A 72,089-nucleotide genomic window follows, 5' to 3' on the forward strand; every position below is an offset into this window, starting at 1 on the left:
TTATGGTAACTTTTAGGCAGGTTCACAGGCACTTACTACACTACCAGTGGTTTTGTGGATGGCGCGTGTGCCCCGAGGACTTATTCTGCGAAGTTACGAACTGCCGCTGTGACCCTTGGTGTAATTCGAAGGAAAGGACACGGGTCATTAGTGCCTTCAGAAATGGGTGGGTTACCGGCGTTCGCCGGAGTGCGTGTGCTGTTCCTGTGAACATCCTTGCTTGATATTTCGCATTTACAGAAGTGGATATGTTACGGGCGTCCCCTGGACCACGTGTGTTATTATTTTGATTCTTACGTGAAGTGCCAGGTTTTCCCCAACGTTCAACACCACAACTGTTAAAGCTTCAGCTTGTTCCGTTGGTGTTAGCGAAAAAACTACAAGAAAAAACTCCCTTGCAGCGAGGCGCCCTGCTCGACCGTCGCGCAGTGGCTTTAGCAAAAAGACTGGCTCCAATCCACGCTGTGAAGGTGGTTCGAAAGCCCAGCTGTGAGCGATCCCCACAACAATTCCACATGCGACGTCATTTGAATTCACACAGGTGGCTCGACAAAGGAGTGAAACCAGGGGTTCCGCCAGCCGTTACCTGTGATTCGCGGGGCCGCTTTCCCGAACGTAGCAGCGTCGGCCACGGCCGTGCTCGAGTGGCGGATGTCACTGCTGTAGCGCGGCCATGCGCCGGAAGGAAGAAAACGGAGAGGAGCGTGTTTCGAAGGGTGGGACAGCGGAAGCTAGCCATCCTGATGTGCTAGCTCGGGGCTACACCACCGGGCGACACAAGCGCAAACACCTACACAATCCGGCATGTGAGCTTAGTGATTCCCATTTATACAGATTTAAACTAAATATTTTCGTAAGTTCGAGAATTGCGACAAAGCTGAGGGAACTTTTATGATCGCTATTTATCAGGACCAGTTGGTCCATTCGCCTTTTGTAATGCCTTTTTAAAACAAAACCGAATAGGTAATCACCAATTTATAAAACGGAGTCCCACTCGTGGCAAGCAGTGCGCAAGAGGTAGCGTTTCTCTAGTGGCTAGACGTCTCTATGGAGTCTACATTTTGTTTTCCCGCCCTGGAAACCCATCTTTAATGTATCTTTGCCGTAAGACCCCTTAATTCTGTCGGGTCCGGGTTACCCAGGAGGAGCTTTTGAACAAGTTAATCAAGCCATGCGATGTAAGCGCGCAATGGACGCGACGCTGTGCCAGCACAGGGCCAACACCGTAGCTAAAGCAGCAGACAAAGCCGATGTAAGGGTCCCACCGACGCGCCTGACGGGGTGAGCATGGGGACGCTGGGTAATAAAGCCTATCGCCGCGCCACCTACACTGTTCTCCGTGAGTGAAAAGTGGCGTCCGCCTCCACAGCCGCGTTGGGCGTTTCTTGTCCCGCACGCCACGAAAGAACCAACAAGCCCTTCAGTTCACCCTTTTACGACAGAACCGTTGGCTGGTAGACATAGAAAGCTTTGCTTTAAAAAAATAGAGCGCACTTGAGCGTGAGCCCCGTAAGGAGCTCCAGGAGTCGTCCAGGCTTGCGCACGGGCTTCCGCCACGTGGAGAGAAAGAGAGATAAATTTTATTTGCCCTTACTGCTGGGGCCTCTTCCTTCCATGGGGCCACCGGATTTCCTCGTAGGTTGGTCTTCCAGACGTGTCACGTGAAGAGTGAGGAGCTCCCGCCTTCGCGATCGCCGTCTTCTGCGTGGGGGACCCGTGGCGCGCCGCTCGCTACAGGGCTCCTCCCCGTAAGCTTGGAGGCCCTTGTGTTGCCCACGTGCCGTTTTTAGTCGGGTAACCTTGGGAACCCCGAAGCGCAGTCGTTGAGGCGGGAAAGAACTGGGTGTGTTGGGTGGAGGCGACGTAACCGGGCTTGACACGGTCGGCGCGACGACCCCTTAGCGCACACAAATGTCGACATTGGCAGCCTTGGGTTTACCGCTCACCGAACGAGGAACGGTCACAGACTGGGCCTTTCCGCTCCCTCTCTCCTGGGATCCGTTGTCAGTGCGGGAACAAGCTGGGTCCACCCAGACTTCTGCTGTTTCTCCAGCCTTGTACGACGATAAGGAAGCTGCGCCATTGTTTCCTCTTTTTTTGAGGAAAAGGCAAAAGTCGTTTTTGCCCACTGAAGGTTTTTCGCCACTGAAGGTTGAACAGAACGGAAAGTTGACTTATGCATGTTGTCTTTATTTTCGACGTTTGCCAGGTTTCCGCCATCTGTCTTGTAGTCATATCTTGGTGGTGAAAGTCTGTCGTCGTTTGGTCAAACATCGGCTCGCATTTGTTTCACTAAGAAAAACAGCGCAAACTACAGGACGAAGATAGGCATGACAAAACCACAGGCGCTGCGCACTATGCGCAGCGAGATGCGTGTATGCCGACCTTTAAGGCTGGGCATGAGTTCTCTGAGCCTTATATTTATGTATCTACTCGTTTGACCGACGTATTGGTGCCAACATGTGAACAGAATCTTGTATACAAGATTTCTTCTTCAACCACCTTCAACCTTGAGTAGCCCTACCGATAATCAAATTAAGTTGTTCTACAATATAAGATAATTTAAAGTGCAAAGTGCCTTTTTCTTGTGTTTGTGTGTATGACGTGACACGTTCCCATTTGTTTATGCGCGGGTGTTGTCCAAGAGGGAATGTACGTAGTTTGTGAGGAATAAAAATCCAGGTGTTAGTCTGCGCTGGTCTCCGTGTCTTTTAGATGCGGAGCATCTCTTCCTCGGGGGGATTTCACTTGTACGTGCCCAGTCCGCAGCGCCTCTGATGATGATTGTGGCAGGATGACCCCAGGGACTAGCCAACCAAAAAATCCATCACGAGATAGCTCCGCGTTCAGCCACCGGCGTCATCTTCCCGTAGGGGAACCACTGAAGAAGAAGATGGAGAAGAAGACAAAGCTGTGAAGAGGAGGGCGTGTACGTTGCTCTCAGCCGGTGCACCAACGTCAACAACCTTTACCTTACCAACGCTGACGGAGACTACCGATTTTACCACAGAGACAACAATATCGACAAGAACATGATTGAAGAGTTCCGGCGCCTCGAGAACGACCGCCTACTCACTGTCACAAAACAGTACTTGCGTACCTTTGCCACCGGTGTGGACCCGGACGCGGAATTCCCCCTGACGCTACTAAACACAAGATCACTCAACATAACGGCAACACAATGGAACCACACGGAACCCCCATGATGCTTCGCATCCTCATCACGGTTCCCTACGGGATTATGGTGTAATTTTTTTAGGGTTCGGTTGTGTTTTTGTTTCTGCCACCGTTTCACCAGGCCCCTGCCGGCTTCCCAAATATGTAGCAGATGGTTGTGAACCTCCATGTGTTTATCGGTGAGTTGCACCGTTTTTGTTTGTTTCTGGACTAGGGCTTCCAGGGCTGCTGTCCAATCTTCAGGGCTATCTGTGGTGGAGGGAAGTGTGGTTGGGTCCTTGCGGAATTCGGGCCAATTTGGGATCGTAGCTTTTCTCAATGAGCGTGCCCTGCACTCGAGGTTAGTCATTATCTTTTATGATATAGTGATCACTGTTCGTGGTTCCTTGGGCTCGTTGCCATTCCAGGGAGGTGACGTTGCTTGCAAAGGTCAGGTCAGGGGAGGTATCACGGGAGAAGTACGTACCCAGCCAGGTGGGGGTGGTGAGGTTGTTGTATAGAGTGAGGGAATGGTGCTGTGTAGCGTGTAGAAGGGCGGTGCCTTTCTTCGATGCTTGTGCGTAGCCCCACCAGTGATGTGGAGCCTTGAAATCGCCAATTTGAATGAAGGGACTGCGGGATGTTCTTTCTTAGCGTCAGGTATGAAGGCTTGAATCGCGGGAAGTTAGGTTGGCGGAGGACTGTAAACATTGAGGATATATACACTTCTGTGAGAACGTCGATCAGAAAGAACCTCTACAAAAGTGTGTGGGATTGGGGAGGTGAGGTGATGTTCTTGCGCGGTAAGGTGCTGTGCCACTAACACTGCAGTGCGGTGCAGGGGGCCTTGTGTGTAAGTGCTATACCTTTGAAGAGATGAGTTGGGGGTGTTGGCTGTTCCATTGGTAGATTGTGATATCCTGGGGATCAGTTGCCCTCGTTAGAGAAGGGGTGCGGAGAGGACTCTTGCTGTTGTATTTTGGCTTTCTCCGTTTACGCTTGGATTACAGGGGCAAGTTCGGCCATTTCTTCAAGTTGCGCGACTCGAGTGCTGATCGCTTCAATGAGTGGTTGCAGGGGCTCTAGAGTGGCTTCTACTATGGCTTCAAAGGCTTCGAGAGCTTGGGTGATGCGCTGGTCAAAAATGGGAATGGGGCGTTCTGAGACCTTTTCTACCATGACATCTATGGGAGGTTCTGGGGGAGTGTGTGAGGCAAGACCGCGGACTGGGTCTTCCAAGGCATCAATGCGTTGGCTGAGCTGTGTGCATTGCTGTTGTAGTTTTTCTAGCGTCTGCTGGAGTTGGGAGGACAGGGTGATTTTGGAGGTCGTGGAGCTAAGGGAGGTGTTAGTGGTGGGAAGGGGTGGTCAGGCGTGAGCAGTGGGAGGTTGCACAGCAATGACTGACCAGCTCACCTTGTTTTTGTGCGCATCTCGATGGACAGTCTTCATTATTGAGGTCACCCGTTTCGGAGTGGGCGTGGGCAGGACTCGTTTTGGGCGCCCTTGCTGGCGGTAAGGTGGAGTTTCTGGCACAATTTGCACGTAGGTTTACAGTTATGCTGAGGGGAGGTGTTGGAGACGTGGCAGCGGGGCACTTCGGTGAGTACGGGTGGGGGCAGATGTCTTGGTGATGATCAACGTCGCCGCAGAGTTGACAAACCTAGGCGACGCGGTGATAGGGCCGCCAGCGATGGAGGACGCAGCCCACTCGGATGTAATAGGGGACACGGGTGCCATTGAACGTCAGGAGGGCAGATGTGGTGCGTCGCATGAGCCCAGCGTGGAGAGGTAGCGGGCGGTTGGCTCCAAGAAGTTCTTCGAGACGGGGGGTGACACTTCGAGACCGTGGGTCACACCACGGCAGGTGTTGGGTGGTGGCTTCATGTATAGGGGAACCTGGTAGTCTGCACTTCCGAGGAGAATCTTTGTTATTTCGCTGAGCACGGTTGCGAGCTGATCATTACCTGTACTTTCCACCAGTAGGTTGCGGTCCGGTTGACCCAGTACAATAACTTCGTTGAGGAACTGCTGTCTCGAAATGGCGCTTGATTCAGTGATACTAGCCGCAAGTGTTCGGGGAGCCCAGGACGCTATACTCAGACCAGAGCGCGGGCGGTAAATGATTACGTAGTGGTTGTCTGGGAGTCGAGGTGATGGGTCGACGCGCATAGTTGCATAGTTTTGGATCTTCCTGCAGACGGCGGGGCGACTGCTTGGTGTCCGGCGATAGATGGGGGAGGGGGGGGGGGGTGGCTGCTTGGTATGAAGTGGTTTAGAGCGGGCGGCGAGCACCGTCTTCCAAGGATTTTCTGCAGGAAATGTGCATCCACTTAGCTCGCCAAACTCCATAGTGGCGCGAGATGTCTGGTGGGACGTTGATTGGTCGCTCTCGTTCTGAGCCTTGAGGGTCAGTCGGGCGTCCAGGTGTTCCAGAAGAGGTACCGGAACTGCTGATTCTTGCCGTATGATTGCCAGAAAAAAAGGTCCGAAATTGTAGCGAAATAAACGGGAGCCGTAGCGACTAGTGTGCGGTGGCGTTGGCCCCCTATGGTCGAACCTTCGTTCAGTACCGGGTCGACTAAATTACACACTGAAACGGTTCGAGAACCAGTTACCATGCCTGAAACGGTTTGCGAGCCGGTTTTAAATAATTATTGTATCCAAGTGCGAAAACAAACAACTTTGTAGTCCAAAGCCAAGAAATACAAATTTCGTTTATTCAAAAGATGGTTTGCCCCAATAGCAATGATTTTGTTCTTAAGGCAAAGTTTAAACAATTAGGCTAGATGATCTGGAAAATAAATGAAATTGTTGTCGTTCACCAGACACTGTCTTGCGCAGCCCTTATGAGGTCAGAGGGACATATTCATACGACGGGCAGCTGCCGACCAAATCCATCGCTAAAATCAGGTCTGTGGAATATATTGGTGCCTCCAGTATTGCATTACCTTACCCCTTAATCGCTGAAATGATGTTAACGCACTTACAAATCTGTTTTCCCACATCGTGTTAAAAATGACGTGAGGTGGAGTTAAAGGTGAAGGTGACGTTTTTTTTTTTTCAATAATGACTTGCTTTTTTAGTGAAAGCAACAACCTGCACTGCCGGAACAGCGTAGACCAAGGTATAAAAGTCTATTTCTTTCAAATAAATCAAGGTCATGGTTTATTTCGCTTTCATGTTTGGTTTCATGTTCCATGCAGAGCGTGTAAGTAGACGCAGCAAGGGATAGTGCCGACCAGGAACGCAGGCGACTTCCGCATGCAGCTTCCTTTTACGACCAGCCAAAGAGGATTCTACCTGCATTTTTATACCACTAACAATCTAGAAAAAGTAGTGCAAAAATTCTGTGAATGGTCAACTAATACGTAAACATTATTTCCTGCCACTCTCTTGTGTAATGAGCGTCTAAAGAGTGAGCTTCATCTCTATGTAGAAATCATTTGATGGGACGGCATTTCATCAAGGGTAATGTAAGCAGTTTTAAATCACAGTAAGCTCCACTTCTATGCAGAAATTAATTGGTGGTACAACATCTTACCAAAAGTATTCTGCGGAGTTTCATATCACATTACGAAAAAACAATGCACCCCTCTTCATACCCAGCGTCCCCAAAAGGCCCTAGAAGTAGGGACTTCTGGGGTGGGGGTAGCTGTTGCGCGGTGCAGGAAATAAGTGGCCTGTCTGCCCCAGGATATTTTTTTTATTACACGAGCTTGTTCATTGACGGTGCAGCGGGTGCCTTCGCCGTTACGTCGGCCAGAGAACGCGTGAACACGTACCATGATATATTATGCACTAGCACCTAGGCAGCCCATAAATATCCTCCAGCGGAAGAATCCCTCAAGAACATTCACAGGTCGCCTGAAGGCAGCTCCAAATTAACCTAATACAATCGATACCTCTGTAAATTCTCATTGATTTATCCAGGAGGTTACGGACCACAGTCCTCCCTTTGTAAAGCCGTAACAGCTGATTTACCTCATACATTGTATTGCTGCTCCGAGGACCCCCCTTCTGGCGGTCTGCAATAACCCAATTAAGATCATTGGGAGGGCGCGATTCTCAGCACCGACCCGTCGATGCCTGTCGCAGCCGTGACAAGAGCGCTGGAGGTTGCTGGAAGGCAATGTTCTTGTCGCCTTGCCCCTTCTTTCACGAAATAAAAGTTTTATTTATCTATCCATTAAACACGCAAGACACTAAGGCACCATTGCCCTGCGAACAAACTCTTGCGGGTTTAAACAATTCAGCCAAATGTATTTTTGGGCTATGTATGAAAGTAAAATAACATATTACAGACGATAATTATCGAAAAGCCAGTCTCGTTATTTTAACCTTCATTTTTTGTTGTTGTACACTGTTTGAATAGTTCCAGCGAGACAAGAACAAAGCACATGTTTCATATCGGCTGGACGCAGCCGAGAGTGGGATAGTTTGACTGCGCGCGACCAGCAGCAATATACTATTTCAATACTGGTGCTCCTTTCTTTCGTCGAGTTGCGACCATGATTGCGGAGGGCGTTGATTGTGTTGTGATTTATATAGGGGGTAAAAGAGTCCGTCGATGATCACGAAGCTGATGGTACGTCAAAAGAATTCGCGCCAATGCACCCTGTGAATGTGGTTGGAAAGCAAAGATCTAAAAGAACATTCACAACGATTACCCATGTGACGTCACTTAAATTCACTCACGTCGCTCTACAAATGGTAAAACCAGAGACAATTAAAATGCACTTACCCACACCCTTTATTACATCAAAGGGATATTCTTGGTAAGGTTAAATCATGAACGTTGATTGGTTGAGTTGCATTGGTGTAGCGCATGAACGGAGACTCTTTTGTTGTAAAATTAAAGACAGCTCAATCCCGTTGTTAGACGATCTCACTTCTCCGTCTCTGCTGCCGCGGGCGGAGGCCACGAGATTGGCGGCGGAGGAGGAAATACTTTTACTCAGATTTTTGAACTGCCCAGAGTGCGGCCTGGAAGACTGGTTCCTTCTTCACTGGAGTCCATATGCAGCCCCAGCCGCCTGTGCTCTGCCCACCATCTGAAGCTGGGTAGGCAGAGAGGGGATAGACAGCAGCATCACCCATTGCTGTTCTTGAGTTAGCTGACGGAAAGAGAAGAAGGTGTTCAGGGCCAACGTCGCACACCCCTATTATGTAGTGGAGTGTTCCTACCTCTGAGCAAAACTTACATCCAACGTCGTAGCGATTCGGGCGCATTAAGTGAAGACGCGTCGGGTGTGTGAAGGAGCCGGATTGTATGAGCCGTAGGTTAGTTTTTTGTTCTCGGCAAAGGTCACGGTAAAGTGAAGGTAGGGTCTGCCGCTGAAGACGATAATGCTGAGTTATGTCCCTGAACGAGACAAGCGAGTAACTGTATTCGTGCGTATTCGTTGGCCTCCATGGAAGCGTGAGCGGGTGTCGGTATGAGCTGTATGGCACCGTTTGGGGAGTGGTTTTTTAGCACACGCAGTGCAGGTCGGTACACCCAACCTGACTGCTAATTCCGGTAGGCTTGTTGGGAATCGGTGACTACCTTCCGAACCCCTGGTTGAGTTAGACCCAAGGCGATGGCTGCCTCTTCTGCTGCCGTAATGTCTTGGGTCTTGAGTAAGGCACACGCAAGGAGGTTGGTTCTGGAGGTAGCTACAATGATGGCGTACTGCTGCCCTCGATGTTGGGAAGCCTCTGTGTAGATAACTGCATGATCCCCACCGAGGGTGGTGTTGGGCACTCCAGCCCGTGCTTATCGGCTACCCTTGCCGTGTGTGGGGTTCATGTTTCTGAGCTAAGGAAGAATCTTTAGTTCTTGTCGCCAAGAGTGCGGGAGTACATCAAGCGGGTGACACTCTGTGCTGCCCAGCCAACCAGGTGAAGGATGCGGCGACCCGCCGCAGTTATGCTCATTCTAAGCTTCTGGTTAAAAAGATGGCCCTCTAACAGCTCTTCCAGCGTATTGTGAAGCCCCGTGCAAAGCAGTCTCTCTGTAGACCCACTCATGGGAAGACCAATGGCCTGCTCAACCACCTTTCTAATACCTATATAAAGCATCGCTATGTCCTCCGTGCCGAGAAGACAGGGGCTTGATGTAAGCGATTCTTGAGAGCACAGAAGTTTGAATTATTCGAAAGGTATCGATTACTTGAGGCCTCGCTTCTTGGTTGTAACTCGCCTGATCATGTGTATGATTTGATGCGGCGCTGTAAGGATACGTTACTCTTGGTGTTGGCCCAGAGATGTAAGCCAAGGATCCTGATGCTAGGGTTGGAGTGATGACCTGTCCTTCAAGGAGTATATGGATGTATTCCTTGATGTGTCGTTTGGCGTGAGGGCGGACGACAAGGAGCTATGATTTTTTACGTGAACACTGGAGGCCGCAGGCTTTAGCACATTGGCGTACTAGAAGTTAGATGCCATGCGTTGGTGTGAGCTTCCTTTAATTTTTGTACCTCCCAGCACACGCGCAAGCCGCGCACAGTGCCGCTAGACATGCCGTGGGCGGAGCGCACAGCGACGCGAGAGGTCACGTGACGCTATCACGTGGCATTCAGCAAGAATGAAAGGGGTAAACCCGTAGATGTGCTTGGTGAATCCGCGCCCTGTCTTCCCGTTCGCCGCGTGGGGTGGTAGCTGAATCGGTAAGACGAGGGGCTCTCGTTTTGTTACTCTATTAGTTGCAGGTTCAATTCCTGTCGGTGCCCGCAAATTCTTTTATTTGTTCGCGGGAGTTTTCTGTTGACACCAACGGTGGCGAAAGAACCCTTCGGGGGTAGAGGTAAAAAGCTTTGGTTTAAAAAGAAAAGTCCCCGAGTGACAAAGACGGCACTATATGAACAACGCAGTTTCGAACCGGTTAGTCATGAACCGGTAAACGTTTATTTTTTTCCGTTCAGTTCCGGATTGGGTTCAGCGTGCTAAAAAATAACGGTTCGGGTTCAGTTTCGGCAAAAATATCTGATCGGTTCCAGTTTTCGTTTCAGTTCGGTTCCCGTTCGACACACTTTTGACAAACCCAAAAAGCACTTGTTCACGAGCCCGTTCGCAGCCTTGAAGCGGTTCGCGGACCGGTTTCAATAAGTGTATTATAAGCGAAGTGAGATAACAATGTTTAGCTGTTTATAACGACCACAAAAGCAGCATACAGGCAAGAATTGAAAATGCGGCTTTTCCCCAATAACAGGGGTGCAATTTAAAAATTTGAAACAGTATTGACACATATTAAGGAAAACAGGTGAAGTACTGATGACTCACTAATCCTCTTCTCACCCAGCGCTAGTATCACCTTGGAGACTAGTTCGGAGTGTTGTCACGAGAGATGGGACAGGGGTGTCCGGTCGTCAGATACATAAAGTATATTTCTTCAAAAATAAAAATTTCCCCCTTAAAAAGCACAAATCCCAAAGTCCGCTCGGTCACAGGCGCAGTGGAGGAATTAGGCAAAATGCTAAAGTTTTACCTTTGACAAACAAATTTATTTATTTATTTATTTATTATGCCTCAAATACCCCAGTACGGGGTGTTACATGAGGGGTGGGATGTGGTACAAGTTTCTTTCGATGTGGCTTTTGAACAGAATCGGGCTTGAGTGGTGCACGACGTCGGGTTGAGGATCATCCCAATCCTTTGCTGTTTGAACAAAAAAAAAACGAAGAAAAAAACGAGCGAAGCGTTGCGCTGCTGAGCACAAGGTCGCGGGTTTGATTCCCGGTCGCGGCGGCCGCTTTTCTGATGGAGGCGAAAAGTAAAAACGCCCGTGTGTACGAGATTTCGGCGCACGTTAAAGATCCCCAGGTGGTCAAAATTAATCCGGAGCCCTCCACTACGGCGCGCTTCATCGCCTGCGTGGCGTCGGCGTGTTAAACCCTACAATAAAAGAAAAATGAGCGAAGGTGGGCAGTTGTGCGGGCATGCGCAGGATAAACGGTGTTGGGGTGGCTAGTACGAGAAGAGATTCGATGTGCGGGCATGATACTGTATGCGTCAGACAATGAATGAAAAAAAAATGTGAAAAAGGGTTAGTCTAGCGGCCTTGCGTTGCAATTCCATGTTCTGAAGTTGGGCTTTGTTTTTCAAATTACACTTGATTGATGTAATATTAAGAGTAACTAAACCTTGCTGCCCTATTCTGAATAGATTCCAACATTTTAGATAGATTAGAATGGTTCGAGTCCCAAACGGCGCAAGCCTATTCGAGTTTCGGGCGTACTAATGTTAGGTAAGCAAAATGTTTTACAGGAAGAGGGCCAAGGCGTTAGTTTCGTCTGAGGTAGCCAAGAACTTTATTTGCTTCGTTACAGATATTTATTATGTGGGGTGTCCAATTAAGATCGGGTGTTATGTTTATACCTAAATACCTATAGGAGTCCACGGGGGATAACTTAGAGCTGAAAATAAAGCATGTTGGAGCCGGGCAATGTTTCCTACGATGAAAAGAAACGAAAAACGTTTTATTAATGTTTAGAGTCATTACCCACTTTCTGCACCATAATTCAATTGTTAATAGATCGTTTTGAAATACGCAATAGTCATTAGGGTCATTAATTGGACGATAAATGACGCAGAAATCTGCGAATAAACGAATACTTGACAATATATTATTAGGCAGGTCGTTTATATAAACTAAGAACATGAGGGAACCGAGGACCGTTCCCTCGCGCACAATTGAGACTACTTGACAGCGGGATGATGATACCTGGTTGGTTCACGGTTTTACAGAAAATGTCGGATCCAGTTTAAACCGGCAGGGTCAAGGTTTAAGAGCGAAAGTTTTAGAAAGACGTTTAAGGGGTACCTTATCAAAAGCTTTTTCAATCTACAAAGAGAGCGTCTACAGGAATATTGTCGCGAAGACAAGGACGATGCAGTTGTCTTGAATGAGAAACACGTTTACTGGAGCGAACTTGTGCTCCCCTAACAACTCAAAAGAATACAGAGGCGGCGAAGCAGCGGTCGACAACGTGACTTGCACAGGCGAGTGTCGTCGAATCGAATGCCCCGGCGTCCGCACTGCAGGCTTTTTATCTTTCGGTGCGCGTGGTTCTCGAAACGTCGATTCGCATCGAGAACGTAGTAGATCCAAGAAGATTATTCTGGGCTGTTCACGTCAGATCGGAATGCTCTCCCTATCACGACAGATAACACATGCGGCACAGAAAAAAAGAATGGAACACGCGCTTCCCTTGGCGCAGAGATAACACAGACCGCGCAGCCGGGCGGTAAAAGCAAAACACAAATAAACAAACCCAATGTATGGTTCGCGGCATTACCCCCCCTCTAAGAGTGCATCGACCCGATGCTAACATAAGCGACAGTCCGAAAATAAAAATAAAATTCGTTATCGACCGTAGAAAGGTTTTAAGCGAACCACGTGGACGACTTCGGGCCGCGTGCGTCGTCTTGATGTTCCGGAATCACCATCGGGGATCACCTCGTAGGTAAGTTGGCCGACACGTCGTAGAATCTGGTAGGGTCCGAAATACCGTCGCAGGAGCTTCTCACTGAGTCCGCGTCGTCGGATGGGAGTCCAAACCCACACACGATCCCCTGGTTGGTACTCGGCGTCTCGGCGTCGGAGGTTGTAGCGGCCCGCATCCACCAGCTGCTGGTCCGTTATACGAACTCGAGCGAGCTGGCGGGCCTCCTCCGCACGTTGAAGATATCCGTGGACGTCGGCGTTGAGGTCGTCGTCTTCTACATGCGGAAGCATGGCGTCGAGCATCGTAGTCGGCCTTCTACCGTAGACAAGCTCGAACGGCGTCAGCTGCGTCGTCTCCTGGATAGCCATGTTGTACGCAAACGTGACATACGGGAGCACTTCGTCCCAAGTCTTATGTTCAACGTCAACGTACATTGACAGCATATCTGCGATTGTCTTGTTCAGACGTTCTGTTAGTCCGTTCGTTTGGGGGTGGTACGCCGTCGTTCTTCGGTGATCCGTGTTGCTGTAGCGTAATACTCCTTGCATCAGCTCCGCAGTAAATGCCGTTCCGCAGTCGGTGATTAGGACTTCTGGGGCTCCATGTCGCAGCACAACTTGGCTTATAAAGAACTTTGCCACTTCTTGTGCAGTCCCCCTCGGAAGAGCGGCGGTTTCTGCGTAGCGCGTCGTGTAGTCTGTCGCTACAACAATCCGCTTGTTCTGTGATCGTGACGTAGGGAACGGGCCTAAAAGGTCCATTCCAATCTGTTGAAATGGTCTCGAAGGGACGGCGATCGGTTGCAGAAGTCCGGCGGGTCTTGTAGGCGGCGTTTTTCGTCGCTGGCAGTCACGGCAGGTCCGGACGTAGTGGGTCACGTCAGAGGTAAGGCCGGGCCAGTAGTACCTCGCCTTGATTTTTCCAATAGTGCGGGCTGTGCCGAGATGTCCGGAAGACGGGTCGTCGTGGCACGCTTCCAAAATTTCGTCACGAAGGTCCGCGGGGATGACGAGAAGGTAATTCGCTCTTGTTCCGGGGTTGAAATTCTTCTTCACCAGGACGGAGTTTCTGAGGCTGAGTGCTGGTAAGCTGCGTTTGAAGGTCCTAGGAACGGCAACGTTGCATCCCTCGAGGTACTCGATTATGACGCGTAAGTCGGGGTCGGCACGCTGCTGGGCGGCTAGGTCGCTCTCCGTCACGATCCCGAAGAACGCGCTGTCTTCATCAGCGTCTTGTGGTGGTGCGTCGACGGGGGCGCGGGACAGGCAGTCGGCGTCGGAGTGTTTCCTGCCGGATTTATAAACGACTGTAACGTCGAACTCCTGCAGGCGCAAGCTCCACCGCCCAAGACGGCCAGAGGGGTCCTTCAAATTGGCGAGCCAACACAGCGCATGGTGGTCTGTTACAACCTTGAATGGCCTTCCATACACGTATGGGCGAAATTTTGAAATCGCCCATATAATAGCCAGGTACTCTTTCTCAGAGGCAGAATAGTTTTTCTCCTCCTTCGACAGACCACGGCTGGCATAGGCGATTACCCTTTCGCAGCCGCTTTGCTTTTGGACAAGGACGGCACCCAAGCCTATATCACTGGCGTCCGTGCGCATTTCCGTTTCGGCATTTTCGTCGAAATGAGCGAGCACGGGGGGGCTTTGCAGGCGTTTTTGCAGCTCGCAGAATGCTTTTTCTTGGTCGTTTTCCCAGCTGAAAGGGGTGCTATCTTTCGTCAAGCGCGTGAGTGGCTCTGCAATGCGTGCGAAGTTTGCGACGAAGCGCCGGTAGTATGCGCACAGCCCGAGGAATCTTCGCACGCGCTTCTTGTCTTTCGGCCTTGGGAAGTTCGCAATGGCTGAAGTTTTTGCCGGGTCAGGTAGGACTCCCGCGGCGTTGACGACGTGGCCCAAGAACTTGAGTTCCCCGTATGCGAAACGGCACTTTTCAGGCTTCAGCGTCAACCCCGACGTACGAATGGCCTCGAGTACAGACTCCAACCTTGCAAGGTGTTCGTCGAAAGTCCGGGCGAATACCACTACGTCGTCGAGGTATACGAAGCAGGTGTGCCACTTAAGGCCAGCTAGCACAGTGTCCATGACTCTTTGAAACGTCGCTGGTGCTGTGCACAGCCCAAACGGCATCACCTTGAACTCGTATAGGCCGTCTGGGGTTATAAATGCAGTCTTCTCTCGGTCTCTCTCGTCCACTTCAATTTGCCAGTAGCCCGTCTTCAGGTCCATCGATGAGAAGTACTTCGCGTGGCAGAGGTGGTCGAGGGCGTCGTCGATTCGGGGGAGGGGTACACGTCCTTTTTCGTGATTTTGTTCAGTCGCCGGTAGTCAACACAAAACCTTAATGTGCCGTCTTTTTTCTTTACGAGTACGACGGGCGCAGCCCAGGGGCTTTGCGATGGCTGTATAATGTCGTCGCTGAGCATGTCGTCGACTTGAGTCCGGATGGCTTCCCGTTCGTGTGAAGAGACGCGGTACGGTGACTGTCGGGTAGGTCGGGCTCCATCTTCGGTTATTATTCGGTGCTTCGCTAGAGGGGTCTGACGTAGTTTTGAGCTCGACGAAAAACATTCGCTATAGCGACGCAGCAAAGCCAATAATTTGTTCCGTTATTCTTGCGGTAGCGCCGGATTCACGTCGAAGGGCTGCGGGAGCTTGAAGGTTTCTACGGGTGTGCGTTCAAAGTTGGCGACCGCGATCACGTCACTAGCTTCTTGCGCTTCTTCGAGGAATGCAATTGCCGCGCCCTTGTTTAAATGCTGGTACTCCTCGGTGAAATTAGTAACCAGAATGTGGGATTGGTGTTCCTTGAAGTGCGCAATGCCTCTTGCGACCGACACACCACGGTCGAGAAGCACCCTTTGATCAGTGTCTACGATAGCGTCGACGTCAGGAGCAGCATCTTCACAGTAGACTGCGACCATCAAGCTTGCGCGGGGTGGCAGGGTGACATGATCATCGGCAATCCTTACAGCAGCCCGTCGTTCGGGGTTCGGTTCCGGCATCATGGAGTGATTGGGGGAAAAAGTTATTGACTTGGTCTGCAGATCGATTATTGCACCGTTGTCCATCAAAAAGTCCATTCCAAGAATTACGTCGCGGGAGCAGTTAGGCAGAATGACGAACGCCGCAGGGTACGTTGTGCCTCTATGGTGACGCGCGATGTGCAGGTTCCACTTGGCGTCACGAGGTGGCCTCCTGCTGTGCGTATGTGCGGACCGTCCCATCTGGTCATAACTTTCTTCAGTTTAGACGCAAATGGTCCGCTCATTACCGAATAGTCAGCTCCCGTGTCTACGAGGGCGACTACGTCAAAGCCGTCGATGGACACCCTGACGTCAGATGCAGTCTTCCTTGAGTTCCGGATTCGTCGGGGCGTCGTATCTCTGCTTGTACGTGTTGACGGTCGGGCAGTGTGCATGGTCGTTGTCGTCGTCTTCTCAACGGACGTCTCGGTCAGGTCGGGTACGCGTCGCGCCGTGCAGCTGTCGTCGTGTTCAGGAGTCTCGTTAGGGCTAGGTCGGGTCGTCGGGATGAGGGCATGTCGTGAATGATGGTGTTCAGCGAGTCGCTGCGTCGTTGGAGGGTTTTCATTTTTCCGCCGTTGTGCAACTTTACCTCCCGAAGTTGCTGCTTTTAGTTTCCCCCGCGTGGGCTGGGGGACCTTCCACGTGAGAAGTCAGCAGTGCTGCGGCGGTTCGGTGACTGAGACGGGTAGGGCGACGGTGAACGGTTGAAGCGGGCTGGTCCTCGGTTGGTGTTGGAGAGGTATTCTTCGATCTCAGCAGGGCCCTGGCCGTATCGGGGGCGTGGGGCGTCGACGGAGAACCCTCGCAAACCGAGCCTCTTGTAGGGACAGTGACGGTAGTTGTGGTCGGCCTCTCCGCAGTGGTAGCACAGCGGGCGATTATCGGGCGTTCGCCACACGTCGGTCTTCCTTGGCGTCTGGTATTGGTCTACAGGGCGTCGGGCGGGCGGCGTTGGACGGCGGTATGGCTCGGCCTCTTGACGACGGGTTGGAGCAGGGCGGGGTTGACGAACAGCCGAGGAGTAGGTCATGGCTTGTGGTTCGCGGGGTGCTTCCGACGGCGTAGAAGTTCCCAGTGCGTTTTGGACTTCTTCTCGGATTACGTTGGTCAGGGAAGCCACTTGAGGTTGCGGCGTCGTTGGAAAAAGCTTCCGAAGCTCCTCCCTGACCACTGCTCGGATGGTCTCTCGCAATCTATCGGAGCTTCCATTTGCGGCACCGATGGTCTCAGAGAACAGCGCGTTGACAGGGCGGTCGTACTGCCTCGTTCGAATTTTTAGCGTCTTCTCCATCGCGGCCGCCTCAGACGCGAATTCCGCCACTGTCTTCGGAGGATTACGGACTAGACAAGCAAAAAGCTCTTGCTTCACTCCTCGCATTAGAAACCTGAGCTTCTTTTCCTCGGTCATTTCAGGGTCCGCACGACGGAAAAGTCGCTTCATCTCCTCAACGAAAATCACGACTCCTTCGTTGGGGTGCTGCGTTCGAGTTTCAAGCAAAAGCGCAGCTCGCTCTTTTCTCACCACGGTAGTGAAGGTCTTAAGGAACTCCCTCTTGAATTGAGTCCAGTCGGTCAAAGAGCTCTCATGGTTCTCGAACCAAGTTCGAGCAGCATCTTCTAAGTAAAAGAAGACATGCCGGAAAGTTTCTTCGTCGTCCCACCTGTTGAAGATGCGGACGCGCTCCAGCTTCTCCAACTATTCTTCGGGGTCTTCAGCGGGGGCTCCCCGGAACGATGGCGGTTCTCGGGGCTGCTGCAGGATGATTGGCGACGCTGTTTCTTGCACCATGGTGTTGTTGGCAGCGTTCCTTCTCTTGGGCCCTTCTGGCAGAAGACCGAACTCGGGTATCAATCCTTGCAGTCGGGGGCTTTCTCTGGTTGGACTGGCTTGGCGGCTTCGAGATGTCGTAGAGAGCATAAAGGCTTAGTACCCAGCACCTCCACCAGATGTCGCGAAGACAAGGACGATGCAGTTGTCTTGAATGAGAAACACGTTTATTGGAGCGAACTTGTGCTCCCCTAACAACTCAAAAGAATACAGAGGCGGCGAAGCAGCGGTCAACAAAGTGACTTGCACAGGCGAGTGTCGTCGAATCGAATGCCCCGGCGTCCGCACTGCAGGCTTTTTATCTTTCGGTGCGCGTGGTTCTCGAAACGTCGATTCGCATCGAGAACGTAGTAGATCCAAGAAGATTATTCTGGGTTGTTCACGTCAGATCGGAATGCTTTCCCTATCACGACAGATAACACATGCGGCACAGAAAGAAAGAATGGAACACGCGCTTCCCTTGGCGCAGAGATAACACAGACCGCGCAGCCGGGCGGTAAAAGCAAAACACAAATAAACAAACCCAATGTATGGTTCGCGGCAATATTATGATCAAGGCATGAGCTGATATCATTAATAAAAAGCGCGAGTTGGGTGTCACATGAGAGGTCTTTCTGAAAACCGTACTGACTGGGGTGGAATGATGATTTGATTGTAGGGTTTAACGCGCCGACGCAACGCAGGCGATGAGGCGCGCCGTAGTGGAGGGCTCCGGATTAATTTTGACCACCTGGGGATCTTTATCGTGCGCCGAAATCTCGTACACACGGGCGTTTTTGCTTTTCGCCTCCATCAGAAAAGCGGCCGCCGCGGCCGGGAATCGAACCCGCGACCTCGTGCTCAGCAGCGCAACGCCTTAGCCACTGAGCCACCGCGGCGGGTGACTGGGGTGGAAAAAAAAAATTACAAACGAAAGAAATTTTTTGGTTTGAGAGTATATAATATGTTCCATAAGTTTACAGCATATGCATATAAGTGATATTGGACGGTAGCTGGAAAGTGAGGATGACGGACCTTTCTTGGGAATTCGAATGATCTCGCCGACCTTCCAGTCTCATGGCACCACTCCAGATGGCAGTGATTGCTGAAAGATTTGAGACAGTTTAACAGCAGAAGAATGTTTAGTGTTTTTCAGAACTTTAGAATTTATGCAGTCAATTCCATCTGATGACGTCACTTTTAATGACTCCATCACTTTAATGATACCGTGACGTTCGAAGATGGCGTTAGGTATAACAGGGAAATCATGGGTGGAAGCAGAAGGAAATATATCTTCGGTTTCATCGGTAAAGACAGAGCAAAATGTAGAATTCAGTGTTTCTGCGACATAGGACTCCGGGATTGCAACATTTTGTTGATCGCATAACGAGATAGGTTTCATATGAGTTTGGTTAATGGCCGTCCAGAACTGTTTGGGGTTAGTGCGTATCATGTCTGTGAGGGTAGACGAGCAGAACATTCGCTTAGCATTTCAAACCTTGGATTCATAAAGTTTTTCAGTATTACGATATTTTTCCTACGCTTGCTTTGATTTCGATGCCTTAGCCGAGCCGAAATGTCCCTTCTTTTTGTTGTTAAGCCGTTTTAATGCGTTGTTGTACCATGGAAAAGTAGGATCGCTCTGTAACGGTTATGGTGGGAATATAGGTGTTTATTAATTGCGGCATTTTCTCTTTAAAAAGCTCCCAGTTTTCATGAACAGACCGTTTCCAAAAATCTGTAAGAAACCAATCGCAGAAAGAGGAAAGTTTGTTATTCATACTTCCATAATCGGATTTGTCGTATAGGGTTATTCTTTTCTTAATTTTGGGGGAGTTCAGCAAGTTGTATTGGAAACTGACATGAATGACTGAGTGATCGCTTAGGCTGGTTATATTAAAAAACAGACGAAATTTTATCAGGTTCAGACATTAAGAGTAAATCAAGCAGGCTTGTTGAATTATCGCTTGTTCGCGTAGGGAATGTTATCCTTTGGGATAAATTGAACGTTAGGCAAGTATCTACAAAGTCACTTTCAATAATATTTTTTGAAGTCTTTAATGCTAAGTTCGACCAAGTTATTGAGGGGAAGTTGGAGTCTCCGAGTAGCAGGAGAGTGGAACCATCCGAATCTGAAGTTGCCAATTGGAGAGCATCATAAAAGTTGCCAATAAAGAGGGATCGGAGTCAGGGTGACGGTAGCAGATGCGAATTGTAATGGGTGGAGCGGCAGCTTTGCAGCAGATGAAGATAATTTCGAGGCAAGACGGAATGTCTACCACGCAGCATTGCAAACTGTGGTGAGCAGCGATTAAGACCGCCCCCCCCCCCTTTGTTTTGGCGATCACAGCGGAAAATATCAAAATAAGTAAATATAGGAAGTAACTCTGAGTCGAAGATAGATGAATTCAGCCACGTTTCGATTAGTACGACTAATTTACAATCAGTAGCCTGGATGAGACTGTGCAGGGAATCTAGTTTAGGCATGGGCTCTTAATGTTAGTATAAATAACTGAAAGAAAGTTTTTCGATTGAACATGGGCTTCAGTGGATAGCTATGGTGCACGTGGGAGCACCGTTTTTGTAGTCGGGTCAAAAATGTAAGCCACCTTATTGATGGCTAATTTGCGGTATGCGAGCTTATAGGGTCGGGACTGGGCTTTGCCAAATTCAATCAGTCGTTTGTGTATCAGACGGGTGTTGGGGGAGTAATCTTGTGAAATGCTGTATGTAGTATTTCTTAGTTTTTTGCGTTCGACAGAATACGGTCTTTATCTTTAAAATGCATGAACTTTACAATCATGGGCCTAACTTTGCTAGGTTGGAAAGTTCCCAGTCGGTGTGCGCGTTCAATATGGCGTGGGTTAAGCGTCAGATTGAGGGTAGCCTTGCAGTGATCTATGATTAAATCCTCGGATTCGGCCCACGTTTCGCGTGCGGAATCTTTGTGCCCATAAAAGGTAAGGTTATTTCATCCGCCTCGATCGTTGGAATCGTCAATACTGCAAGTTAGTTCAGCGATTTGTTCGGAATTTTTTACAGCGATGGAACGGATTTCGTCGACGTCTGCTTTAAATGTGGCTATGTTCGCACGGTCTTTTTCAATTTTAGCAAGCCCTTCGTTCATGTTGTCAAAAGTTTTATCGTACTGGGAGAGTGTAGTTTGAATGGTTTTCATTTCTTTTAGGAGGGATAATCGAATTTCATCAAGGCCTGACAAGACGTCACCAGCTATTTGGGTGGAGGATGAATGGATAGTAGGGCCTGGGTTTTCTTCTATGTCTCCGGAGAGCAACAACAGCTTTAGTAAGCAGTAGCTGTAATGATAAAGGGCCCCGATGCAATAACATGGGCTCGGCAAAACTATCAACGTATAATGCCGTGTAGGCTTGGCAAATATGTAGTAGTGGTTCGTTACCTGCATGAAAAACACGCGCCGCAGGCGAGCGTTCGCCATCGTTGCGGTGTTGCCGAGCCCATAGGAGGGGCCATGGGTGACGCTGGTGCTTTTACGGTAGCGTGGTGGCGCCGGTGTCAGGTCGGTGACGTGGGAACCACGTGACTTCGAGGAGTGCAGTAGGCGTGGTAGAACAGGAGGCAGTTCGGCGATGCAGCGGTCATTAAGGGGGCTGTCAGTGATGGGTGGTAGTGGCAAATCGATTGTGCGCTGTGGTCGCCGGTGCAGTGAGACCAAGCTTCCGTCTGTACCGTGAGGCTCCGCGCGGAAGACTGTCGGAACACCTGCCCAGGCGACAATCTGCATGAAAAACAGGCGTCTCAGGTGAGCTTTCGCCATCGTTACGGTGTTGCCGAGCCCACTCAGCTATTGACACATGTCTTTTTGGTTGTATACTTTGCATACTTTCAAAAGAGATAACGTATTTTTTTGGTTCACCGAAGTAATTCTTTCCGATAAAAAGTTATAAACCTTACAAAATTTCGAAAATTGCTAAAATACTGGGTTGACTTTTTTGGTATCTAAATTATCTAGGCATTTAGATTTTTTAGTAATAATCATCCATCATTTTTTTATTCTTCGTATAAATGGTAATTTTGGGCAAGAAATCGTTGAATATGAAAACTTGTCTGCGTTGTAGGTACAGGTGCTCCAAAAATATTACTGAGCGCGGGAGCGGTGGCCGGAGCGTGCAAAACTGAATGCCAGCGTGATCTGTGCGTAGATGCGCCGCAGATAGCGAGTGTGCGTGGGCAGATCCGGCTGGCCCCTCTCGATGTTCTGACGCTTGTCTTATCGCCGGCTCAAGCGAAGCCGCGCTGCTGCCACCCCTGCTCGCCAGGGTCGCTTTCGGAGCTTCATGAAGTCCGGTTTACGCAAATCCGGCGAAGAAAGCTTCGTCCCTAGCGGTGTCCGCTTGCTGCTTCGTCAGGAATGCCACCGATGTCACTATGGGTGCCTGCCGGGCTTCGCGATCCGCTTGATTTTGAATCATGTGGCTAGAATAATCCCTGGCTCTTAAGCTAGCGCATAACAATGAGCAAAAAAGAAAAATTTTCTGCGGGTACTGGCTGCATTGCTGCGAAGATTGTAAGCACCGCTTAAGAGAATTGAGAAAGTTAGTGGAATAAAGTCCAGTTGCTTCAAAACAAATAGGCTTTATTATATAAAATTCAATGAACTGCAAAAAATGGGAATACAGTGAAATTAGCAAGGGCTTTCCGGCAATATCTGCATTGATTAAAAAATGAATCAAAGGTATTGACAATGAAACAAATAGTTGAAACAGAATTTGAAAAGAAAAAGGGCTGCTTGAGAATTTGCTTCAATGGTAACCACCTTTGATTAATTTTGCCGAGCATTGTTGCAAAATATGCCCAATCGCTGCCTTCTCAAGCCGGGACACACTTCATTTTTAAGTGAATTCGTGAAGGTTTGTGTCTCCCGCGTAATACAGTACTGTATTACGCTTATACTTATACTTATATTTACTTATATACTTATGTACTTATATACCTATTATACTTATATACTTATAATATACTTATATTTGTGTTGATGTAACTGGACTCCAATGGTATCACTTCCCATTTTATTTCATCGCCCATTTGTATCCTTAAGGCAATGCAGCTAGTACACGCATGGAATTTTTGTTTTTTTGCTCATTTTTATGCGCAAGCTGGAGCCAGGCATTATTATAGCGACATGATTCAAAATCAAGCGGATCGCGAAGCACGGCAGCCACCCATAGTAAAATCGGTGGCGCTCATGACGAAGCAGCAAGCGGACCCCGCTGAAGACCAAGCTTTCTTCGCTTGCTCTGCGTAAACAACCCTTCGTGAAGCTCCGAAAGCGCCCCTGTCGAGCAGTGGTGGCAGCAGCGCGGCTTCGCTTGAGCCGGCGATAAGACAAGCGTCAGAACACCGAGAGGGGCCAGCCGGATGTGCCCACGCACTCTCACTATCTGCGGCGCATCTACGCATAGATCGCGCTGGCATGCAGTTTTTCGCGCTCCGGCTACCGCTCCCGTGCTCCGTATTATTTTTGGAGTACCTGTACGTCAGCCGTTTTGCTCAAATTTGAAAGATAATATAAAAGAAGCTAGGCCTTCTGAAATTTTTTGCTAAAACTGTCCCAAATCGACGACCATGTTCCTGTTTATCTCATTCCTTAAAACCATGTCGCGTTATTTCTGTAGTTTTGTAGCTACAAAGTACGAACGATGTCCTTGTTATATGTATTGCGGTAATATACTAGTGTGGTTTTCAACAATGTTCTCATGTCAACGTACGCCAAGAAATTGCCGTTACAATGTTTTCCGCTGTACGTGTCCGGGGAAACTATAGATATAATAATATACCAGGCACCACACCGCTCGCTGCCTTCGCAGTAATGACAAGTTTGGTTATGTGGAAGGTCGGACAAAAAGAGAGACGTGTAGCGAGAAATTCTTTTGGTTTTGTGCTTATTCGCTGTCTGAAGGAAACTAAAATGAGCAACAACTATTCGTGTATCAGCTCTATGCGGAATAACGTAAAACCAAGTGGTGGGCTTTTCTTAAGGTTTTTACGCGGAAGCACAAATCTGAAAAAGTAGCGCCGCGTTTAGGCCAGACGGGAATGTTTAAGGACCGTCGAAATATCGACATATAGGTGTTTTCGATTAACCTCCACATCATAAAAACGGCCGCCCGAGGCGAATATCGAATGCGCATCCTTTTAAACGGCTTACCCACTAATGAACTCATACTTCTAGCGAAATTTAACACAGGACGAAGAAATAAAAGAGGAAACACACGCTAGAGTTCAACTTGGTTCATGCAAAAAGGAACAGGAAAACACTTATACATGCACACGATTCGAAAAAACAAGCAATCAAACAAGCACACGATTCCGCGGAAATGAAACGGCGCAATGTTTGCACTCGCTCTTATCACTTCTACATTGAAGCACAAACAACGCCTGGTCACATTACAGGACATGGTCGTTACCGACACGTGTTCACACCAGTCGCCGATTGCGCATGATCAAGGGACACCCCCCCCTCTTACAAAAAAGTTGATTTCACTTGTTGAAAGTGGTAAGGATGGGGCACTGACGCAGTTCTCGCCCTCCCTGTTCATCACAAAAGCATCGAAGACTCCTCTATCCGTTTGAGAACGGCTTCTAAACAAAACGCTCGTCTGCATGAATTTAGAAGTCTTGTTTAGAAGTCGTTCTCAAACTGATAGGGAAGTCTTCGAGGCTTTTGTGATGAGCAGGGAGGGCAATTCTGACGAACAGGGAGGGCGAGCCATATTAAGCTCCTACACCATAATAACAATGTGCTCCTCAAATGTAAAGTTTCTACGACCAGGACTTTGGCTTAAATGTTAGGCCTCTTGGCCCCATCATAGGTTCAAATATGGAAAGTCCTTTTGGGCCTTTTAGTGGGGTAGCATGGCAATATCCTTAAAATTGGTTTGGTGTATTTGTCGAAGTAACGTTAATCATCAAAAGTCAGTTGGGTGTACCAAGCAGTGGAACGTATATTGGGGGTCTTTAAAAACAGGAATTTTTTTCCGAAATGCCGCTTTGCGCCTTTACTGTCCGTTAGGGGAAACTGTAAAAGTAATATTTAATCAATCTTAGGGGCTACATGTATACGCAAAACGCACTTCAATATCTGAATGAGTAAGCAAGATAATCACGACATCGGGAAAACGCAATATCTGCCACTTCCTCGGTTGAGGGTATCCTTTCTTTAAACCCCGCCATAGTGAGGTCTTACGCCATGAGAGAAATATGCTCCAGAAGTTTCAAATCTCCAGTTCCAACAGTTTCCGGTGGGCGTTGATGAATTCATGAGTCATTTAATCAGTAAAGCAGTTCACTATATATATATACACACGATTGAGTAGTCACAGTGATGAACATAACAATATTTATTGTAATATTTCGACCGGGGACCGGTGCCCGGTCAAAACGTTAGAATAAATAATATGTTCATCACTGTGACTACGCAATAGTATAGTTAACCTTATAGCCAGGAACACGTCGCCACTCTGTTTCGTGGGGCGTGGAGATCGGAATTACACATTTTAAGCAAGACGAACAGTCGACACGAATATGCGCCCAGGAAGGATAGTAAGCAAGGACATTGTCATAAAGCCAATGATGGCCTCCACGTTGGAAAGCGATGGAATGTATCTTGCTCCAGTCTGGCATGGATCTTTCTAAGGGTATATTTGCAGCTGTTTCGTGGAGGTCATCAGCTAGCAGTAAAGGAGGAAAAGCGTGAAACTCTGAAAAGGTACAGCGATGTGCAGGGCAGGTGACGGAGACCAGATATTTGATTTGAATTCGATTGATGAAATCGCGTAAACCGCGCGGTCCAAGTGGAAGAAATTTGACCGGCAATGCATCATGGATGAGGATAATAGACAATGGTGTACCCTTTGAATCAGATTATTGCGTCGGCGACAGGGAGTTTGGATGCGAATAGGTATTTGAATTGTTCAAAACATCGCGCCATTTAAGACTGGGCGGGAAAATGTTCTCGAATATGGCGCTCCAAGAATTGAATCGTCTTAACGCATTTATTTTGTAACTACTGACAAAGGCCAGGGGAAAAAAACGCAATCTTGGGTAAGATACCTTGTATTTTATCATTCGAAGCCGGTGAGATGCAGTTAACGTACTGCCAGAGCGAGTTCCATAATGTATTTCAATGTTGCCCTTACTGCCGCCACATAGTCCCCTGAGGATCTACGTTTTAAATGCAGAGCATTTCAGTAACTCACGATGTCACCCGCGTTGTCCCGTCGTAGTCCGCACCGTCGTTGTCCGCACCCCTCCCCCTACACTATATAAAAGAAAATACTATCCGGCGCCTGGTTTCGATCCCTCGACCCTGCGGGCGGAACGCAATGTACATGGTGATCTACCCACTGCTCCACAAAGCCGACACAGAATGGGACGCTACGAACGCGCCTTATATCGTTGACTCATTCAAATTACTGCTGACGAGCGCTCTCTCGTCAGCAGTTGCCACAAGTGCAACAACATTAAAGTAACGCAAACTACTTAACGTCGTGCGCCCCCGGAAATGCTCTGCATTTGATCGTGCCCCTCACGAGGGGGATGTTTCACTGCGTAGCCATGCGAACAGTTTGCCACGCTTTAGTTTCAGTTCTTTCTTTGCTGGGGTGCCGACGAGCGGCGCCACCTCCTCGCACTTCGCCGCGGGAGGATCCGCGGCGGGGGCGAGAGATGGCGCTGGCGTCTCCGCGGCCGCGTCTGCGGCCTCCGCGGGCTCCGGCGCCGGCGCGGGGTCATCACCCTTCTTTAAAAGTTTAGTTCGCACGCCACGCAGGAACAATTTTTGTTCTCTTTCGCTTTTTTTTTGTAGTGCGTTTGTAGCCTCCGAACGGCCATATTATGTGACTTTCTTTTAGTAAATCGCCACTCAATCTGGGCGTGCAGCGCGATGAAAGGCGCATTTTCTGTGACGGGCAGCTGTAGATGGTAGTCGATGCAGGATGATTCGCGAATGCCCGATCGACTGGCGTAGTGTGTTGCGCTTAATTGTGGGCGGCGAGCTCATTCCCAATGAGAACAGCCATGGACTGTGTCAGGAAGCAAAAAAAGGATTGGTGCAGCCTCATTCGCTGTGCAAGGCTGGAGCAACAGCAGAGGTGGAAACCCTTCATCGGAGACCCGGCTATTCCACCTCACGTGGATTTCCGAACTTTCCGCTGAAAGTTCTCCATGCCTGTCAGGCACCGCCCGGATCATTTTGTCAGTGTCAGCATGCTTTCACATCTCTTTCGCAGAGGACCCCGTTAGCACGCTCTAGAACAGGCTGTCGCGGGCTTCGCGAATTCGGAACCGGTGGCGCGACATATTCTGTGCTTCTTCCACTTGAGGCACGAACGTACGTGAACTGGCTAGGAGAAGAGCATGCGAGAGCTCACGCTATGAATGCTGGGCAGAGTGTTATCGAAGATCGAGAGGTGGCCACGCGCGCGATAATGTTGTACCTAGGCGAGGCTTGAGCCACCATTTACGCGCGTTGTCTTTGTCCGCAGTCCGCTCTCTTCTGCGCATGCGGGTTTCTTCAGCCCCGTCAGCGTTTGGGCTGATGTCAGCGCAGTCCACTATAAAAAGAAATATTTAGGCGGCGCCCGGTTTCGATCCCACAAATCTCTGGCCGCAACGGGAGGTACGTGTCGCTCTTCCCACTGCGCTACAAACCGAGACGGGAGCATGTGCTGCGACCGCGCCTTATATCCTTCACTCATTCAAACTGCGTCAAGAAGCTACTGATACAACGAAGGCACGCGAAGCTGAACGTCAACGGAAACGACGAACTGAAAACTAATGGGAGCTTCAGTGTACCCCATGGCTGCTTCGCATACTACTCAGGGTTCCCCTCCGGGAAGATGGTGTAATTTTTTTGCGAATATTTCGCATGTTTCTGTATTTTTTGTATCCTTAAGCTCAAACTTAAACAGCGATGCTGTTAAACGGATTTGAACAGTGATGCCGTTTAAGCTGTGTTGGGCGGGTGAACGTGGGTAAGAAAATCTTGGCGAGCGATGATGTCCTCACACTCGGCGACACTGTTCGACCTTTGAGAACACTCCGCACAGCGTTCGTGGCGTGTTCTCTCGCGTGCTCTCTGTTCGCCACTTCACGTGCGTTCGCGCGTCAAGTGGGCAGCACAGAAAAGCTCGCGCTACTGACGCTGAGTTCGCGAAGCCGGTTGCCGCCGGTTCTAGCGAGTGCTAACGCGGTCTAGTTTGGATGAGATGTGAAAGCCTGCGGGAAAAACGATCCGGGCCGGCCAGTCACGGAGGACTTTCAGCGACAATTTCCGAAATCCATGAGTCGAACGATGAGATAGGGCGACAGAAGAAGAGCGCCGCTACCAAAGAAGAGAAAGCGCGGCGCGAAAGTCGCCGCGCCGCCATGGTGCACTTGAGAGCGGATGAGACGACTTCGGTCCAATCCCGTATATCGCGCCGGTGAAGCGGTGGCGAAACGTGAGTGATTTGCGCAAGATCTGGAGGTAAAAGCTGACGCACATTGTACATATCTGAATGACCGCGGCTTCATTGCTTTTTACCAGCTAACGACGACACCACAGAGAAAAATTGATCGAGTCTCGAAGCATAACCACGCAAAGAATTTGTCCGACTCTCCGAGGATATCCTTGAAGCACAGCGCACAACGACAGGACAGAAGGAGGGATGAGGAAACTGCGCTGACTAACAACTGAAGGGGTTTGAAAGGGGGGACATATAAACAAAATACAAGCGAATGATCACGAACAAAAGACGTGCACTGGAAGTATGTATTTTCATCTCATTGACGGTTTGCCAGAAATTTTAGTTCTTTGTCTAATAAGGTAAGAGAAGGCATGCTAATACAGTTATCGCTCAGCCAGTGAATATCGAAGGCCTCGATGATTTCTCGGGTACCTCTGTGACGACTATTCTTATCACACTGCAGTTGTCGCGCCCGCACTGTCTTGTAGTGAAATGAAAGATCCCTTGGAGCCACAAGCTTTTCTACATTGTTGTGGTGTTCCCTAAGCCGTTCAATTACGTAGCTTCCTGATTGCCTTACGTATTTCTTAGTGAGCCCGCCTTAGCGAGCCCCTACAGCATTCCAGGTGAGGTGAGGTACCCTTTATTTTAATTCGCCTTTTTTACATCGCATGGTCGACGATAAAAGCTGCATAAACGCAGTTTGACAAGCCCGTCAGCCCAAATCTAACGCTAGGCAGCAGACGGCAGTATGCCTGCTGTACAGCTTCTACAGCAATCAACACAAAAACACCAAAGTATCGCAATTTTTTTGCGGTAACGAAAACACGCAAAGAAAAAATATATGCACGCTAACAACTTAACAGAGAAAAGATATTGCATTCAGAAAATGTGAGAGCCCTACACGAAAAACATGTTTTTGCTGGGGGAAAAGGAAAAAACAACGATGACAAAAATGCACTCCCGAAAGTTCAAGTCTACATCTAGCAGTTTTTGCTGGGTGTTGACGAATTTGTCGTTCGGTCGGTCAGTCGGTCAGTCATTTGGGCGCTTCCCTGTTAACGTATAGATGATAACCCACCTGCGAATCTGTAAAACGGGGTGAAGGTATCTAAGCCAATTACTGCGATGATATCAGCTTTATTTGGAAGAAGAGAGACACTGTAATACCAAGCACAAATTATCTTCCATAGAGTGAATAAGTAGGCGTTTCAAGGAATATAAGACCTCAAGCTGGATGTATTTGATTTGCAAAAAAAAAAAAAAAAACAAAAAAAAAAACTCGCTCAGCCGTTTTAGCTCAACCGGGGACGAGACGGGAAAAATTGTTCAAAATGTTATCTGGGCAAACACAGGCAATAATAAAGAAAACGCAATAGGTTTCAAGAAGACGAGAAATTTGGAATATTAACGAAGGGCAATAAGGACGCCTGAAGAAACCTGAACGGCGCACAACAGTGGAGCACCGCAAAGCCGAGGAATCAAGGCGGAAAGATGAATTTGGTCATTGGTGTGAGCCTTATCACAGCAGATCTAAGCTGCGATCACCTACATGAAATATGACAAAAGTTCGTACAGAATAAGCGCTGACTATACGAATGTTGACCCTAAGTTCATAATAACAGCGCAAAAACCCGGAGCCGAAACATTCTATCTTCTTTGCGTTTCGGTACATCGTCTTTGAGCTGCACTTTTACACACGCGCAATTATGTACCAACTCGCCCAAACACTGCCGCATGGTGAAACGCCCTCAGAGACCCAATCACAAAAATCGAATGAATAAGGTATTCCTACCTAGTTCATTTTATTACATGCGACTGCATCTCATTCACTCGCCTTGTCCCTGCATCCGGCGTCGTCGGCGTTGTCGTCGGCGTCCGCCCCTCCCCCATTCTCCTTGCCGCGCGAGCTGCGCTCTCCGCCGCTCACCCCCTCTCCTCTCCTCTCCGATAGCGAACACTCTCTCGCGAGGGGCATTGGATTGGATTGGCTTGGATTGGATTTGGATTGGAATAAAGTGGATGGAGTTGGATTGTGTTGCGTCATAGCCGCGGCAGACGCACTGGCGCCGGCGCGTCCCCTCACCGTTATGCGCGCTATAAAACACGGTGCCTGCGCCGCTCCGCTTCATCGTTCCAGCGCCGTTCCTCCGCTGTCCAACGCTGCAATGTGAACCCCTATGCTTCGCATCTACACAGGGGTTCCCGCGAGGGGAGGTGGGAGTTTTTTATTCTTTTATCGGTGTCGTGGCCCACCACCCGGGCTGCGGGAAACAATAAATTAGGTACATGATAAGATAAAAACATTCAGAATGTAGTGCAATATCTTCGCTGCTTCTTTCATTCTCCGGCGTTGAAATGCTCTCCAGAGATTGTGGAGAAGAGATGAAACAAAGTGCTCGGTCGGAGATTTTGGACGTGTGACGACAAATTAGCAAGCCGGGGCGATGGGGCTACAATTTCCATCGTGTTTCAAATGTGCTTCAAATAGCGTGGGGGTATTTGAGAGGTTGCTCGCATGTATCCTGTGTGAACGGATCCCTGTTGTGGCACTTGCGGATTTTGGAGGATAGCTAAGCTTTTTAACAACAACAATCTTTCCGTAAAAAGGTCATTCCGTAGTACGTTTGTGCACCAAACACGCTACTTTGATATCAATAAAAACACGCGCTTACATATTCATCGGGGAAATATTGTATTTTCTGAAACGAGGACTTCCCATTGGATAGAACGCGCAATTTTTTGGATATCTTGGACATCTTACAACGACATGTGTACATAATTGCTGAAGCATGGCGTCCACGTTGAGCCGTTAGAACATTTCGAATTCTCTGCAAGGAACACAACTGAAAACAGGCAAAGAGGAGCGCACTACACCTGTGCCGTGTCTCTGTTTCCTCCCACGTGGGTGCAGGGTTTCGAAATGTTTACATGCTCGCAGCACTTGTCTGAAAAGGGCAAAAACTAATGCTCCATTTTCGGCAATTGTCATTCCAAAATACTGATCCACAAAGGAAATGTAACGGCACGAATGGAAAAATGTGTACACGTGCCGAAAGGTTCAAAGTCGCCGTTCACACGTAATTTAGCACACGGCACGTGTTCAACCTTTTTTATCTACAGGAAGCAATTTTCAGCAGCGTAGCGCAAATTTACCTTTCGACTTCTGTTGCCATTTATATCCGTTCATGCATTTTTGAAAGTGTCCTTTCAGACATTTTATTTTTAAATTTGTTTAGAAGCGAAATTCCGCAACACGATTAGCACTATTGAGTGTGGAAAAGCTGTTACCAATATCCTTGAGATTATCGAATGCGGAAAAATACGATCCTTCCCATTAACTCACGATGAACGACAAGCGAAAGCACGACGTAGAGGTGACAGGCAGTCAAGGTTGAAGGCATTAGGAAATTCTGTTTCTCTTGAATGTTGAGAGTGGCGTTCCCTAAGCAAGGCAAGTAGAAACTCGTGCGTTTTATTTCATTGTACTCTTGTTGAGAATGGTGCCAATTGATAACTAATTTAGTGAAAAATCGTATCGATGTGATAAGATGTATAAGCTTGAAGTTCAAGTAATAACTTCCCCATGAGAAATGTGCACGTTATCATTCATCCACTACGAACGTATATCGAAGCGGTGAGATGTCCAAGCTTCAGGTACAAACCTTGTCTTGGGGGAACCCAGAGGAACGTTCGTTTCCCAATGCCTCGCTATTTAGAACAAATCAAGTTTGAAGGACACAAGCAGAAGTGGCGGTTTTTGTTCTAGGACACGAAATATACGTGAAACGATCGCTATTTCAGGATCACACGCAAAAACAAAAGCGTTCTGTAAAAATATTGCTGGTTCCACTGCCTGAGTCGGCAGTGAGGCGTGTACATGCGTACAAACGCGAATACGTATGTTCCTGAGTTAACGAGGCAGGTAATACATTTAGCGACAACACCGCCATCAAGTCTTGTATTTACAGCAAAATCCAGCAACCTAGTAATGCCTTGTAGAGCAGTCTAGGCAAGCAACACTGATATGCATGCCTTTGGGTACGCGCACGTGCGTGTGCGTGTGCGTATGAGTGGGTGAGTGCGTGCGTGTGTATGTGCGTGTGCATGTTCGTGTGCGTGCGTGTGCGTATGCGTGTGCGTGTACGTGCGCGCGTGAGGGGAGTGCGCGTGCGCGCACTAATAATTTCTTACGTAGCGGGCTTCTAAGAGTCGGCTTTACCTTTATGCAGGAACCATTTGGTACGACAGCATTTCATCAAGAGTAATGTAAGCAGTTTTATGTTACAGTTAGCTTCTCCTCTATGCAGAAATTATTTGGTGGGACAGCGTTTTGCGAAAAGTAATATAAGCAGTTCATACCGCAGTATGAAAGAACCATGTACTGATCTGCATCCCCAGTAATTGTAACATGCAACAAGTAGGGACTTTTACGGTGTGGGTCGCTGTTGTGCGGCGCAGCAAATAAGTGGCCTGCCTGCTCCTTCACATTTTTTTCATTACACAGGCTTGTTCGTCAGCCGGGCAGGGGGTGAGTTCTCCGTCACGTCGGCCACGGAACGCGTGAAAACGTACCATGAGATGGTTGTGCCCTAGCGCCTAGGCAGACAAACATCCTCCACGTGATAAATTCCTCAACGATAATCACTTCCCACCTGAAGCAGCTCCAAATTAAAATAATACAATCGCTGCCACTGTTAATTATCATTTATTTATCCTGGAGCTTACCGACCCCAATCAAGCCTGTGCAAAGCCGAAAAAGCAGTTTTAGTTCATGCATTCTATGTCTGCCCCGAGGACCTCCCTTATGGCGGTCTGCGATTACCCAGTACAGAGCATTGGGAGGGCGCAATTCTCAGCACCGACCCGTCGATGCAAGTTTGGGCCTTGACAAGAGTGCCGGAGGTTGCTGCAAGGCAATATTTTTGTCGCCTTGCCCATTTTTTGACAAAATTGAAGTTTTATTTATCGATTCGTTGAACAGGCGAGATACAATACACAATTGCCCTGCCAACAAAGTTTACCGGTTAGAACAACTGAGTCTTAAATTTTTGCTTTAGTACTCTATATAAATATAAAATAAAAGTTTACACAAATCATTATCATAAAGCTATTCTTTCCTTAATTTAACATTCAGTTTGGGTTCTTTGCATCAGCTCTTTGCATAACCGCAGCGAGACCTGCACCTAGAAGCGTAGAGCATATGTTGCATATTGGCAGGACACAAACGAGGTTGTGATAGTTCGTCTCGCGCCGCCAGCAGCAAGCAACATTCTATTTCAATATGGGTGCTCATTTCTTTCCTCAAGTTTCGACCACGAATACGGAAAGAATTTAGAGTGTTTTGATTGATCTAAGCGATAAAAGAGTCTGGATGATCACGAATATGATGGTATGTCAAGGAGAAAACTCCCCTAGTGACACCAACAGCGCTATATCAACAACCGAGTTTTGAACCGTTTCGTCGTGAACCGGTCACAGTTATTTATTTTTTCTGTGCGGTTAAGCTTGTGCCCGGGTTCAGCGTGATAAAAAAATACGCAGTGTCTAGATTTACGTCCGACGGGACCAAAAATTGAAAACTAGAGTTACGTCCGATGGAACTTTAAGCCAGTTCCTAGGGTTACGTCTGACGGAACCCAGAATTGAAAACTAGAGTTACATCCGACGGAACTCTAGGCCAATGTTTTGAGTTATGTCCGGAGTAACGTAAAGCACAAAAATAATTACAGCTAATGGCACCAGCTACCGGTCCGTGACGCTCTATATGTGTAATCTATACGCAACGTTATTGAAATGGTCACTTGTAGTATAAATGACGTCAAATTCGGAAACACAAATGCTGCTGATTTACGGCCAAACTGGTTCAGAATGAGTAAATCATAGTTAACATGTTCGACAGCCCCGGCTCCCCGCCGGTTTAGTGGTCAGAAACGTCAAATAAGCGCCCACACTTCTGCAGCGATCTGGGTTCGAATCCCAGCTGGTTTGATGGAGCTTTTTTCTTAATTGAAGGATTAAAATTTTTCTGTACAAGTCCACGCACACTTCTTTCTACATCTAACACATGTAAGCAAAGGAGAAGAAGGAAATTAACGAAATTGAACCTCATGCAGTGGGCGCAGTGCCAGTTTGTAGCGTATGCAGTTTGCCGAGAGCAAATTTACATGGGTCAATAGTTTTTTTAACAAATATAATTAATAGGGCCAGGCGTCGGTTAATATTTTAAACGGATTAGTCGGCTGGATTTATGCATCGATTATTCGGTTTTGTTGGTTTGGAAGAACAAATGGCCAAAATAATTATGTAGTAGCAGAAATAAGATCAATATGCTCATACCCTTTTTCACATATATTCCAGATGAGGTCAGCACTTCATCGTCACGGTGCATTATGCGGCCGAGACGCTTATCAGCTCGTTCGTCACACATACGTTTCTAGAATCGGGAACATCAGCACCCGCCGTGAGTGCAGATGGCGCCGATTAATCGCGTCTTGCTTACTACAGAAATAGCTTATACAATGGCAAAAGGGTATATATAATTGCCCACTGGTTTTTTGTACCGTGTATATTCGTAGTTTTTATTCAAAATTTTGCTCTGTGGAATAAAGATATACGAGTTCAGAGGTACACGAACAAGTCGACTTCGTGTAGAAAGTCTAAGAGTTGTCGATAAAATATTATAAATTTTCTAATTACCAGCTTAAACCGGTTAAAGGAGCCATGAAGAGAAAACACAAGTTTGGTTCATTCAAAAGGTTGTCTCGTTAGAATCATACTGACACCACTTTTAACGTAAACTTCGCTCAAATAAGCAACATAATTAGGAAAAACGGGAATGGTCATGCGACCCACCACCCCATTTCCCGCAACAGAACCTGTGATGTCACATGGGCTAAGCTCTGCGATTGGCGGAGGCTGGCAGAAGCAGACGCAAATTAGGTAGAGCTTACAAACTAGACGAACGAGCGATTTGCGCTTATATTTAGGGCACATTCTTTACAAAGCAACAAGAATGATGGGACAAACAGTGGAAGTTACGAAAGCACATGTAAACATAGAAGTACTGATGCGTTCTGCTGTTCGTACTGCGCACAGCATGCTTTGGTTTAGCTGCACAGCACTACGGGGCTTGGGGTTGTCTCAGACGACACTGGCCGATTGACGCAAGCAACGGTGTCTTACGTGACCCCATTTGTCGAGCGAGCACTGTTTCAGGGAACGAATATTTTCTCACAGAACAAAAACAAGCCAGGTTTAAATGCGGGCAAAAACAAACCAAACGCTTGCCACGGTATGGTGGCGCCATCTAGGTTACGGAACGTAAAGAAACGCGGGAACAAACCAACACCGCTGTACAGGGTGGAGACAACCTTTGAACGGTCCCGTGCCGCCGCAATTGGGCCAACGGGCTCAACGCGTTATTCTTTTCGTTTCCCACGAGACCTAGCAACGCGAAACAGACAATATGATTCAAACTTCTTCAGTAAACCGCGTTGCGGCGATAATTTTAGCGCGGTTTTGACACAATGACTTGCTTCGGCGGCGAGCGAGCAACCGAACATGGCGGCGCCAGCGTTACGTGTCTCTACCCTGTACGGCGGATGCGTGAATGAAGGTATTCTAGGCTGCAGAGCGGTCGGTTCCCGTGACGTGACTTGGGACCACGAAAACGCACGATTGAGCGGGAAAATCAAAATTTTAACCTAAATTGTTTAATTTCTCAGTGAATAAAGCACCATTTGTATCCGGACAAGCGCTCGGGGCACTATAAAACACGAAATCTTTCGAATAAAACCAACTTGCATTTTCTCTTCATGGCTCCTTTAAACAATTAATCGCGGCTAGAGCATTAATCGATCAATAACCTACCCCTAAAAATAAATGATTGATTAGCGGTAATAAAGCGAATGTCCTGGTAGTCCTTAAAACTTCGATAAATTTTAGTCAATTGATGTGGCTGACTAATTTAAAGCGTAAAGTGGTTCTATTTTGTTAATTCCCGGCATCTCCTTTGCTTGCATGTGTTGGAAATGGAAAGAAGTGTACGTGGACTAGTAGAGAAAAATTTTGGATTTTTTTATTAAAAAAAACTTCATCAATCCAGCTGGGATTCGAACCCAGCTCGCTGCAGTGGGCACTTGTATCACGCTCCTGGCCACTCGACCGACCGGGAACCGGCGCTGTCGAACATGTTACCTATGATTTACTATGATTCCGAACCGGTTTGGCCGTAAAGCAGCAACATTTGTGTTTTCGAATTTGACGTCATGTATAGTACAAGCGACCATTTCAATAATTGGCCCAGTCGATTTACCAGTCCTGGACTGTACACGGGTAGTTCGAGGACTGCGTTCGGACCGGAAGTCCCATAGGAATACATGGGAAAATCGACTACCGGATCACGTCTCGGGCAGTCCGCCGATGATCCGGGACTGATAATCGAGGAACCTCAATGTTGCGTACGGATTACACATATAGAGCGTCGCGGTATTTGGTGCCGTTAGCTGTAAAAAAAATTTGTGCTTTACTTTACGCCGGAGGTAATTCAAAACATAAGGCAGTTTTAGAATATCGTTACCGTGTTTGCGTTACCGTTTACCGTGTTACCGGAAGCCGCTGGCGACGGTAAAGCCTGTGCCGGTAAGTTACCGTTGGCGGTAACTCTCGCGCAGCGCAGTCGACTCCCGCAAACACGGTAAACGGTAACTTAAACACGGTAACGACATGCTAAAACTCTCTATTGGCCTAAGTTCCGTCGGACCAGGACTCTTGTCGGACGTAACTTTAGTTTTCAATTTTGGGTTACGTAGGACGTAACTCGAGAAACTGGCTTGGAGTTCCGTCGGGCGTAACTCTAGAAACTGGATTAAAGTTCCGTAGGACGTAACTCTAGTTTTCAATTTTGGGTTCCGTCGGACGTAACTCTAAACACTGCGTAAAAATTCACGGTTCGACTTCGGGTTCAGTTCTGGCAAAAATATCGAGTCGGTTCCGGTTTTAGGTTCAGTTCGGTTGCGGTTTGACACCTTGATTTTATATATCTGCCAGTGCGTCGAACCGAAATAAATACTGCGTTGCGTGCCGTTTCGGGGCCTTGAACCTGTTTGCTAAGCGGTTCGATGAGTTGTATTTTAAGCGAAGTGAGAAAAGGATGTGTAGTGGTTTAACATGACCATAAAACCAACAGACAGGCAAATGTTTAAAATACTGCTTTTTCCCGATAACAGTGGTGCAATTTGAAAAACTTCAAACAATTTGGCCTAATATTGCGGAAGCCAGACGAAGTAGTGATGACTCACTACAATGAATCAGATGAATAACAGCCTCAGTTATTCTGACAAAGGCCGGTCCCCGGCCGCAACGTTAAAAACTCTTCCATTTTCGACGTGTGTCCTTTTTTTCCATAAATTTTACCGGTGTACAAGAAACTGTTTCTTTCATATATATATATATATATATATATACGTCAGAAGATGATGCAATGGGCCCGGTGAAAATACCGTAGAGCGAACAGACGAACGGGTAACAAACAAACTTTATTGACGTTTCGGCCTGGGACAGACCTTCGTCAGAAACGAAGGTCTGTCTGACGAAGGTTTGACGAAGGTCTGGCGAAGGTCTATCCCAGGCCGAAACGTCAATAAAGTTTGTTACCCGTTCGTCTGTTCGCTCTACGATATATATATATATATATATATATATATATATATAGCGAATCAGAATAGGAAATGAGGGGCTCGGTGAAAATAACACAGAAATAAGGGTTGGCAGTCGAGAAAACCACGGAAAGCAAAGGGGAGGATGTGGTAGATCATTGAAACAGATTAAGAATTTGGAAAGAAAGAAAGAAAGTGAAGAAAAAATGCCCGCCAGGTGGGATCCGAACCCACGACCTCCAGAATACCGGTCTGGTGCGATTGCCAGTGCTGTTCGGCGTTTTAAGTGTTTTATAGTGCCGAATGAGGTATGATTGCCTTTTTTTTATGCAGGAATAAATAATAGAAAATTCAAGTGGAGAAAAAATGCGCCGTTTTTTCCGGAAGCGGGAATCGAACCCACAACCTCTGCAACCTAAAAAAAATAATAATAATAAAAAAAAGGCAATCATACCTCATTCGGCACTATAAAACACTGTTAAAACGCCGAACAGCACTGGCAATAAGGACTGCAACTTTGATATGTGTCCTTACGGAATCCCTCGTCCCGTACGTCTCTGCTCTACAAAATGCATTACGAGGGTTCTGGCTTCAGCAGTCTGAAATGCCTTTGGCTATCCCCGACTTCCGACCACGTCTTACGTGCGGCCGCTGGGAAAAGACGTTCTACGTCTTCCCGCGGTGGTCGAGGGACGGCGCTAGTTGACCGGGCTCTGAGCAGTCGTAAATACAAAACCCCGCGGTATAGTCGAGAGGGGAGTCGCCGCGGAACTAGCTCAATGGTAGAGCACCGCACGCGTTATGCAGAGGTTGTGGGTTCGATTCCCGCTTCCGGAAAAAACGGCGCATTTTTTCTCGACTTGAATTTTCTATTATTTATTCCTGCATAAAAAAAAGGCAATCATACCTCATTCGGCACTATAAAACACTGTTAAAACGCCGACAGCACTGGCAATAAGGACTGCAACTTTGATATGTGTCCTTACGGAATCCCTCGTCCCGTACGTCTCTGCTCTACAAAATATATATATATATATATATATATATATATATATATATATATATATATATATATATCATCATCATCATCATCTCCAGCATATCTGCGCCCACTGCAGGGCAAAGGCCTCTCCCATTATTCTGCAATTACCTCGGTTCTGTGCCAACTGTGACCAATTTATCCCCGCAAACTTCTTGATCTCATCTGCCCATCTAACTTTCTGCCGCCCCCTGCAACGCTTGCCTTCTCTAGGGATCCACTCTGTTACCCTTAATGACCAGCGGTTATCTTGCCTTCGCATTACATGCCCTGCCCACGTCCATTTCTTCTTCTTAATTTCTACTAACATGTCTTTAACACCAGTTTTCTCCCTGACCCACTCCGCTGTCTTCTTGTCCCTTAATGTTACACCTATCATTTTCCGCTCCATTGCCCGCTGAGTCGTTCTCAATTTAAGTTGAACCCTCTTAGTGAGCCTCCAAGTTTCTGCCCTGTAGGTGAGTACCGGTAAGATGCAGCTGTCATACACTTTCTTCTTCAGCGACAATGGTAGGCTGCTGTTTATTATCTGAGAATGTCTGCCATATGCACCCCACCCCATTCTGATCCTTCTAATTATCTCTGCCTCATGGTTGGGATCTGGGGTCACAACTTGGCCTAAGTAGATATATTCGCTTACCACTTCCACTGCCTGGCCACCTATATAAAACTTCTGTGCTGTCCCGAGGTTATTGATCATTACTTTAGTTTTCTGCATATTAATTTTCAGGCCCACGGTTCTACTCTGTTCGCCCAGCGCGGAAAGCATGCTTTGCAATTCGTCCTCCGAGTTACTTAGCAAGGCAACGTCATCAGCAAATCTGAGGTTACTGAGGTATTCTCCATTAACCCTTACTCCCACCTGTTCCCAATCCAATGTTCTGAATACTTCTTGTAAGCATGCTGTGAATAACATTGGAGAGATTGTGTCCAATCTCTCCAATGTTATTCACTATATATATATATATATATATATATATATATATATATATATATATATATATATATATATATAAACTTATTTAGTGGCTAGAGGATGCGTTAAGCCACTGTCGTTCTTTCCCAGGGGGAAGCGATGCAGGCGTTGTCCACCTTCCCGCCGGTTGAAACCATCCAGTACAAAGCAGCAGGGCATCGCTATACTGTTTGGGGGCTTAAAACATCACTCAATCTGTCATACTGCCACACTGCGCTCTGAAAATCACGACTTATCGAAGAGCGTGCGCGCGGCAACACAGAGACACAGAAATATCAGCGCCCATGGGTCTTCCCGGGGTAAACAAGTGTCAATGTGATGCGGCTCGACCAATGGCCACGGTAGGCAGCATACAACGATGACAGAAAACAGGGCCGATACTCTGAAATCTGATCTAGTGGTTCTAGGCTCATCAATACAGTTTCTAGGTACATTTTAGCACACGACGTCGAGGTGACATAGAATTGAGGTGCGAGGCATTAGCAAATTTTATATCTCTTGAATGTTGACAGTAGTTTTCCCTAATAAAGACACAAAGTCTCGCAATATTTTATTTTGATTGTAGTATTGTTGAGAACGGTGCCTTTTGATGACTAATTTGTTGAGAACGCGTATGTGGTTAATGAGATATGTACGGTTAAAGTTCAAGTAAAAAAATTCACCCCACCTCCCCGAAGGGAATCGTGAGGAAATGCGAATGCACATGTCGAACACGTATTTCGGGGTCTTCGGCTCGGCGTTGGCGTTTCGTAGCGGCTTCTGGAGCACGGAGTTCGGCGTCGGCAGCTCGCTTCAAGCGCATGCGTTCGGTATACTTGCGACCGAGCGAACGGGAGAGTGGCGCGAGCGTCGAGAGGAGAAGCACCGAAGCACCGCGCCTACCCTCGCCTACACTCTCCCACACACGCGGGAGCTCCGGCGAGCTCCCGCGATGCGAGCGCCCTCACACGCCCGAGGGCGCTCCTCCTCTCCACTCACTCGCCGCTGATCCGCCCGCACCACCTGCTCCGGTTGCTAGGGGAGAGGAGGAGCGCGCGCGCTCGCAGCTGTTGCTATGGGAGAGGGGGTGAGAGCGGAGAGATAACACCTACGGGCGCGTGGACGCCGCACGGCGCCTGACATGGCTTAACTGAGAAATGCATTCGCAGTTAAAATCTCAGCTTTAGAATTGTGCGTGTTGTTGAATATTCTACACAACATGTACACCCACATGACTAGATGCGTAAACCTTAGGTAAAAATCTTGGTTTCAGGGTGGCTTAGTGCTAAAGCATACACAAAAGAACGTTTGTTTACAAATGAATAGCGCTTTATAAAAGCTCTCACTTGGAGGACGGCGGCAGACGAGGTAGTTTTTGTTCCAGCACACAAAAATACGCAAAACCGTGGCATTTTCAGTTTAATGTGCAAAACCCAAAGGGTTCCTAAAAGAAACAAGATTGGACGTTCCAGTGCCTGAGTCGGCCAGACGACTGCACGTACGTATAAATGTGAAGGTTCACGTTTTCAACGTGATATAGGCATATAATACATTGTGGGACAACACCGAAATCAAGTCTAGTATCAAGAGAACACAAACCAGAGATCTTGTTATTTTTTTGAAGCAGCTGGTAGAACCGCGTCAGCAAGCAACACTAATAGTGTGTGCGCGTGCCTTTTTGTGAGTTTTCGTGTGCGTGCGTTCGTCCGTGCCTGTCGGATTTTGGATGCAAGGTTTCTTCAAAGGACGCTGATCCTTTTAAATTTTCCCAGTCAACTGGCTGGAAAAGGAATTGAAAAACTGGTTCCAAAGGTGGTAGCGCGCATAGATTTTTGTTTTAAAACCTGCCCGCTTAGTCCCACGTACCATGGCGTAAGTGCCCATGTACTCATTCACAGTTCTCTTGCACCATGTCTGCCACTGGGTTGCAGCACTATCACTACGAAAATCGCTGAGGCTCCGCTGTAGTATCAACCGAGTATCAACGGTAGTATCACATCTCGGGATGAACCGCAAAGCATCCGAAGTGTCGGCTCGTGTTCATGGGGAACAATCTCTGCAACTGGAGGAGATTTTAAACAATCTTTAAAAGAGAGTGTGTACGGAACCACCAAACGAACGTTTTGCCAGCTTCATGTGGTACTTCAAGACCATGCCTGTAAAACGACTCAAATAGGCGTCTCAGGCATGCTTCGGGACTCCGGCGGTTAGCCTTTAGCCCCTGTTAGCAGCAATGTATTGCTAAATAAGTAAACGTTGATTCTGAAACCTTTTTGTGCTTTGAGTGACATCCACAAAAGTGGCCCGCTGCAAAGACGTAGCAGCCACCGCCTTCTGTATCATTGTGGTGCCCCCTGTTGTCCAGCCGAAGGTCAAGTTACAGCTGTCGGCTTCACAACAGATTATTCAATTACTCTGGATGTCCCTACAGCACCCGAAATAGAACCACTAAAACCGCTGGCATAAAAGGTTCTTTGCCCCCTTTTATGAATACAACAAGGCTACACCAGTGCTGCGAAAGCGGGTTGAACAGTATCAACCAGCATGGCTCCTACTTTGTTGCCACCTAGGAGAGACAAAAGCGTCTAACGCGAACACGAGGAGCAACCGGCGTATCCACGCAATTCCTAACATATGCCGTCCACGCTGAAGACTAGCATTCTCATGTAGTATGCACAGGGAGGCTGATACGCCCCACTGCTTTCCCACTTATATTTCATTCGCAACACCTGCCTGGTGGCCTCGTCCTTTTTCGACTGAAAGACCTCAGAATCACAAAACGTCGCTTCAAGAACTTTATTATTATCCAGGCATCTGTCAGTCCTGACTGGATAAGAAATTGTGTTTTGCATAGATGGAACCGATAAATTCTATTGCTCCCCAAAACAAGCTAAAAGGTATCTGTAACATCCGAATGCTCGGCCTATTGCGGTGATCGACGTGGCGTGGGCGCTATCTCACACTTTGATAAGAACAGTGCACGCAAGAGCCGTGGTGCCGGTGTGCGCGCCTGTCTTCGTTTCTGTGACATTGACCTTCTCCGGGTTTAAAAGGCCGGTAGCTCGTATCTGAGTGTCCTCTTTGGGGCCCTATTCTCGACTGCACAAATTGCCGGCAACTCGCCCACGTTTTTTTGCGTAAGCACGACGTAAGCGATCAGTGACGTGCTTCACCTATAGTTATGACGACATGCAGTGTAATTTGACGAGTCACTCATAAAGGTCGCTACCAAGGTATCAAATATTGTGCAAAAAACATTTAAAAACACTTGGCATGTACTATAAAAATTAAGTCGGTAGCTGAGGCTGACAAGAAAAACACATTTCTGGAGGTTAAATTTGGCGTCAACACCATAAGGCGATCGGGTAACGTTGATCCAAAAGCGAGCGAAAGGCGGATGTCGAGCTCAAGAACATCACACAATTTTTTTACCGTGTCTATTTATTTCTTTCAATCGCTTTTAGTAACATAGCTGGGCTCTCTGCTTCAATGCAAGCTTTGTTGCGTTATCACCTTCCCTGCCGCCACCGCCGCCACGTCATCGTCTGCTGCTATGTTACAAGTTTATGGCGTGATCAGAGAAAAAGACGGCCGATACCATCGCTTGTATGACACATAAGAGCAGTGAAGCGCTACGCCTGATAACCGCGGAGCGCACCGATGTCGCCGATTCACTCATTCGTCAAGCTCGACTTCAATCAGCGCTGTAAGGAACCAAATAGTCACTTTTCTTGGTTATTTTTCTCTTGAGTTCGATGATGTGACCCAACAGCTTACTAGGACAAGTATGGACAAATGCCATGCATTGGGTTCTCTTCGTCATGGAGAGGCTTGTACTGCCCTCTTATGTTGCGGTTACGCCAAAGAAATAATTTTTATTTTATTGCCAAGCATAAAAGCAAAATACTGTACGTTATTTCTATGCTCCATGATCGCTGACTTGGAAGCTGTTGTAACTATAATTTGTTTCGGTAGGAAACATGCTTTAAACAGCGCGCATGCGAAACTGCGCCTGCTGCAAATTCCCGCACATTTCGCGGCGCCGTAAGCCGGGGCAATTTTTTGCCCTATTTTGCTTGTATTTTGTGACAAAAACAGCCGCCATTTTCAAGCTATTACGTAGCATTACGTCACTTTTACGCAGGCTGAAGTTGCCAATGCATGACGTAATCGTTCCCGCAAACTGTTTAAATTACGTCACGCCTTCTCAGCCAATCACAGGAGGGCGTGTGTATTACAAGCAGTATTGTTGTCGAATAGCAAAGACAGGCTTACGTTGTCATGTCCGCTGCATTTAGTCTGGTTTTTCATTGCCGGCCAAGAATTAGGCGCCTTTAGTAACGAGAAATAAGGCAAACTTTACAACTGGTGTCCGTAAACGACATGAAACGTCAAAATGACGACAGCACACACAACCGCTTTGTCAACCGGAAGCACGTGACCAAAATTGAAAGCCAATCAGAAAAGACTTCCGGCAAATTGCCTGAATTGCCGGCAATTGGTGCAGTCGAGAATAGGGCCCATGGTCTTGCTTTCAACCGATGCCAGTCGATGCGGCGAATCACGCCGTAACAGCCTCCTGTCCAGTCTTCCTTCTTCCGCGATTTCCTATGCTAGCAGTGTTCATGCACAGCTGTCTTGAAGTCTGTCGTTCGTGCGCACTTTCCATGAACTGTGCATAAGCAAAAAACGAGAACTGACTTTCGAATTCACAGTCGCTGTAAGACCTCTTGTGTGCTTTAACGTGGCTTAACAGTGGTTCAAGGTGCAACTGATAATCTTTTAAACTACCATTTCCTATCCAGAAAGTGCTAAGTATTTTTAAAAGTTTTAACGTAGAAAACGGTAAAGTAGAGGGCACTTGCAAAAAAAAAAAAAAAAACTGAACGTCTCTTATCATGGTTTCTCCCTTGCGACCTTTCTGTTGTGCAATGCAGTGTTTTTCTGTAAGCCTTTCTTGTATTTATAATTTGCTCTAGATGAGTAGGACTCTTGATTTTTCGCTGAAATATTATATAAAGAAAGAACTTCATATAACAGTCCGCGCTCCTGACGTCTAGTCTTTTCGATACTAATGGGAAACCCTGAACCTTAGAAAGAAACTACATTTTGTTTAAATGAACGGTTGCGTCAGGGAATATTACGATTTTGCTACCTTCAATATATAACGTAAAAATATTCCAATAAATTGAACAGCATGAAAACGTGGGGTTGTATGTGAACAAGTTGGCGAACCAAGTGTACTTTGTCAATATCGTGCGTTGAAGAAACGTGCATCGTCATCATCGTCAGCCCGTTTAGGTACACAGCAGGACGAAGGCCTGTTCCATTGATCTCGATCCGCTCCCCTACTCCACGGCCCCAGTTCATTCTTTGTCTCCGAATGTCCGTATTTGAGTTAATGGCCTTCCCCTCTTCAGAATGGATATCAAAGGCCTGTCTCTCGGCATTTGCTCTTTTACCCTCGTGGCCCACCATTGCCATTTCATCGAACTACAAAGACAGCACCGGTCCGTCCCGTTTTTTCTAATTTGAACTATGTCATCTTCTTCTCAGGTCTTTCCCTTATCCAGAAAGCTCGTTTCCTGTCCCTAAGCCTTGCTGCTGTTCAATCCCACATTATTGCCCGCAGTTAAAATATTTAAATGTTGATTGCCTCTGTAAATCTGTAAGAGAATTGTGCTGATAACATGATATTTTTGTCTTTACTGTGCAGGAACGGAACTACTATGCTGTATTTACACAAGGGGAAATATGCACTGCTAATGGCGCTCCTGCTTTCGTCGACGCTGGCTTCTCATTCTGAGGTAGTCTCGACTAAAGAAGGACGCGTTCGCGGAACATTGCAGGACGTCCTTGGCAAGCACATACAAGTATTCCTAGGAATTCCATATGCCAGCCCTCCAGTCGGAAAACTGCGCTTCTTGAATCCTCAGCCTCCATCACCGTGGGATGGTGTCTACAATGCAACTACTGCCAAAGATTCTTGCATGCAACCGCGAGTTCCGAAGGTTTTTTCTATCCCGACACCTTTGTCGGAAGATTGCCTATACCTCAACGTTTGGACGCCGAATGCCTCATCGAAGTTACGCTTACCAGTATTTGTGTGGTTCCACGGCGGAATATTCAAGTTGGGGTCGGCCTATGAAACAAGATACAACGGTGCTGCCTTAGCCGCGCTAAACGATGTAGTGGTTGTCTCAGGCAACTTTCGTTCCGGAATGTTCGGCTATTTCGACGCTGACGACAAAAGTGGCCCCGGAAACATGGCTCTCTGGGATCAGATTCTCACACTACGATGGGTGCAGAGGAACATAAAAAAATTTGGAGGGAACCCTGAGTTGGTCACTATATTCGGCGAGAGCTCCGGTGCTATGGATATCCATCTTCATCTCATGTCTCCATTTAGCGTTGGGCTTTTCAATCGTGTGTTTCTGATGAGTGGAACGGAGATTATTCAAGGAGGTATGAACTCGGTTTATGAAAGCATCAGCATCGGAAACAAAGTTTCAGCTGTTCTAGGCTGCGCGGACGCCTTTCAAGACCTTACTACGAAAACGGAAAGAGTCCTGGAGTGTCTTCGGCATGCACCTGCAGACGATATCGTCAATGCCACGGATGAAGCTACTGCGCCGAAACTTCTGGCTTTTTTTCCTACATACAAAACGGAATTCGTCCCGTACCTCCCATCCGACAGCATGGAAAAGGGATTATTTCAGCGAGTAGATGCCATGATTTCCGTCGTAGTTAATGAAGGCGCATTCGCCTACCTTCTGCAACCTAACGAAATGCTTCTTCAGGATGATCTGAGCGGGTATGCAACGGATCAATTCACAGCGGCGGTAAACAACCTCCTCTACCAATGGCTGAAAGACAATATCTTCCGGTTAGCCATTGGAGAGTTGCGTAACTGCACCCAATGCGACAAGGCAGGTCTGAGACAGGCTTCCTCGGACTTCATGGGAAATCACTACTATTACTGCCCCACACGGTTCTTCAGTGAAGCTTACGCTGCCCACGGGGGAACAGTGTACGGCTCGGTCTTCGGTCATCGGTCTAAGAAATCAACGTTGCCTGAGTGGATGTACACTACGCACATGGAGGACATTCCGTACTACTTCGGCATACCCTTCCTGGAGGCAGAAAACTACACCGACGAAGACAGAGAGCTCAGCGCCTACGTTATGAAGGCGTTGGTGACATTCGGCCGACACGGGTAAGTGGCGAAGCGTTCAGTAATTCGACTTGACGATAGCGAAGCAAATTTGTTGAGAATGCAAAATAAGGCCTTCAAAGGCACAAATTCGAATCATTTGGATGCAGCAATGACTAGTGAAATTTTCTTGTGGCCGGGGTTCGCTGTTGTTACCGAAAAGTAATTTCCTGCATTTTTAGGAGTCACATAAAGACAAAACCTGATAACCTTCATTTCGGCTGCTGCATGCAGTTTGCTACAAAAGTGCTATTTGGCTGTTCAACAGGAGTCTAAATGCGTAGTTTCTCTAAATAGGCGGAACCGAGTGCAACACCACACCCCGTTCGCGTCTCCCACTTTAACTTCTATTTTGATGTTGCATATGTTGAAAATTTTGAAAATTTTGAATCTTGAAAATTTTGCCTTTTGTGCAATATTTTTTTCCCACAAATTTGTAAAGTTATAATATACCAGTGATCCTCTAAACGTAGCCCTAAAGACACGCCAGTGGTTTTCATTGGCGAAATGTGCGAATCAGCCGAGGAGATGGTCTGTGGGGTACAGCAATTTTCATCGAATTTCTTCAGTCAAAAGTGGGTTTAAATCATCCGAAAAAGCTCCATATATAACCTTGTTTTACTTTAATATACTGTGCTATGGTAGTTAGACGCGGTTCAGGACTAACTTCAGTACCCCTTAAAGAGGTTCAGAAGCGTGTTTAGCGTGTTTAGGCTACACTTCTTTTATCCTAAAACTAGGCACTGTTGGCAAACGTACCGCGCTTGGTAGAAGCAGTGGAAAGTTAGTGATCCCTTCAAAAGTTTGCAAACTTTTTCAGCGATAAACTTGATTTGCCGGGCTTTTTTATGCTGCGTTTACTCTTGAGAACCTTTTAGACAGGCACTGCGGTAAAAATGTTTGCCATTAGAAGGCTTTCGTACAGTTCCCATAACGCGTGCGGTTCATGTTTCTCCACCTTCTGCGCACTCTTAAGTGACTGAATCGACGCGGTACTTTAAAGCGCCCTTATGCTGCCGTATCCACTTGAGTTCATACTAAAGCTTGTCACAAAACATGCATGCAACTTGTGCAAAGGCATTTGAGGGTTGCTATGGGGGTAGCTTTGTACCACCTTCAGAATGGGACAATATTTCTAAACCTACTCTAGCATACGGAATTCTTGAGCGCTTCTTGGTAACAGGGTTTCTGCCGTTTTTTAATTGCGCCTAGCATTGAGCGGAAAATGAATGCACCAAGTATATTTAGAAAAGGTATTCTTTGTGTGTCGTTTCCTTTTCTTTCTTTTCTTTTCTTTCTCTGTGAGCAGACAAGGCCCTTAACTTCTAGAAGCTTTTGCTTCGTTTACAGATGCTTCAACGTCAGTTGTACATCAGATTACGCTACAAACGTGTTAAAATAGAAGAGTAAGACGTAGATCGTACGATGTCATCACCAGTTATGTCGGCGTTCAGGGGCCTCAACGTGAATTCTTGAGGCTGAAAATTTTACTATTACGAACGGCACGGAGCTTAAAAAAAATAATAAACGCCCTCTTTATATATTGTAACACCATTGCGTGTAGTAGTCTGGGGCATTTCTTTCGGGAAAAATTATTCTAGCCGGGATGTGTGGGACCCTCTTTATCATAAACGGCCGGCGGACATTGCTACATTGCCTAACAGGCAAATCATCTTTGCACGATCGTTTTAGGGTGTGTGAGAGGAACAAGCGAGAAAATGAAGAAAATGTAGCTACAGTTATGGAATTGTCAAATGGTAAGAGGTAGGGTTGCATCAATGACCTTGAGCCTTCCAAAATGCTTTTTATCAGATGGTGGACGGGCGTTCCCTGTGGGAAGCTGGCAGCGGCCGATTACACGTGGTTCCACATATCTTTTCTTGAGAGAGGCGCACCCACAATTTCTTTTTTACCTTGCCGTTTCTCGTCTTGCTTTCTGCTGCGGGTTTGGACCCGGCGCTTGTTGACAGAACCAATTTAGGCCGCGTGGTAAATAAAAGAACAATGTGTAGAAGAACGATATTCACCCAGCAGCCCAGCCTATTTCTTCAACGTAGTGCTTGCCCTTTGTATGGGCCCTGTTCTTCACATTAGCGTCCGCTGTCTATGTTCATCCTTGTTGTTCGCACTTTTTACCTTATTATGCCTTAGTGCATTGCGAACCAGCCAGCACAACTCAAGAATTATGAGTCATTCCCTTACAAAAATGGATTTTGAGTTTCAATTCTTTTCCTGTTGAGTTTTAATTGAATCAACAGAAACTTAATTCAAACTCAATTGGCTATTGAGATGTGTCAGTAGAAACTCAAAAGGCTTTGTATTGAGAAAACGCAATACAAAAATAATTGACACCGGTCTATTGAAACTCTTTGGAGAACCAATTGACAAAACTCATCAGGCTGAAACATACACTTTGAAGGGCTATTTTTTTCAGCGCTGCCCACTGTGTCTGCTGAATTAAGACTACTAGGTTACTTTTATGTTTTTTTTATTATACATTGACATTTCTATTGAGTGCAGTCAATAAAAAGTCAACAAGGTTTCAATGGACAAAACTCAACCGAATATCAAATGACTTCGTTTAATTGAAACTCAATAGAGTTTCTACTGACAAAAATAAAGTAAAATTGAGAGTCGAGCTAGTTGGTGCTACGTTGTTTAAATATATACCAGTGTCCTTCTTTTTTGTCCATGTTTTATGGTTCGAGCTTAATTTTCAAAGCTGATAAAACTCCTTAGGCCAGTAGCCTTTACCAGCAGCATCTTCGATTGATTGATTGATTGTAGGGTTTAACGCGCCGACGCAACGCAGACGATGAGGCGCGCCGTAGTGGAGGGCTCCGGATTAATTTTGACCACCTGGGGATCTTTAACGTGCGCCGAAATCTCGCACACACGGGCGTTTTTGCTTTTCGCCTCCATCAGAAAAGCGGCCGCCGCGGCCGGGAATCGAACCCGCGACCTCGTGCTCAGCAGCGCAACGCCCGGCAGCATCTTCGCCCAAATAATAATTATACCTGCTAAGTGGGGAAATCAATTATATTGGACAATTTTTGACTGCATTTCCCCAAATACTGCCGCAACATGCTTTGCACAAAACAATGGAAATAAACATTGACAAAACTCTAGTGACTCATCTCTTCTGGCACGTGACTCCCGCGGAATCGTTTCCTTGCTATAGCAGCGCATTTTCTTCTTTATACCTTAGCACGCATTGACATAATGAGTGAGCAATCTACACTACTGCTGCTAAGCTTCCGCTTTAGCGGCAGTGGACATATTCGAAGTCAGTCTTCCGGGAAAGTTGGAGCGGAATCATGAAGCATGCATATCTCGCCGGGAAAAAACGGAAAGGCGGGGGTGGGGGGGAGGCTACACATCTCGGGTCCCAGTTCTGGGGACAAAAACAAGTCGTCACTCCCCCTACCTCTTTTCACACATACAATGCTGTGATACCTTGTGTTCCGGGAAGGTAGGTGGGGAGGAGGTACATTTAAAACGCGATTCAATCTGCTACATCTACAAACGGCATATGTGACATCGCATCCTAGTGCGATGATTCAGTGTTTTTCTGTGGAGGCACGATACTAACAGCGCTGTTTTGCAGAAATGAATACTTATCTCACAAACCCAAACGCACAAGAATATTCCAGTAACGAAATTGTGCCTATAAACACTCAGAAAAAAAACAGCAAAACTTTGGTGTAAATCCCTAAACTTCGAAAAAAGAACAATTAAATTTTTGTACACAGCGAACTTTTAAAACAAGCGAACGCAGGCTTGGCCTCATCGTCGTTCACTCGTGAACTTCATTACTCCAGTTATCACTCGCGCACCCCGCCGTGGTCTGAGCCCAAGGACGCGAGTTCTATTCCCCGTCATACATAACTTTCCTTGAGGATACCGTGAACTGTCTATGATAACAGTAGAACAGCAATGTGGAATGCAGAGAATTCCACAAGGAGCAAACGCGCATCTACGCTCTATTAAAACAGGTGAAAACAGTTCTTTCACTGCAAAAGAACTCCGTACGCCAGTCCAAGGCGCCGCCGCTCACACGAACTGAACGAACGAACAAACGAAGAAAACAATGAAGAAAGACAAACTGAAGCGCTGATTAACAACTCATCTTTACTGCACAGGGTCACAAAAAGAAAGAACGAGCCTGACACTGCTTCACGCCACTACAAAAAAAAAAAAAAAAAGAGAAACCGAACAAATTAGTGGGCTAGCGTGCCGCTTGTTACACTCCGAACCGCTCTCTCGCTAACGATGTCAACACGTCCGCGGACTACGTTTCTCAAACACAAGCGCCTAGCAAATATCTTGCGCCCGCAAGCAGATCAAGAACTTTGAAGCTGTTTTCAAAGATTGGACTTTCCAGAATTCTTCCGTCCTCTCTCCTGCTGCAGTTCGCCGAAGCGGGCGCCCAGACACAAAAGACGTGCATCCACCTCCACACCCGGCGATAACCAGTTCTTTTGGTTCCTCTGGCACCCTCCCACGCTAAGCTGAAGTGACGGCGCTGTCACGAATGTCTAGTACGCGGCGTTGCCACTGCCGCCAGTGGCGCTGACAGCCAACATTGCGACCTCGGCGGAGTTCGGTTATCTGCAATATAATATTATTACTGCTGCTAGAGGGGTTGGTAATAATTCTATAAAAGATTATTGTAAATATTAACATAGGACTCACAAGCCGCCGTAGGTTTTTTTGACATCTCGTGTCAATGTTTTCACGCTCAGTTTTCACAAGAATGCGTAGCTGTGGCATAGCCATCGCAAACCGACTTGAAACCAAGCCAATGTCGCTTGGTCGAAATCCCGGATGTGCGGGGTCCGGCGTGGTGCGGTCGTGCGGTCGTTCTCGCTGTTCTGTGCAAATTTATAGCTTTCCTCGTGTTGTTGACGACTTATGTGCCGTGTGCGAATCTTTTCAACCAGCATCGAAGGTCAGACATTGCAGTGCAGCTGGCGATACATCGAATTTATTGAAGGAAAAGCCATCGTATGCGCTCTTCTATACCCGGTTACAACTTAAGAACGGCACCGAAGTTGCCGCTGTGCCTCATCACCGCAGCCGGATGTCACTCCGCGCAGCACAAGTAGCGCGTTACTGGGAATATTTTGAACATGGCACGAACCGTTTTTGTATCTTTTTACACCTAATATGCTTATAAACTGCTGCAGCGACGCCAAACAAACTACGTGAGAAAAGGCAGACGCTATCACGCATTCGTGGCAGTCTCCTTTCAAAACGCGCGCGCCCGTTGACATCCGGGTCCGTCGCTTAGGCGGAGTGATACCGCACATGAGCTGGTGCCGTTCTTAACTTGTTCCCGAGTATACCGCCGGTGAACATCCTTTGTGTGTCGTGTTGTGTTTGTGCGCTGTGATCGTACGGTGAAGAAGCTTGCGAAGTGAGGTGTTACCATCCCTGTTAGCCACGCTTTGGAATCCGTCAATTTCACCACGCTGGGAGCCCCGCTGGGAGCGACGTTGTTATAAGGTAAGGAAGTTCATTCTTTCCGAGCGCTCTTGTGCAGTGCGCGTCAGGCTTGTCAAGGGCAAGCGAGCACGCGGCTTCGGAGCATGCTGGCGACATCTGCTGATAGCTGCTGGGTTAGAGATAGCTTGCCATTGCGCGTGCGTGGATCTCGGACAGGCCCTGGCCGGTCGTCGTTCAGCTTTGGCCTCTAAAATTTGGAGACACCACCACCCGCAACGGGTGCTTCTTTTTTTCGTGCCAGCCGTGAGCGGTGACGCCGGAGATCAGTGCGTTATTTGACGCGGTGCATTATCACCCCAGGGACTTACGTAATCGCACAGCAGGTTCCACCGAAATCCCTGCAGTGAATTCTTGTTGCGTGCTTTCCGTTTGGTGCGCTTGAGATGCAGAAGATTGGCGCTCGCTGCTTTATGCGATTACGTAACTGCCTGCGATAAACGCGTCAAACGGCGCGTCTATCTGGCCTGTCACCGCTCATGGCTGGCACTGGGGAAGACCAGTGCCCGTCGTGGGTGGTGGCGTCTGCAAATAACAGTGGCCCATGCGAAATGACGACCGGCCCGACCCTGTCCGAGATCCGCGCACGCGCAATGGCAAGCTATCTCTAACCCAGCAGTTATCAGCAGATGTCGCCAGCACGCTCCGGAGCCGTGCGCTCGCTTGCCCTAGACAAGCCTGACGCACACTGTACATTTCATCATGACAAATGTTGTGCAGACCTTCCTGAATGGCGATACTCACGACTTGGTTATTTGTCGGTATATGAACAGTGTTTTTATTCCCGCCGTCTCCAGATCGACCTAAAGGGTATGATTTCACTTCAGCCTTGCAAAAATACTGTACGTAAGTGTAACAAATTGAAGGGGGAGGCTATTGTACCGGCACACAACATTTTGACATCAATCAGTGTTTTATTGTCTTCCGCGCTGCTGTATTGCTTTCGCGTGTTCTATATTTGTATGTATCCTAAGCTAAAGATCTAACAAAACCTTTGAAGGCAATTGACGAATGAATAAAATCCCAGATGCAGTGCCGCTACAGAACGGAGCAGCAGCCATGAATTACCTAGTACGAAGTGTCATAAAAAAAGAAAGAACACCATGATGAAGATAAATAAAATGTTTGACGAACGAAGTTAACGAAAATAAAAAAAAATGAAAGAGGTTGAATCGAACAAGTGCCTGTCGGATCAATAACAAACGCACGAATACTGTGCCATGCAAGCACACCTGACAGCGCTAGGCTGAGAGGCAGATCTACCAGTCACAAACAGGATAGTGTGTTCAACCAGTTAGGAGACATGGCGGTAAAATATACTTGCAAGCTAAAGTGCTGGCAGCCAGCAATATATTTGCGTATTAATTTGAACGATTGCTTGGAGAAAGAGCGTTCCCTGAGTGCAGAGCAGTGAGAAATGTGGCCTAAACCGTATTTCATCCCAGCTAAAAAAATAATGCCCAAGAATATAACAAATTCATTGATTGCTTTTGGAAAATAGAGACTATGTATCCGCAGAAGGTAGGGTTTAAACCCAAAACATCTTTACACAAGTCTGATGTGTTACCTCGGCACCCTAAAGGCAAGCAGACACTTTGGCTTTGAAACCAATGCAGAAAAAAACCTGCTGCGTTAGTAGTAGTTGGAAACAGACTGCACACTGTTGTCATATATTAGTCTTTTACCACTAAGTGCCAATTCTCTCCATGTATCTTTCCGTGAATTTCTCATTTGCCAATTTTTGTCACAGGTGCTAGGCAGCTTGCGCTAGAACATGCACAGGCGTCAAACTTTCAAACTGATGAATACCAGTTTTGACTTAAGCACTTGCTCGACTTGCTAGCGTAAATTGAAATTTGCCATTGCTTCTAATCACAACCTGCTGACTGCCTTTCTCGGAGCAGTTTTGAATAAGTTGGGCTGAATGTGGTGTGAGTAATAGCAAAATCACTGAATAACATTTTGGCTGAATGTGGCATCAGACGTGCCACTGACTGATGCTACACCGGCATTGCGCGAGGGCTTAGTCAATCTGTTTTGACAGATGTTCAGCCTCTAGGAATTACCCAAATGATTGGTCGGCATGGTATCACTATACTGTTTTAGTGCTGCTAGTGTATAGAAAATCTCGCCAAGCAAAGGGATACAAGCTTTTAAATTATTTCTCATTTACAGAAACTGATGTTTTTCCCCTCACCAAACAAAACTGTTTCGTGTTCTCCTTGTGTGTAAACTGGCATTAGACGGCCTTGTTATACTGGTATACCCCTCTGGCATTGTTATGATGAAGGCAAAAATGTGGATATACCCATGTCTCATATGATCCCTTTAAGCTGCTGCTTAGTGCTACTTGTTTGGTAAACGTACTGCAAGGCACACACCATACTTCAGCGTTACAAGAGTGTAAAAGACTGCGAAATTCAAGTTATGTAGTTTTCCTGTCACGTTCTTTTTGCCACGTTTTTTTTTTCATCACGGTTCATGTATTTTTTTCCACTAGTCGGTAAGCACAAAGTATTATGTGCTCATCCATTCATAAAGCCATTTGCGATGATTGCCTGATGTAGTAACTTTAGATTACAGTACCATCTGATCCTAGTTTTTTTAATCAAGGCTTGTTTTGTAAACAAGTTCATGCAAGTTGAGAATTTTCTAATTTTGTTTTACGAGATTTCAAGCATTAAAATTTCAAAAAACAAAATCCACAGGTTGACAGGTATGCTTTTGCACAGGTTTGGGGTTTCTCCTGTCAGGTAGTGGCTCTACCAGTCTTTATAGGCCTATTTGGATTTCTTTTGGGCCTGAAAGATGTGGAAGACACGATTACGGACCCATGCGGGTGATTTTTTGGCTCCCTGCCGCCTTGAAACATAGTCGTTCCTGTAGATTTCAGGCGCCTTAATGTGGAAGGCATTCTACTAAAAGCATTCCACTCCCTACCAATTGTAGAATTAATTGATGCGGCTAGCTTGGCTTACGGCATTAAAATCTGAGGAAAGCTTATACATTTGTTGAACTGCTATCTCCCTGCTTTCCAAACATACAAGCCAGGTAACTTTTAAAATAGCCAGGTACTTAAACCAGCATGCTTAATGAGAAGGGATGCAATCATCATTTCGTACTTGACTGGTGCAAACAAACAAGTCTGTTTCTTGTATTTTGCAGGCTACACAGTCAAGTAGGCAAGTGGACCCTGCGAGGCTCCAGCCCTCCCGTGATGCTTTCGTGAGCAATAAAGCAAGCTTTGCCATGCAACACCTCACTATTTCGCCTGCTCATTGGACACCTTGACGACAGTTTTTAGAATGTTTTTGCAATATTGAAGCAGACTTAGTATATATTTAGTACAGTTAACTGAACTTTACTATGCAATTGTTGAAATAACTTGACAAAAAACTAACAGGAAATCAAACGGGCTGTCTTGAATATGCTCAGTAGGTTTTCATTTGACATTTCTCAACAGGAACTCAACAGGAGAATGAATAGAGAGTCAACACAGACTCAACTGGAACTCAACAGACTTTTCTCAATAGACTTTCAATTGACACGTCACAACAGGAACTCAACAGGAAAAGTGTATTGAGACTCAACAGAAAGTCAATTGAAAATCAACAGACATGTTGACTATAGTCAATAGACTTTCAATTGAAACTCAGCGTTGAGTTTCAATTGAAACGCGGCGGCCAATTTTCAACGAGAACTCAATACAAAATTTCTATTCAAAGTCAATTGACTGTCAACACAATGTACTGAGTAAAGTCAATTGACTTTCAATTCAATCTCAATAACCATTTTTGTAAGGGTTGCACCCTGTGTAGATGGATGACCTACGAAGCTCGTAAACACACGACGTGTAGGCTACACGGAACCTGCGTATAAATTTGCCGAGCTTGAGCGCCGTTAGACCAGTCTTGCCCAGCGACAGCTCACTGGAGAGTTTTAGTTTGGCGGTTTTACGCTTCGGTCAGCAGCTAAGCCGAGCGGGGGTGCGAATGCGCATGCGCTCCCCGCTTAGCGGCTAAGCGGGCTAGCGGAGCGAGAAACACGGTCCAGCCCGTGGTACAGTCTGACCGGACCATCGCGGCTCTCTCCGCTAGCCCGGCGGAGCGATGCGGACGCCCTCACGCAGGTGCGTGACGACTTTGCTTACTCTAAAATGAATGCCGCGCCTGTGACGAGTGCCGCAGCTTTGGGCTATTGTTTGGCGCGCTAACCACGACAGCGGTTCTGCATCGCCGAGGACTTGTGCTTGCGGCGAGAAGTGGCGACTGCGAACCCATTTAAAAGCCAATTTTAAAACTACACAAAACGCCGCGTTGGATCGTTGCCGTCGAAAAGTATTTGAATGAATCTGGAACGCAGCTTTGTTGGCTATTGCTTGGCTATCGTGAAGTCGAAAATTTATTTTTGAATCTTGGTAATTTTTGAATCTTAGTAACGCATTACGATTGCACGTGACAATACTTAATAAACAAATAAGCCGTTCGTACTGGTTTTACTTTGTTAAAGTGGCGAAATCGTTTTCTGTTCTGTTTGATTACGCCAAACTTGGCCAGAAGGCGCTGCTGGTCCGAAGGGTCCGGTCCGCTGCACATTACGGGCACGGAGAAAGAAGTATTCCTTGCTCCGTGACTACGGGTAACTAAAACGCAAAAATCATCCGTAGGGTCGTCCGTAGGTTTCGGGGCGCTACGGAGCGAGAAGAAACCAGGCTTTAGCGGGGCTACCCGGAGCGGAGCGGAAGGCAAAAACGCGAAAACAAATTATCTTGTTTCTACTTTTGATCGTACGTAGACGGGCGGTTGGGACAGGATGCGTCCGAGCGATAACCCTAGAGGTAGAGACGTGCCGGAGTGATTTTCTCTGTCCCGCTGCTCAACAGTCCCCTCATTACCCTACCCTCCCCCTCCATACTCGCGAGTGTGGTTGTCGTCGGCGGCCCTAGTTGACCAGCTGGCCATGGTTCTTCTGAGAGAACAATACCAATAGGTCCTAGTCCGACCGAAAATAAAGTTTTTCTCTCTCGCGCGCACGCCTAAGCGCTCGGTGAACGCGCACGGAATTGCAGGGCAAGGCAAAACACCAACGCCGCGCGACGCAGTCCGGGCTTTAAAGGAGCCATGAAGAGAAAACACAAGTTTGGTTCATTCAAAAGATTGTCTCGTTAGAATCATACTGACACCACTTTTAACGTAAACTTCGCTCAAATAAGCTACATAATTAGGAAAAACGGGAATGGTCATGCGACCCACCAGCTCATTTCCCGCAACAGAACCTGTGATGTCACATGGGCTAAGCTCTGCGATTGGCGGAGGCTGGCAGAAGCAGACGCAAATTTGGTAGAGCTTACAAACTAGACGAACGAGCGATTTGCGCTTAAATTTAGGGCACATTCTTTACAAAGCAATAGGAATGATGAGACAAACAGTGGAAGTTACGAAAGCACATGTAAACAGAAGTACTGATGCGTTCTGCTGTTCGTACTGCGCACAGCATGCTTTGGTTTAGCTGCACAGCACTACGGGGCTTGGGGTTGTCTCAGACGACACTGGCCGATTGACGCAAGCAACGGTGTCTTACGTGACCCCATTTGTCGAGCGAGCACTGTTTCAGGGAACGAATATTTTCTCCCAGAACAAAAACAAGCCAGGTTTAAATGCGGGCAAAAACAAACCAAACGCTTGCCACGGTATGGTGGCGCCATCTAGGTTACGGAACGTAAAGAAACGCGGGAACAAACCAACACCGCTACAGGGTGGAGACAACCTTTGAACGGTCCCGTGCCGCCGCAATTGGGCCAACGGGCTCAACGCGTTATTCTTTTCGTTTCCCACGAGACCTAGCAACGCGAAACAGACAATATGATTCAAACTTCTTCAGTAAACCGCGTTGCGGCGATAATTTTAGCGCGGTTTTGACACAATGACTTGCTTCGGCGGCGAGCGAGCAACCGAACATGGCGGCGCCAGCGTTACGTGTATCTACCCTGTACGGCGGATGCGTGAATGAAGGTACTCTAGGCTGCAGAGCGGTCGGTTCCCGTGATGTCACTTGGGACCACGAAAACGCACGATTGAGCGGGAAAATCAAAATTTTAACCTAAATTGTTTAATTTCTCAGTGAATAAAGCACCGTTTGTATCCGGACAAGCGCTGGGGGCACTATAAAACACGAAATCTTTCGAATAAAACCAACTTGCATTTTCTCTTCATGGCTCCTTTAAGCGTGAACGCGCAGTGAAATTGTTTGCGTCCAGCGTCTCCTTGTGTCATTTTCTAAAGGCGCGTGCTCTGCCTCTCTCCCTTGTCCCCTTCTCCGCACCGCTCCACTTGGAACGATAGAGCGATTAGGCGCTTCACCTGCACAGGGCGCCTCTTTGTATCTCTTTGTGATGATCCACGCCCTTACTGTATCATCATATCCCGCTATCATGAGACCTCTCATTGGGACGAACGAGTGGTTAGACGTTTTCAATGCGCGACCGCAAGAGGTGCTAGATTGTACTTGGCTGGGCTTGGAGGTCAGATTGACGCTATGAGTAAAGATCCATTTTCTGGGTCCGACCAGGAGTGATAAGCTTCGCCTGAATTTCTCATTGCCTTGCGTAGCACCTGCTAGACCAGTAGGACGTCCTACTCTATGATTTGTTTAGCCGTCGATTTTCGCATCATCAATGTAATCTCAAGCTACAAAATAAGTGGCTCTTCGCTTATTTATCTCATATTTGTACAGAACTGTCTAAAGCATGCTGTTTCAAATAATACCTACAATTTATTCTTACAAAGCAGGACAAAGATGGCAGGACCCAGGGCAGAGGGTGAGAAGGTGTACTTACAAGGGGATGCCAACTATGTACTATTATGAGCAATATGAAAGGGAACACAGGAACGCGTGGCAAACACCCTCAGACCCAGCTATCAGTGATACGCAGCGGCCGCCGTCAGAAACAAGGTGGAAAGGGGGACGCTGTTCTAACAACTGTTCCCATTCCCACCGTGCGTCTTATCGGCTTTCGGACGACACCATATCATCGGCGAAATTACTTAAGCTGCTGCTTTGTAGAAACTCCAGCGCGGTGGGAGTGCCAACAGTTAGTGGCACAGCGCCCTCCTTTCCCCCTTCGTTTTTTACAGCGCCATCCGCGTATCGCTCCGAGTCTGTTTCGAGACTGTTTGCCACGCGTTCCTGTGTTCCCTTTCATATTGCTCATAATAGTACATGCTGTCGTGACAGGTTTGTTGCTTGGTTGACATGCCTCACAGCATGGAAAATACCCATGCTGACTGTTGGTGAAGAGTCTGTGTACCTAATATTGTTGTTGTGAGGCTTAGCCCTCTGAAGCTACTCCTGGATGTGAGGTGCGCCGCAGTGGAGGGCTCTACATTAATTATGAACAACGGGTGATTGAACACCTGGAGACCTAAATGTCGACACACGGGCGTTTTTGCGCTCCGCATCCACCAGAAAAGCGCCTGCCACTGCCTGAAATAAAACCCGAATTCTTGGGCTCACCAGTACAACGCTTCAGAAATCGAGCCAACGCAATTCTGTATATATAATCTGGACATGACCTATAACATTTTAGAGGCCGAAACCGAACAAAGAGATAGAACCAGATGCTTTATTTATTTATTTATCTTTATTTATTTATTTATTTATTTGGTTGTACATACTGCCAATCCATTGAGGAGTATCGCAGAAGGGCAATACAGTCAAATACATACATCTGTTTGTCAAACAAATAAAACCTAATTGAGCATTGTTACACTAACAATTTGAAAGTCGTAGTAGATTCAGGAAATCACCCAGCCACCAGCTCAGGCTTATTTCACGCCATGCTGTATTTGAATTAGTGCCTGCTCCGAGGGACCTGCTCACCATAACAAATTGAGGTTTTATGCCGACTGTAACTTCAGTTCCTGATACATATATCTCCTATCTCACTCAGGAAACCAACTCCTCCCGATGGACAGCAGTGGCCGGCATTCTCTTCAAACCAACCTAACTTCTTGTGGATCCAGCCTAACAACTATACCTTGGTGAAAGACTTCTACGGGGGAGGAGCTTGCGACCTCTGGAGAAATTTTCTTTGACCAGATTGCTTTTTCTTGCCTTCCGGACACAACCACAAGTTTTTTATATCATCCTTGGGTACTAACTGACTTCGAACACCCCAGAGAAGTAGGGTAAAATGGCAAGTGTTTTAAAAGTGTTAAACGTTTTAAATATGCAAATGTGACTGTGCTTCTTGCATTATGTTTAGGACCAAAAACCTGCTGCTCCAATGGATACCAGCGGCACATCCTGCATTTCTTGTCCTCATTTTTTGTACATTTGGAGCTGCTTACCACCAATAAATGTCTGAACCAGCACAGATTGGAATTCATATGTAATGAGAAATAACGACTAAGTGAAACCAAGAGTTTTAGAAGTCAAATCCAGTACGTTTTCTATTGATAGTGTTATTTCGTCAGTACGCTGGACCAAACCGAGCATTCTACATTTAAAGGATGGTTAATTATCCGCCTTCTTTTGACACCTCTGATAAATCAACATTTTTGTGTTTATGATTGTCTTCAACTGTGTAATCACCTCTAAGGGAATGCGCAGAAGCGCGTGTAGGCTAAAATTAGGTTAGACTCCACCCCTTTTCTTAAACATAATCTACAGTCTGACCAACGAGACGGTAGAGCACAATTTGGTGTTTTAAGGCATGTGTTTTATGTGAGCATCGCACTGAATGCAACTTCATTGTGGTAATATGCGAAAATATTATACCTGCTTTGCCCAAACCAATTTTACACATGTACTATGTGAGTTAGTATCGGTAGCCCTTCCATCGGACACGAACAAGATGGGACATTGGATTTTAATAGTCCACTGTGTTGATGTTTTCTCTGGCAGCGTATTTGTAAATCTGTTTTTGTAACATGACGGGCTGCGAAAAGAGAAAAAGACCACCTAGTCGACGATACACGAGTGCGCAAACCTCGACAAATATGATAGGTTGTCGGTTGTAGTCAGGACATTTTACAGCTTGTTAAAGAAATGAATTGGTGAGGTACCTCGAAACTTTAGAGGATAGAGCCGAAATTTCGCACCACGCAGTAGGCCGTCAACCATGCATAGAAATCTTTATGAAAATAAAGGAGCTGTGGCCATCAAACACCGTTTGTTTTTTCAGTGGAAGCTTATGTACTATGCCACTGTGGTAGTGTTCAGACTTCTCAGATGTATTCCCTGTGTAGCAGCATTGCCGAAGACGACGAAGCCCCACTCTGAGGCTCACAGCGCGAGCCTCCTGGCGCGAGCAGTCTGTGCTCCTATAGAACTCCAAGCATTCGGCCAGGCATAGCTGCCGTTGGCCCGTCAGCTGCTGCCTTCTGTTCTAAATATTTGTGTTGTTCTGTGGCTCGGCGTTTTCATTTCCTCGTGCTGCCACACTTGCAGTCTCTGCCGGTGTGGATTCCCTCTCCTGCCAGCAGCCGCAACTGGCAATTCGGTGAAAAACAAGATTTCGTCGCTTCTAAGACAATTTCTATCAATGTGCAAAGGGGGAGGAGCTGAAATAGGCCCCTTTGAAACAGCGTACTCATCATGGAATTCTCGGTAACTTCATTTCGCCACGTAATAGATACGCTGATATCGTATGATATACGCTTCTGAAATTTTGTCGAGTGAGTCTATAAGCATCATGTGGCTTTGACACTTACACTTGTTTTCTCACCCGACTCCCTTTTACACGCCATGTAGCTGTCCAAAACTCATAAACACGACAAACATATCAATTTGTTTCAGAGCATTTATTTCTTTGGTAACAACAAAACGGAACCCACAATGAAGTATTGCTGACGGCCACACTAGTCATCCCAAGGCTAATGACCCCGTATCCTTTGCAGAAACAAACCGAGCGTGACGTTCCCGACAAGTGACGCTAAATACATCAGATAAAAAATAGAAAACTCTCGCATTAAGAGTAACTGCTCCCCTCTGAGAATGGATAAAGAATAAAAGGCCACGCATCAGACAAATGTACAATGGGTGATACGTAAAGTTGGAGCTACCTGCGGTATCAAAGGATTTGTTTCAGCGTTATTAGCTCTCTTTTCTGCGAAACCGAGGAAGACCATTGCTAGCAAATTGAAGCACCAGCTTCGCAATGAGGAATAAAATACCGTTACAAAACATTTATCTCGAGACTGTCGGCATGATGTGTTCTTTTTAAAAAAAGCTGTCTAAACACGTTGTTTCTGTTTGTACTTGTGCGGCATTCGGACGTTTATACCAGCAGCTGACTGCGTGCACAGAATCACAGAAGAGCCGACGAGCGTACCACCCCGCGTACAAGCAATGGCCCTCCTTCGGATGCATCCCCATACGACCTCCAGGCGCCTGGTGGAGGCGTCACGTATGCGCACGGATCGTGCAATGACCGGCCGATCCCATTGGTCGCCCAAACCAGCAATGCCTTCCTTCCACGCACCGGCGGAGAGGGTTAATAAAGCCCGCACGTCCGTCGGCACTCTCGCCACCCGACGTCGTTGGAGTCGCTGTAGGAACCACCAGAGAGCGCGCTCACTCATACCGGCCGAGATCGAGACGTCGGTATCGCCGCCTCCCTCGTATTCTACGCAGAACAGCGAGCCCATAGCATATTCTTGAGTTCGCCTCACGGCTCTACAGCGTGCGTAAACACAACCGCCCTCCAGAACTAGAGTCCCCATCTCCCTGGGACAACACAGCAAGCGCACGCCGTGCACGCCAGCCCCAGAACGAGACACCCCGTCCCCGAGAACCAGTGCCCGCCGCCTCCCTGACCCACTCCTACGAGTTAAGCATCTCGTCGGAAAGCGTGTCGGCACCACCCGAGCGTCATTGTTAATTAAATGGTTTCTATGGCCGATCCTGTGTTGTCTCGTTTCCCGTTAAATCTGTGTGAACCCACCTAATCGGTTGCGTGACGCTATCCCCTCACAGTGGCATCACAATTTTAGGGTGGTTGAATACAAACCGCGTTATCTGTGGGCTTTGCGCCAGAAGGTAACATTTAAAGAAAACCAAGTACGTTTAGCGCGCCAGCCTTCCGCCATGAAGGGCCCCAACATACGTGCTATTTTATTTATGCATGGCCAAAGTTTGCTGCACAGACATCCGCTTTCCAGAATGTTCCTTCGAATGTTACAATAAAAATTTGCGCAGCTTGCACTATAGTGGCGCAAGGCTAGGGAAATTGTGCAGCTGGGGAATTACCTATCGAATGTTACAAAAAAAAATTGGAGCAGCTTGCACTATAGTGGCGCAAGGCTGGGGAAATTGTGCAGCTGGGGAATGACCTATCGAATGTTACAAAAAAAATTGGCGCAGCTTGCACTATAGTGGCGCAAGGCTGGGGAAATTGTGCAGCTGGGGAATGACCTATCGAATGTTACAAAAAAAAAAAAATTGGCGCAGCTTGCACTATAGTGGCGCAAGGCTGGGGAAATTGTGCAGCTGGGGAATTACCTATCGAATGTTACAAAAAAAAAATTGGCGCAGCTTGCACTATAGTGGCGCAAGGCTGGGAAATTGTGCAGCTGGGGAATTACCTATCGAATGTTACAAAAAAAAAATTGGCGCAGCTTGCACTATAGTGGCGCAAGGCTGGGGAAATTGTGCAGCTGGGGAATGACCTATCGAATGTTACAAAAAAAATTGGCGCAGCTAGCACTATAGTGGCGCAAGGCTGGGGAAATTGTGCAGCTGGGGAATGACCTATCGAATGTTACAAAAAAAAATTTGCGCAGCTTGCACTATAGTGGCGCAAGGCTGGGGAAATTGTGCAGCTGGGGAATTACCTATCGAATGTTACAAAAAAAAATTGGCGCAGCTTGCACTATAGTGGCGCAAGGCTGGGGAAATTGTGCAGCTGGGGAATTACCTATCGAATGTTACAATAAAAAATTTGCGCAGCTTGCACTATAGTGGCGCAAGGCTGGGGAAATTGTGCAGCTGGGGAATTACCTATCGAATGTTACAAAAAAAAAATTAGAGCAGCTTGCACTATAGTGGCGCAAGGCTGGGGAAATTGTGCAGCTGGGGAATGACCTATCGAATGTTACAAAAAAAAATTTGCGCAGCTTGCACTATAGTGGCGCAAGGCTGGGGAAATTGTGCAGCTGGGGAATTACCTATCGAATGTTACAAAAAAAAAAATTGGAGCAGCTTGCACTATAGTGGCGCAAGGCTGGGGAAATTGTGCAGCTGGGGAATTACCTATCGAATGTTACAATAAAAAATTTGCGCAGCTTGCACTATAGTGGCGCAAGGCTGGGGAAATTGTGCAGCTGGGGAATGACCTATCGAATGTTACAAAAAAAAATTTGCGCAGCTTGCACTATAGTGGCGCAAGGCTGGGGAAATTGTGCAGCTGGGGAATTACCTATCGAATGTTACAAAAAAAAATTGGCGCAGCTTGCACTATAGTGGCGCAAGGCTGGGGAAATTGTGCAGCTGGGGAATTACCTATCGAATGTTACAATAAAAAATTTGCGCAGCTTGCACTATAGTGGCGCAAGGCTGGGGAAATTGTGCAGCTGGGGAATTACCTATCGAATGTTACAAAAAAAAAAATTGGAGCAGCTTGCACTATAGTGGCGCAAGGCTGGGGAAATTGTGCAGCTGGGGAATGACCCATCGAATGTTACAAAAAAAAATTGGCGCAGCTTGCACTATAGTGGCGCAAGGCTGGGGAAATTGTGCAGCTGGGGAATGACCTATCGAATGTTACAAAAAAAATTGGCGCAGCTAGCACTATAGTGGCGCAAGGCTGGGGAAATTGTGCAGCTGGGGAATGACCTATCGAATGTTACAAAAAAAAAAAATTGGCACAGCTTGCACTATAGTGGCGCAAGGCTGGGGAAATTGTGCAGCTGGGGAATTACCTATCGAATGTTACAAAAAAAAATTGGCGCAGCTTGCACTATAGTGGCGCAAGGCTGGGGAAATTGTGCAGCTGGGGAATTACCTATCGAATGTTACAAAAAAAAATTGGCGCAGCTTGCACTATAGTGGCGCAAGGCTGGGGAAATTGTGCAGCTGGGGAATTACCTATCGAATGTTACAATAAAAAATTTGCGCAGCTTGCACTATAGTGGCGCAAGGCTGGGGAAATTGTGCAGCTGGGGAATTACCTATCGAATGTTACAAAAAAAAAATTGGAGCAGCTTGCACTATAGTGGCGCAAGGCTGGGGAAATTGTGCAGCTGGGGAATGACCCATCGAATGTTACAAAAAAAAATTGGCGCAGCTTGCACTATAGTGGCGCAAGGCTGGGGAAATTGTGCAGCTGGGGAATGACCTATCGAATGTTACAAAAAAAATTGGCGCAGCTAGCACTATAGTGGCGCAAGGCTGGGGAAATTGTGCAGCTGGGGAATGACCTATCGAATGTTACAAAAAAAAAAATTGGCGCAGCTTGCACTATAGTGGCGCAAGGCTGGGGAAATTGTGCAGCTGGGGAATTACCTATCGAATGTTACAAAAAAAAAATTGGCGCAGCTTGCACTATAGTGGCGCAAGGCTGGGGAAATTGTGCAGCTGGGGAATTACCTATCGAATGTTACAAAAAAAAATTGGCGCAGCTTGCACTATAGTGGCGCAAGGCTGGGGAAATTGTGGAGCTGGGCAATGACCTATCGAATGTTACAAAAAAAAATTGGCGCAGCTAGCACTATAGTGGCGCAAGGCTGGGGAAATTGTGCAGCTGGGGAATGACCTATCGAATGTTACAAAAAAAAATTTGCGCAGCTTGCACTATAGTGGCGCAAGGCTGGGGAAATTGTGCAGCTGGGGAATTACCTATCGAATGTTACAAAAAAAAATTGGCGCAGCTTGCACTATAGTGGCGCAAGGCTGGGGAAATTGTGCAGCTGGGGAATTACGTATCGAATGTTACAATAAAAAATTTGCGCAGCTTGCACTATAGTGGCGCAAGGCTGGGGAAATTGTGCAGCTGGGGAATTACCTATCGAATGTTACAAAAAAAAAAATTGGCGCAGCTTGCACTATAGTGGCGCAAGGCTGGGGAAATTGTGCAGCTGGGGAATGACCTATCGAATGTTACAATAAAAAATTTGCGCAGCTTGCACTATAGTGGCGCAAGGCTGGGGAAATTGTGCAGCTGGGGAATTACCTATCGAATGTTACAAAAAAAAAATTGGAGCAGCTTGCACTATAATGGCGCAAGGCTGGGGAAATTGTGCAGCTGGAGAATGACCTATCGAATATTACAAAAAAAATTAGCGCAGCTAGCACTATAGTGGCGCAAGGCTGGGGAAATTGTGCAGCTGGGGAATGACCTATCGAATGTTACAAAAAAAAATTGGCGCAGCTAGCACTATAGTGGCGCAAGGCTGGGGAAATTGTGCAGCTGGGGAATGACCTATCGAATGTTACAAAAAAAAATTGGCGCAGCTAGCACTATAGTGGCGCAAGGCTGGGGAAATTGTGCAGCTGGGGAATTACCTATCGAATGTTACAAAAAAAATTGGCGCAGCTTGCACTATAGTGGCGCAAGGCTGGGGAAATTGTGCAGCTGGGGAATGACCTATCGAATGTTACAAAAAAAATTGGCGCAGCTTGCACTATAGTGGCGCTAGTCTGGGGAAATTGTGCAGCTGGGGAATGACCTATCGAATGTTACGAATGTTACAAAAAAAAAATTGGCGCAGCTAGCACTATAGTGGCGCAAGGCTGGGGAAATTGTGCATCTGGGGAACGACCTATCGAATGTTAGAAAAAAAAAATTGGCGCAGCTTGCACTATAGTGGCGCAAGGCTGGGGATATTGTGCAGCTGGGGAACGACCTAGCGTCTTTCAGTTTTGTTAGGTTTTACGAAGTTTTGCGAGGTTTTGCTATGTTTTGCTAGGCTAGGGTAAGTGTTTAGGCGTGAGGCCAAGTTCAGCCGGATTTTGCAAGGCCGTTCCGGTCGGTCCAATACACTGAGAGCGGATCGCAGGGGGTAAGAAGCTAGGCCGACCCCATCTCCGCTATTCCTCCTGCTTTGCACCAACAGTGCGACCTGCGCCATTTCTTGTGTGTTTTAGTTGCCCAAGAAAGACAATCACTTTTAAAATGGTATAGTAAGGGGTGCGGATACTCATATGCGCCTTGTACTTACACTCTAGCAGGCGCGGAGGCCGGCTTCACTGTTATAACACCCTATCTCCACGGTGGGGCACCCTTTAGAGACGGCGGAGTTTCTTTTTAATGTTTTTGCTAACGACACCGGACCGAGCGTAAGCTTAAACAGCTCCGCTGTTGAAGTGGGGACTTAAAATTTTGTAAATCTCGGCCACTACCAACGGGATGAGCGGCAAAATGAGTAGTATGGGTGTCGTTGCGGACGAAATAAGCGAAGGAGGACGTAACTACTTTGCAGTTTGCCAATGGTACTGTCACGTTATCATAGGTCGCCAAAACAGAAAAAACTCACTCGAACTGATTCACATGTTTTACTCTTATGTTTATTTACTCTTGTACCCAGCGCGCCATTCAGGCATTGCAGTGTGTGTGTGTGTGTGTGTGTGTGTGTGTGTGTGTGTGTGTGTGTGTGTGTGTGTGTGTGTGTGTGTGTGTGACTGCGGTGGGGGGGTGGAGGGGGGTTATACAGCGCAGTTTTAACGACCTGGTAGTCCAAAATAACAATGCATTGTAATAACAGTAATGGGAAATCCGCCGCACATTACAACACACACCGGTACTGTACACAATCAAGAGCACTAAACAGCAAAAGTAGTGCATATGAGTATTAATGCACATCAGCAACATAACCTTCCTAGATAGCGATGCTGTACAAATATAAAAATGTAAACTATGTAATACAAAATAAAGTTTTCATGAAGTCAAAGTACAGCCGAGACAGAACTAGATTTCAAAAGGCGGCTGCAAAAGCTTCGTTATCTAATATGCTAACTGTTGCAGCAGGCAGTCGATTCCACTCTGCAGCTGCTTTGGGTAAAAAGGTGCTTTTAAAAAAGATTTGTTCTGCAACTATATTCTCTAACTGAGCTCATTTTCTGTTCGTCTGGATATACGATTCGGCTGAAAAATGTACTGATTGCGGTCTAACTCAGCGTGGCCATAACATATATTGTGAAAGAGCTTCAAGCGCAGTTTCCCAAATTCTTTCTAGAGGTTCCAATATTAATGTTTTTTTTGTAGCAGTAATGCGAAGGTTCCTGCCATAGTTACCGATGACTTACCTTGCTGCTATGTTCTGAACTCTCCCAAGTTTGTCGCGATCGGTAGTCGAGCTAGGGTGTTCTAAAATTGGTCTTACATAGCTCTTCTCGAGAATATGAGAAAAGGAGTTCGTGTTACGCCGTAAGAGCCCAACACCTTGGATGCCTATACTGTAATGAAATCAACGTGCCTGTGCCAACACATGGATGGTGTGAGAAATATCCTCAAGTATTTATATTCGGAAACCATCTCCAACGAAGAACCAGATAGAGTATAAGCTGTTGGTGGCATACGCTTTTTTGTGAAACGCACTTGGACATGTTTTTGTACGTTTATTTGTATTTGTGACTTACAGCACGCTTTTCTATTTCAGCTAAATTGTTTTCCAAGATAACGGTATCAGGAACGCTTGTAACTTCCCTATATATTATCAGGTAATTAGCTAATATTCTGGCGGAAGAAGTGATGGTGTCGGGAAGGTCACTTATGAATATTATAAAGAGCAAAGGGCCCAACACTGAGCCCTTAGGGATACCAGATGTTACGCGGGCCGTACCAGATTCCGCGCCATTTACCACCACATATTGAGAACGTAAGGGTAAGTATTCCTGAATCCATGTAATTACCTGTTCATTGATATTAAACGAACGTAGCGTACGTACAAGCAATGTGGGATATACAAGGTCGAACGCTTTGCTGAAATCTACAAATACCGAGTCAACACAGGAGCGATCATAGAATGCGCTACAAAATTCTTTAACGAATTCCGTTAATTGGGTTATACAGGAAAGTCCCTGTCTGAAACCGTGCTGTTTTGGCTTAAGAAGGTTTTGATTGGTTATATGTTTTATGCTGCGGCACAAGATGCGCTCTAATGTTTTACATGCTATACCTGTAGAGATATTGGTCTATAATTGTTGAACAGTTTACGAGGACCTGACTTATACACAGGCACAACGCGTGCCACCTTCAACCTTCCATTCGTGCGGTAGGCTTCCCGTGCTCAACGATTTCAAATATAGTGCCTTAAGAGCGGCTGGGATATATGGTGCACACATCGTGAGAAAGTCTTCTGTCCGACCGTCCGGCCCTCCGGGTTTGCTGGAATCTAGGCGTTCGAGAAGAGACTGAATGGCGTTTTCATCGATAACTATGTCACCCATGTATACCATGCTTCTGTGCGAAGGCGAAGGAAGAATCCTATTCGTCGAACACGGCGAGAAAATGGAGGCAAAAATATGTTCAAGCATATGGCAATATCTGAGTTATTTTCTATTTCTTTTCCGTAATGCTGAAGTGAGGGAATACACAATATGCCTTTTTTCTTACATTTGACAAGATTCCAGAATAACTTTTCATTGTTTTGAATCGAGAAGACAAATAGTTGAAAAATTCTTTGTGTGGCGGATGTTTGTTTGCAGGAGTTTGGTAATGCTTCCAATGCTTTGTAATGCTTTTTCCTTTCACCGTGTAGTCGCCCAAACTCAGACTCAACTAGGTCATCTATACTCAAAATCACTCGTACTCAATCATCCCGGACGTATTCTTAATTGTACTTACCTGTACTCCAGCTCATCTGCCCCCACTTGTACTTAAGTGCTCAATAATCGTACTCAGTCTGTACTCACTCGTACTCAACTCCTCTGTACTCACTCGTTTTCATACTCAATCTGTACTCAAGAGTACTCGTATTCAATCTGAGCTCACAATTACTCGTGTTCAAAACTGTCTGGACTAATTAACACAAAGGCAAAGAATACGGATTGCGCACTTGATGCGCTAAAAAGCGGGTTATTATGAAAGGTTTGGACGATTGTGGTGTGTTTTTATTTGAGTTCTAAAAGAGCACTACCAAACTATAATGCACTATTTTAGCAGTTAATGACTAAAATGGCTTTCTTATCCGGTGGTGTTGCTTTGACGCTTGGGATGTTCCATTGCGAAAGGAAGGGGTGGCGCTGCTGGACTGCATTGGGCTTTGCGCGCCCGCCGAGCGCGAACTTTAAAATTTCAAGCTGTCTGACTCTAATCGCGTCTTTCTCTCTCCCCAGCATTGGTGCCTGGGGTGCTAGCACGGTGCTAGGAAAGGATGTGGCAGCAAACGGCAATTGGCGATCGTTAGCCGAGGCCAGCAAAAAAAAAAGAGCTTATTCTGCGCCTTGTACCGGCGGTAGCCGTACATTTCATTCTAAGTGCAGAGCACTTTAGGTCCGGCTTGTCGTACTACTTGATCTGCGGTCACGCTTTCTAGCCACCGCTGTCGCTCTGCGTAACGCAACAAAATAGAGGCTTAGAAAATATACCCGCTTGTCCTTCGATCCAGCCTTCCGGCCAAGAAGGATACTTGAACAAGACTTTTATATACGTAGAACCGCTCGAAACTCCAGGAACCGCTAGCACTAGTTATACATGCCTTCCTTTTTTAGCGCAAGAAATCTAGCAGTACCCTTGATGCAGAATATGTGCACTTAACGCGTGGCCTTCGCCTTCATTTATTAGCAATACTGCTTCGGTTGGTTGTTACGATGTCCAAGAAATAGTGGCCTGGGAAGAAAAAAAAATCGACACTTTCAAAATGGCGCCGAAAGGTACCATGAGCGAAATGAGAAGATGCCCATGAAGTACACAACTCCCACTTCTGCTGTTCAAGGCAGAACAAGAAACAAAAGATAAAGGAGGACGCGAGCTGTCCCAGGAGAAGCCACGCGAGTACTGCGAGAGCGGGAAAATTGAATTGCATTGAACAAACGTCTGTTTAGTGCGCCACGAGAGGAGTGAGACAGAGGTGGAAAAAGTGCGAGGGGTGGTAGAAAAAAGCGGAGAACGGCGCCACAGACCCTATGGCGATCCACTGCTCTGCACTTCATACAGCTTTCCCGTCGAGTGGAATTGGTTCAATTTTTTCTCTTTAATGCTCGCGCTCTTGGGGACTGCCGGGGGCAGCGAGGCCACGCACCGGCGAGAAAGAGAAGGCTCTTCTGGACATCTGCATTTTTCAACTTTTTATTTGTTGCTTTCATTACGTGCGCTAACTGTGCTAGCTCAAAAAAAAGCACGGCCTCGTATTAATCGTTGCGCTCTCCTTAGTCCAAATAAATGATGCGCTATCGACAGCGGTAGCTTGACAACGCCGACGGTTTCAAGCGATGCATATATGGCTACGGTTCCACGTATATTTCATGTTTGTGATTAAAAGCTCCCAAGGTTACCCGTATCTTCGAAGTGCGAGGTGTTCTATATATCCCGACTCATTGGAAACGAATGTACCGGCCTGTGCGCCACTAACACACGGTCACCACCAAATTCACACGCTGTTGAACACACAATTTGGAACTAAAGCATCTGCTCCTGAGCACTTGTATACGCATCTTGAGTATATTGGTTAATTATAGGTACCATTTACAAGATCAAAACATGGCTTACACGTGACCTAAAGGCTTCTCCGTCTCATCCTTGTGATATGCATTTAGAATGTATTAGTTAAAAATAGCTCAACCACCACCGTTTGGTCTATTAGATGTTTCTTCTCTCTCCCTCTCTCTACTTTTGAGATCTGTGGCGTAAAAATAAGTGTGTGTTTATGG

General features: G+C 47.0%; 1 protein-coding gene across 1 annotated transcript; it reads left to right on the forward strand.

The window, feature by feature from the left end:
- The first annotated feature begins 20,850 nt into the window (after nt 1-20,850).
- Nucleotides 20,851-60,675, forward strand: LOC144179261 (cholinesterase-like). Its single transcript, XM_077707550.1, has 3 exons — nt 20,851-21,206; nt 45,282-46,781; nt 60,232-60,675. Exons 1-3 carry the CDS (start codon nt 21,187-21,189, stop codon nt 60,374-60,376), a joined length of 1,665 nt encoding a protein of 554 aa, XP_077563676.1. The 5' UTR covers nt 20,851-21,186; the 3' UTR covers nt 60,377-60,675.
- The last annotated feature ends 11,414 nt before the right edge of the window (nt 60,676-72,089 follow it).

Source organism: Haemaphysalis longicornis, unplaced genomic scaffold (genome assembly GCF_048455015.1).
Source record: "Haemaphysalis longicornis isolate Haplotype H1 unplaced genomic scaffold, Haemaphysalis longicornis Haplotype H1 scaffold_4, whole genome shotgun sequence".
In the NCBI taxonomy this organism is placed as follows: Eukaryota; Metazoa; Arthropoda; class Arachnida; order Ixodida; family Ixodidae; genus Haemaphysalis; species Haemaphysalis longicornis.

Bases quoted from the DNA above. Each gene is read 5' to 3' on its own strand.
- LOC144179261 (XM_077707550.1), top strand. From the start codon at position 21,187: ATGAAAAACAGGCGTCTCAG. The intron at 21,207-45,281 runs GTGAGCTTTCGC...TTTACTGTGCAG, and splicing joins ATGAAAAACAGGCGTCTCAG to GAACGGAACTACTATGCTGT. The intron at 46,782-60,231 runs GTAAGTGGCGAA...TATCTCACTCAG, and splicing joins GTGACATTCGGCCGACACGG to GAAACCAACTCCTCCCGATG.